This window comes from Chanos chanos, chromosome 3 (genome assembly GCF_902362185.1).
Source record: "Chanos chanos chromosome 3, fChaCha1.1, whole genome shotgun sequence".
NCBI classification, from domain to species: domain Eukaryota; kingdom Metazoa; phylum Chordata; class Actinopteri; order Gonorynchiformes; family Chanidae; genus Chanos; species Chanos chanos.
In genome coordinates this window covers 46385666-46457754 of record NC_044497.1, presented here as the reverse complement: position 1 = coordinate 46457754, position 72089 = coordinate 46385666, and the positions used below count along the sequence as shown (strand labels likewise).

Below are 72089 nucleotides of genomic sequence, written 5' to 3'. Positions count from 1 at the left end.
AGAGAGAGAGAGAGAGAGAGAGAGAGAGAGAGACTTGATGTAGCAAACTTGAGAATACTTGAGAATGAGTTTAATGAGAGAGAGGGAAAGAGCAAGTTAGCTCTGATGGCAGACATTGGGGTACTGACTGAATCACTCCTGGCCTCCAGGCGTCCCATGTCATTGTATACTGTGAGGTGCTCGTCACAGATTTCCTTTTTCATGACAACCTGATGGTTTAGTGTCATGTGATTGAAAATTGCCAAGGGGGCATGAAGGTCCATCAACCGAAGAACTGATGAAAGTACAATGTTCCTGTTCACCCCACAACAAGCAACTAATGAGCATTTATATATTATTATGATTGTCAGATTACAGTGTAAAATACTTGAAACACAACACACCGAAATTTAGATAAAGAGTGTCTTATAATGAGCAAATGATCCCATTTTAGAGAGGCTAAATGCAAATCTCTCTTTCTCTTCCTCTGACATTTCTGTTATTTTTTTATACCCATTATTTTTTTTTTTTTCTTGCCATTTCTGATCCAGGGTACACTTTATGTTTGCTGAGCTCAAATATTAAATTTGCTTTCACCAGAGGTGAAATCATTCCACAGAAAAGAGCATCCACCTGTATCTGAGTCTAATTTTGCCTATTTTCCTTTGCCAGCATCTAAATGAAGGCAGGGCTCTATTCTGACTGCACATCCATCCTAGCTCTCTGTTGCTGGGCAGGGTGGATATGGGGGGTCTTACAGCGCTTTAGGTAAGGGGAAATTCCCCTGCATCCCCTTCTGAAATCTTACACCTCATCCAGCACAGTGAGTCACTGCCAAGGGGTCGAAAGGTCGGGAAAGACTCTTGGACTTTGCTAAATATCTTATTATGACATCATGGTGTTACCATTCATCAGGTTAACATTGTTAAGGATGAGGTAATGTGCAGCCAGTATTCCAATCTGAGTTCAGTTTGAGAGCACACTAGATACCACCACAGACATTATTCAATGTTTCTGAATGAAGCTTCTTGTTTTGTTTTTTTTATTAATTCTCAAGTTAGGACAATTTCTGGCACATCTCTCTATTTTGCACTGCAATTTTGCTTGAACTAACTGTTCATCTCAGAAATGACACTTTGATTTCATCTGTAGGATGCACCCAATAGTGCTGCCAACACTTCCATCTGTGTGTGTGTGTCTATCTTACTGTTGACCTCTGTTGAGTACTGTCGATTTCTTGTGTCGTGATGTGGCAGTTACTGACTAAACACTAAACAGTAAACCTACAGGTCATGAAATATAATATGTCAACAGCCCCACGGACATTGGGGGGCAAACTGAAAGAGAAACTTGTGATGACATCATAGGGCGTGTCCTAGCACACAGAGTCCAATCTGTCAGCACTTTCCCATCTCCCAGTTCAAACTCTCAGAGCATTGCTTTCACACACACAATCCACTGGGCTCAAGTCTGGGCCGGTGTTCAGGGGCTGACAGCTTTACCAGAGAAAACAATAGGGATGTGGAGTGGCAAGGCAAACAGGGGAGCTCTGGGTTTTACACAAACACGCTTATCTGACCTGTTTTATCATACATGGACGAAACAAGGCTGGCAGTCTGTCAGAACAACTCCAGTTCAGCTGACTGCTTGTGCAATAAAAGACCACTGTTGGTTTTTACAGGGTCAGAGCAGGAAACACATCAGAGGTCACTGAAATCAGCAGTCCAACAGCAATGGACACCAAACTTCACAGCAGTGCTTTTGTAACTGGTCTGCCCAGAGCCCGACTCCAACAACCAGTCTCAGGGCTGGGAGTTACATGTCATAGCTAGCAAGCTAAAAGACCAAATTGCAGAGGCTCATGGGGGGAGATCTACCCACAGTGGTAGTCTTAGCTAACTTTCTCCCCCAATGCACTTAGGCCGTATGTCAGAGGGTTAGATTTACTAAACAGTGAACTTGACTAAGGGGCTTTGGGGCGGCTTAAAATTCAATTCGTAAAAAAAAAAATGGTAGCTTACTAGCAACCTCAGAAGTTTTTAATATGTTTGGCCAATGATCAATGCAAAACAAATCTTGTTGATCAGCAGTTACAGCAGACAGCATGGGCTATCTGATCAATATTTTATATTATCTGGAAATTTAATACTCACCGTTTCTTTCACGCTGGAATGCTCCAAGCTGTAAGAAATCAGCGTGGAAACCACAAGAGCTGTTCCAAGACCAACTCTGAAGTTGTAATGATTTTATCATTAGCATTTATAATATAATTTAAACGTGACTACAGCCTCAACATGACGTATCACATGGTGTCAACCTGCATAGGTCCTGTTAAGATTTGACAGACATGTACTGAAATAGTCCTTTCAGACAGATATTCTTTTCTGTATGATCTTTTGTTTCTCATAGTGTCCATTGTAATGAGGCCATTCCATACATCTCCATACAGATTTTTATTTGCTTTAGCTTGCATAAATTTGAACACCCTGCTAAAACTGGAGTATCTATAAAATGACCCCTTGTTTATTCCAGCTCAAACTCTTGGCTATGTCATAGAGGTTGGTTTATATTAGCCACAGCGCAGTGTTTTTGACTGACATTGTGTGAGCAAGAACAGGTGTATGGCCAGACTGCCTGTGTGGTATGGCTTTCCCCTAGAAGCTTCCGGAAGCTTGGATTACTACAAACATATCCCTGGCCTGTCTGAATGCTGTGGGAAGCAATGGCCTCTTCACCTCTCGTATGCTGTAGGATAAAACAGGAGAAGCCAGATAATCACCCTGGGGTGAAGCTAACACTAGTAGGACTGAATATCTGATTCAGCAAACAGGTGGATATCTCTCTGCTACACTAATGCACTCAAGCCAAACTGTGGCCAGACTCTCTGTTTAGTCTTTTTTTTTTCAAAAGGTGAGGGATTCGTCTGTATTCTAGATTTAATTGCTCTCTACCTAATCTTTTTGAAGATATTGTTTTACGTCATCCTGTACACCCACACAGCTAAAACACAAGCATTAAAATGTAGACGCACTTTGATATCTGATTTCTGGTTAACAGCCACTGAATGGTACTTAACCTTTTTCAGATTTGCCACACACTGAAAATTATGCCTTTTATCCTCTTCCTCTGTAAACCAAGTAACTGTGATGAGAGACACAGATTGCCAGTGTTGGTCTGCCTGGCTACAAATTACCTCAGCTGTAGGTAATGGCCTCTGCCCTTCTAAGGCTGATAGGCACGGCTGGAGGTACATTTTTGTTTTCTTCTATAATTTAATATGTCATCGAGATATGGGCAAAATAGTCAGGATCATTACTGCGTTTACAGATTGCGTTCAAATACCTGGGCGACGTTGCCGTGGAGACTTGCGGCGACAGAGAGAGCTTGGCACAGTGATCCGTCATTGTTGAATGCTTGTGTTGCCTTGCACCACCAGCTCACTTGACATACTGTTATATCAGCCAGAGCAGCAGTGTCATTTGTCAAACAGACCTCCAATGAACCTCAACAGCCAAGACACGAACATGGAAATTAAAACCAGAGGGCCTCAGTATGCTTCTTGACTAACATGGTTCAAATGATTTAATTACGCCTGAGGGTTGAATTTCTAGTCGCGCTCGCTCTTTCACATATTGCATTTTAATGGTGATCTATTCTCATTTCTTCCGAATCGTGAAGAACTTTTAACTGTGAAGATATATGAAATGTTAAAAAGATCATATATATTGGATCATTAAAAAAAGGATCGTCAAACACGTAAGCCTGCGATCAACCACCCTCCTAGAGATCAGCGCTCTTGTAGAATTTCATTCTAGCTTTAACACAATGGAATCTAATATTCAGAGGCCTGTCAGGACCTTGATCAACAGAACTGAGCACACTAGGTAGAAAACAGTACTTTGCAGGCTCTCAAGAGGATAGTTGCCAACCTTTGACCTATAGCAGCATTGTATGTAGAGTACACACTGTCTCTATCTGGAACCTGTTATAAATACTTTTCTCACCTTACCAGATCCCTCATCAGTTCTGATGTTGTCTAGTCAGTGAAGAATGTGTTAACCAATTAGTATGTGTCCATAAGAGTGACAACAGCTGCCCTTTCATAGAGCACCTCAGACTTTTATTAGCCTTAGTCCATCCTCAGTAGCTGTTGGGGCCACTACAAACTACTATAGACCATGACACGGCTTACGGGGATTTGTCCCTGGTATAGGCTTTTAAAGTTACATCTGTCACATTCTCTCTGTCACTCTAATGGTTCATTAGTGTTGAGTATGAAATTTACACCGCAGTCTGTATAAATGGATTCTGTCAGAGATGACAATCTGGGAATTTGGTGCTGTGCACTAACCAATATTGGCCTGATCATGTTTTGATAGGTCATGTGGGATTGAGAAAGTTACAAAAGAAAATGAAAAACAGTTCCCTTAAATATACCAGTATTGTCATGGTTAATCATTTCTGTACTCTCCTATTTAGAATTTTACTGTATAGCTGAATATATGTTTCAAACTCAGTTTTTTTTTTTGAGCACCACCTCACTAAATGACGTCCTTTAACCTAACGCTGCCGTAACAGAATGTTGTCAGTGAGAACTGAGACTAGTCTAATTTAGCTGTCATTGAATGAGTTCACTGAGAGTTGGCATTTAGTCAAATCAAACTGCTATCTCTTCTGACACAATGCAGATCAGTTCATCAAAGACTTCTCTGGAGGCAAAATATTCAGTATTTGTACACGTCTCAGTGATGGTTAACAGAGTAATCATTGTTTGTTTGTATGACTATTTGACCTTAAGCCTAATACAATTGTATTCGTGTCCTCACTCTTATCTGGATGACAGGGGATGTGATGGGGGGGGGGGCATTGAATGAAAGAGTTCCTGGGATTTTTTGCCAGAACCACTGAAGATTGTAATAAGATTCTATGTGGCCCATGGTTGCTGAAAGGCATCAGTGCCTAGGTGATTCTGAGTGCATACAACAAAACAGGTTTACTGTCAAATTGGGAAAACAAACAACTCTGGCTCACTAATAGTATGTGTTCTATTTATCTTGAAATCTAAATTAAAACAAGCCATGGAAACATTGTTTCTCTGCGGCTAATCAGTCTGGAGCACAAAAGGTTCATTTGCATTTTATGGCAGTTAGACTCAACCATGAGCAGTTTCACTTTGTTACTGAGTTACAGTCATGAACTCATTGACCATGTAACTGAACACCGCATTGCCGCAAACCATAAGCTCTGCCTGTCTCCGTAACTCATTGTGAAGGCTAAGTAGTGTCATGTTTTTCTGTGAGAGCTCCAGAAAGCTGTGTACTTTGTATTAGTGTACCCTTCAGGATGAAGTGACTCTGTTTTCTTTAAGTCTTGGGACCCAGAAGGGACAGTCCAAGGATAAACAACTTACATGGCCATTCACATTCAACCTGACAGAAGCTACCGGAGGTATTTGGTTTGTCTCATTGGATATCAGACTGACTCTCTGAGTCCCTCCATTACAGGAGTCAGACACAGGATCACAATGGACTCCAGGATTCAAGTGGAGACTCAGGCCTTAATGCTGACTCCATGTTAGCAGTGTCTGTTGACATGGGCGTCCGGGCTGATGCTCCTGCTGATAAAATTTTGCTGTCTCTCTCTCTCTCTCTCTCTCTCTCTCTCTCTCTCTCTCTCTCTCTCTCTCCTTCTCTCTCTCTCTCTCTCTCTCTGTGGGAGGCTGTGTAACTGAACACCCAGGACACACAGAGGAAGTATAGCCTCCTCTATTTGCCCCAGAGTGAGGTTTGAAAGGTTGTCTGCATCTAATACAACAGAAATGTCATCAATTTTGCAAATCTCTAAGGATTCAGTTTCAGCAGTAGCTGTTGCACAGCGTCAGGACAAGGTTCCTTGTTCATATCCCCAGATTATCTGATCTTTTCAGCACACTGTCCGTTTTTGTTTTTGATGTGAGGCTTAATGAAGACATCAGGAGTTAGGAGTATAGGTGTCATCTGACTTTGTCTCAGTGAAACTCAGCTAGATGATGTAGGTCATTCAAAGCTTTCAGAATTTGTGGAAGAGAAAAGATTCATCAATGAAAAAATAATCTAGACAAGTTTTCTGAGCCAATCAGAGTTGGGTGTAAAATTAAATGACTTCAAAACGGACTCACCACACAAGAACTTGCAGGAAGCCTTATATTCCACTTCATACATATTTTAAATGCTTGATCTTATATCCTCAGAAGTTATGGTTTATCTAATTATTTATTTAAAATCTTTGAGCATATTATTATATAGCTAAGTTATTGAGTTCATATTTAGGTTGGTGCTAAATATAAACCTCTTACCTCTTACCAATAGCAATAACAGCACATGATCATTATTTTATTCAGAATACTGGAAACTTTTTGCAACTGAAACACTCATAGCCCCTCTCCTTTTCCACTCTCTCTCTCTGTCTCTGTCTCTCTCTCTCTCTATTTATCTCTATCTCTCCAGTTAATTAATGTAGAAGTCTCTTGCTTCCTCTCTCTTTCCATCCCACATTTCCTTTACAGCTAAACAAATAGGCCTCATCCAGCCTGCATCTGGTTAATGCAAAACAGCAGACTGAAATGAATAACTAGATTAAGTGTCTGAAGCTTTCTAGGGTTTTTAAGGACATGTCTTTAAGATCACATTAGTGCTTTTTGTGTCTTTTTGGAGTGAGAAATAAACAAAAAAGGGGGAATATCTGAAGACTTTCAATTGTACAAATGCTCTGTGCAAATGTGGCAGTTGCTGCATGAGTACTGCTGTGCACTGCAGTTTTTATGATACAAATCTGTAGGAGAATAGTAATATGCAGTTTGTTTACAGGTGTCTGTCTCACTGCCTGCAGGGGGCTAGTCTTCCTTTGGTGCAGCCAAGCTTTCTAAAGCTCGCCTGGGGCCTGAAAAGTCTCTCCATTGTTCCCTCTGTAGGGCTATTGAGAGGAGTGGGTGTAGCTCTCTCTCTCTCTCTCTCTCTCTCTCTCTCTCCCTCTCCACGTTATTCACTCACTCTTAGTCATGCTAGCTCAAGCAGAGGCTCCTGGCCCATAGTCCACTGGAACACCTAGTCCTCTTGGAGCTGTTCTCCAGTCGGGAGGCCACTTTTCTGGGATAGATCGTTAAACAAGGGCCCCTTGATCATGGAGGTGGTGCAGCAGGCTACACATAACTTATCCCAGTTTGGTCTAACTGATTTTCCAGCGACTTCCACAGGTAATGCCAGAAGTTGTTGATGCTATTTAGCTTAAGGGTACTAGGATGAGACTGCCACATAACTGAGTGCATTGAGTTCATTTTGTTATGTTGCTGGTGTAATATAGTTGTTGCTTCTAATTGTTTCGCACTTAAGGTTCTTGTTTGTGTCACTGTGATTTTTCAGAAGAAAACATTTATCTGAAATAAATTGAATTAGTTCTTAATCAAATTCTTTAGGATTTTTGTTGAGGAGATACAACATGTAAAAGGTCTAAAAAACGAGTTTTTAAAGTGTGCTGTAGCTCTACTTTTTGTAGATTGCCAAGGTCAGTAATCTCAGGACCATAATCTGTCCTTCCCTTAGTGACCTGGTATTTATGAAGGGACATTTCTGAGAAATCCACAGGCTTGTACTAGCCCCTATATTCAATCCCAGCTTGTCTCTGCTTGTGGACTCCCTCTCTCTCTCACTCTCTCTCTCTCTCTCTGTCTCTTTCAGCATATATACACAATACACCTACTGACAGAGAGAGACAAAACATAAACACAAACACACACACCATACATTCATTGGAAACACTTATTCATTATAACAGCTTGATGAGAAATTAGTTGCTAGTGCTGTTCAGTGTTGCTGTTGTTTCTGTCTGTCTCTCTCTCTCTCTCTCTCTCTCTCTCTCTCTCTTTCTTCCTCAGTGTGTATAAGAGTGTGTGTGTGTCTGTGTGTGTAGGGTGCATTTATACATACAAAACAGTCATGATTCAGACTATGTACTGACTGCATTCTTAAGCCCAGACAGGAAGCAGGACATGTGTTTTGTCTATTCCAGGCTAACAATACAATACAAGTGTAATTGTCTATTTTCCTGCCTCCATTTACTCTTCCTTCCTCAATACGTGGCAAACATTTGAATCAAAATTTTTGTTTTGTTGTCACAAGCCTGTTTTAACGAGAGATGAACAAAACTGTTATATTTTTCCTCTAACTCTGTCAGACTATCTAATGGTTCCTTTTGTGTAATTCTGTCAGGAAGATATCATCAGTCCACATCAAAACTGGCAAACGATTGGAATTATTACAAAAAAGTCTTCAAAACCCAAGCTTCTCTAAGCACTGATAAATTTGAGGGTAAAGAAGAGGGTTCAGTAAAAGCATGAGTATTATCTCCCAATTACAGCACACTGTGGTCCTTTGTTGTGCTCCACCTGGATGGAGCTATGTTAGAGAGCTGGTCATTCATTAAGGCCCAGAGAGAGACTCAAAGCTTAAGAGCCTTATGATCTCTGACACAATGAACCGCCCCACAGCAGGGAGGACAGAATGGAGGAGTGGTCTGTGATGTCATAAAGGTAGCTATGAAACTGTACCCAGCAATAAAATGTTCAGTTTCACTTTAATATAGGAGTAGTAGACAGCGAAGATAACATTTTAGCAAACTCAAAGAAGTATCCACTATACTGGTCATGAGCTTCCTTTCCTTTTAAAGCTTAAAGCAGCCTAAAATCATTTCAACTTGACACTGCTTGACACAAGACAGTCAGTCACTCAGACACCCGCTGTTTTGACATGGCTGGTGGAGTTTGTGAGGTAGAGGGATTGTGCTGTGAGCTGAGATGGAATAAGCCATTAAGCAGGACTGCTGAGAGGTAAATGCTCAAGCAGGGTGCTGTTAAGCTTCATCACTGACAGACGGTCTGGGCAGCTTAGACAGGGCTATTGAAGCTTGACAGTTTCACTGGAACTACAGCCAGGTTATCAGAAACCTTGTCCACTGACCATACAGTGTATTTTACAGTGCAGAACAGCTCATATTGTTTCTACCATCATGTTCTTTAGTGTAAAAAAAACTGAACTGTCCATCTATTGTCTACTATCTACTATCTTTTTTTTCTTTTCTTTTTTTTCAGTAGCAAATAGGTGTAGAGAAAAGCCATCCCCCTTCCCAGGGGCAATAAGGCAACTGCATGACGGTTTGTGTTATGAGAAGTTTTTGGCAGAGAGTGTCCAGTTTATTCTGTGTTAGAAGTTTATCAGCAAGGCATGCTAAATTTCTGGAGTCACAGCTGTCATCTTGACGATGGGCATTCTTGGAGAAGGAACTTATCTTCAGTATGTGCTGTGATGGATGCTATGTCAAGGTTCTGAGGATTTATGTGGAGACAAAGTATCTGTTTTATATAAAGGACTGGTATGAGAGGAAGACTGGTATGGAATACTTTCACTATGGGTGCAGCTTACTTTCTCCCTGACACTTCATTCTCTGGGGATTAGAGAAGAGGGGGGGGGGTGGAAAAATAATTCCATTTATTTGAAGAGCACTGAACAGACATAAAGAGTTTTTTCCCGCCTTTTACTTTCTCTCTATTTATTATACCATGCCATTTCTTTCTTCTTGCTTTTCTCACTCTGTTATTCCAAAGACACCATTCTGGCTCTAAGCAGTAAAGTGGACAACAGTTTTTTGGCAGAGATATGTATATTTAATGCAGTGTTGGCTCATACCAAGTTCTCTGAGTGACATGTGTTTTTTAGATTACATTTAGTGAGGAGACTATGTTGTTATCAGAAGTCCAGAGGGAGGCAAACAGAAGGGAAAGCTTAATGATTTTCACACAGTGATGTCAGCAGAAAGGGAGAGAGAGAGAGAGAGAGAGCGCAGATTTCTGATTTACCTTATCTGACCTGCATTTTAAAATGAATGATTAAGCATGTTTTAGTTTCTGATGGAATCTGTCTCTCTCATTTAACAATTTTCTCATTTCCCTTTTGGTTCTGGATACACAGAGGATGTTTATTGGCTGCTCCACTCACATTTGAGTTTCATTACTTTCCTCGTGCTCTTTGATATAGTCATATAAATGATATTTTAGGAGAATTCCACTGGACAGCTATGAGTGCTGGGAGGCAACACATCCATCACATTCCGGGTGATTTCATTATGGATTTATCATAATATTCTGACCATAACTCAGCTCATTACTCAGTTTCTCTGGTCATCCACGTGAGGAGGCAGAACCCTGTGCTTACACTGAAAGCCTGGATGAATCCTCTTCCTCTGTTTAGCTTATTAGTGCACTTTTGAATGAATCTCACCGTTTGCATGTGTACCATCAATTCTAGCTGCTGTCTATGGTCAGCATATAGTTCATTCATCAACAGATGGCTCTTCCAGCATTTCCCCGCTGTAAAGTGGTTATGCAAATTCTTCTTGTGCGTTTTTAATCCATAATTTATACTCTTTCTAACACAATTATACATAGAGGAACATGAGGCTGTATGGTGTGTGGTGAGCAATTGGTCCTCTTCAGACGGCTCTACCTACAGAGACAAGATTTGCTTGGCAGGACTAGGGCCTCTTACACAAGTCATATATCAATATGCTCATTAGTCTTGGCAAAGACTATAGACTTATTGATTTTTGACCAGCTCCACCCTCCAAATAGTCCATTTTTGGTTATGAGCTGACTGACACAAACTATTAAATGTGTTTCCTCTGTCCAGTATCAAGTTATTGCTATCATAAGCATGTCCATAACATATCACGCTGGCACTGTTTACTCGGGTGGTGCCATATAGATCAGAAACCTTTAAGTAAATTACAAGGAAAACATCAAAGTTTAATTTAATGAAAGAATAATCTTTTATTGTTTATCGTGTATGCAGACATCGTAATTGTGAAGCAGAAAAGAAAAAGATCTGTTTGTTTAAGAGAGAAATAAAACCTTTTTCCATCTAAATGAACTGCATGATTGGAAAAAGCATGTTGCTGCGTGCCAACAAATGAAGCCATTGAATGTTCTAGGCTATGTGAAAACATCAGACTGGGGGTTTAAATCAATTCTCTTCAGTTAGTTAACCAAGAGACCAACTGTTGAGGGAAACAGGCACTTGTTTCCTAAAGTCCATCAATCATTCATGGCACATTAGAGTCAGTATGTGTCAGCGTGTGTCCCCATGGTCTCACATAAGCATTGTCACAGCTGCGCATTGAGATGAGGCAATGTCGAACACAACAACAAGCAACTAAAAGACAAAGTGGAATAAAAGTTTACAGTAAACATGCAGCCCTCATTCTTTAGTCCTGGCAACGTCAATACGGTCCCACCAGAGATTCACATCGGCAGACAACAGTAAATTGCTATTGGGGTTGTTTCATCAGAGCCAGAGCTGGCCCAGACTCAACACTGCACTGCAGCCAGAGTTACTTCATCTGGGGGGTTGTGCATACATACATGAGTAATCAGACAAGAACTGCCTTTCGGGCTGATAATGCTCTACCAGTGAGGGTTCCCTGAAAAAAGAAAAAAAAAAAAAAAAAAGAAAAAGTTCCACTCATGTTATGTTGCGTCTTGTCTCTTTCTCTCTGATATTAACTCACTAGGGGCAAAATTAGAGACTGTAGGGAAATTTTTTTAAAATTGTAATTGGTTTGCCAGAGCAAGTGTTTCATCAATCCACAGGCCCAGGGAGGGATGCCCAGAACTTTTTCTCTCTTCTGATGCTGATTCAGTTGTTATTTCCCTTGAGTGTGCCATATGAAAAACTGGTTTGCATTTATTTGCATTGTGGAGACAGGACATTTGACAAAGAGGTACAAATCTGTGAGCCACTGACTAAGATAAACAGGAAGAAACAAAGGGACTAGGGCCAGGGAAATGTCACAGCACTACAGCTATGGCACGCAGCATCATCCTGTTGTGTTTTTATTTAAAAATATCCACACTGCTAACTCTGAAATCACTTGTCTACTGGTGAGAGAGAGAGAGAGAGAGAGAGAGAGAGAGAGAGAGAGAGAGAGAAAGTTGAGATTTGCCATGGGGTTTCTGATTTCAATAAAGACAATACACTTTAGCACTATAGTAGGAGTCACAGTACGTTTGCATGACAATCTTCCTCAGTGCAGCCAGGATTCCAGTGCCTTGCATTGCTAATGTCTCCATGTCCAGACACTTACCACTTTACAATGTAGGTAAGGTAGCTCATCCAGGAGTTCATTCAAAAGCCTACATGTTGAATTAAGCACACATCATTTCAAAAGCCAATGTTATACGCTTTCTCTCTCCCTCTGTGTGTGTGTGTGTGTGTGTGTGTGTGTGTGTGTGTGTGTGTTGCATGAGTCAATCAGTCTGTCTAAAACTGTTTTAGTGTTCCGTTCAGAGTGTAATGAAGAATGTGCCAATGTGTGTTGTGGTCAACCATTTCTGCTTGGCTGTCCACCTCCACCCACAAATGCACAGAAACACACTTGTTAGGGATTTGAGCTGGTAACAGCTGTGGATGAAGAACAGAGGAAGGGAAATATTAGTCACTTTCCCTAGCTCAAGACTTAAGATGAGTAAGGAGGTACAGAACAGCAGGAACAAAAGGGAAGCAAGGGGACTATAATAAGTTCTGGGCTACGGTAGACCTAAAGAATGCAGATGAATCAGTATACCAAGTGAGTGAGGCCAATCACTGTTATCTCTCTCTCTCTCTCTCTCTCTCTCTCAGAGTGCCTAATCAGTGAGTAATTAGGTCAAGGTCACAGGGTTGTTGAGTCTCTCATTATTCATAACTTATCAAGTGGCTCAGCGGCTACTGATCTCAAGAAATGTTATCTATTATTGTTCAAGATGTAAAGGAAGAATGGAAGACCGTGTTTTTAGAATGTGATTTTTAAAATTCTCTTAAGTTTATTTCGATAGAAACATGGTTAAATAAGGATGTTTGTAGGCCTATATATTTAACCCTTCGGCTATTGGAGAATGGAAATTGCAGTAGTCTTTTATCCCTGAAAAAAAGAAGAAAGGACAAGAAAAAAAACACGCCAGGCACAAAACAAACGTTTGTGTAAACCGAAACACTCATGCGCAACAGAAGGTCCGTTAAAGGACTATGGTCAGTTCAAAGAGGAAGCCAACGCTTTTTTGACGTCAGACTTCAACCGTGCCAAAAATGTGCTGCTCTTTTACTCCTCGGTTGCGTTGAATGGAACAGTACAGCGCATATGGGGAGGGGCGGAGTGGTTATCCCATTGTCTCACAGCCGGTGAGCGAGTCTGACGGAGCTAAGATTCGGTGTTGACGGTCTAGTGAAAGAGTGGAAGTGAGTGGGAGAACGGGTTACTGTATTTTGTTTCCCTCGACTGGAACATCCGTTTCATGTGACAGCACCTGAACTACATGCGACAGGGTCAGTATATCCAATGCTTTCCTTTTCTTCTGCTGTCTTGGCGGTTTTCTGTCTTTTTCACGGTGCAAGAAGTGTCAGCTGTTGCACACTTGCTTGCGAATTGAGAACGCTCTCCCGTCTGGGATAGATACAGCTTTGCTTACACCACGTTGCTTACCACAAATGAGACATGAAGTTGATAGATATCGGATGGACTGCTACTTTAGAAACTAAGTTTACTGAGATTGCGTTGATTTCGTTTGGTATTCCGAAATCACACAGAAGGGTTGAATGTGAACGAAATGACTAAAACACTGCGTTGAGGTGAATCGTTTTCTCAGTCAGAACCGTAGTTCTCGTGCGGTATGTGAACATGTTCGGTATGTAAGTATTCCATAAGAGAAGAGCAGGAGACGAACATCAATGTGTGGGCTGATGTACACATTCCACAAGACAAATGTTTACAGTACGGTCTACAGGGGTGTACTGGACTTGCAACGTGAAGTCTTATGAATTATTCAACGCTAAGATTTTTTTCTTTTAAAGAAAAACACTGCCAACTTACTCTTCGCATATCCTTTTATGGAGTTTCTGATTTTGCTGCACATAGGATAGTGATTGTATATAGAGAGAACATCTCACCCATCCTCACTTGTTTACGTTTCTTTAGAGGTGGCATCTTTCTTTCAGACACACAGGCAGTGTGCTATGATGGGTAACTCAGATTTCTTGTAAAATGAAATTGCTCCACAGGATGTACTGAAAATGATGAATATCTAAATCTGGTCATACAGCATTATTATGCAGCTCTATGTATCAAATCTGTGCCTGTCCAATATACAGTCTTATTTGTGCTTAGAAATATGATTAGAATAGAGGAATTACATCTTTCTTCAGTACAGGCTGGTCTCCTGGTTGTGTTACTGGATTTTAAATGCGGATATTTCAATGCACAGTCTTGCATAAGCATTGGGGGTTTTTGGAGGGGGGGGGGGGGGGTGTAGCATCCATCTGCATCTCCCAGTTTGTTAGTACTGCCTTCAAACCTTCTTGAATCAGAAACAAAAGGTATATTTCAACAACTATTAATTATCTTTGAACCTCCCAGTTGCCATAATGATCAATAGCATTACAATGGCCAGTGTAACTCTCTGGAGGTATTGCAGTATTAACCAGTGACCGTCTCTGATCCTCTAACCAATCAGAGAATGGTTCATGATCATAGGAGGGAGGGAAAAGATGAGGAGGGTTGTGGGGTTAGAATAGCAGGATCAAGGTCAAAGGTGCAGATCTTAAAGAGGTACAATAAGCCTTAAACATTTAATGCAGGGGGCAGGTAGGGGAGAGAGGGGGAGGAGAGGGGGATAAAATGGTCATAGTGAAAGCTGGCCTTAGATCATTAAGCTTGTTTAGAGAGTAGATCAGTCCATTTAACTCATCAAGCTCAATGTGGGACATGAGTGAAGTCAATAGATGGAAGAGTGGAATGGATTGGAATCTCTCAAGATAACAGAGAGGGATTATCAGAAGGTAAGAGTAGAAAGTAAGGTCTTGTAAACAAGGTTCAGGAGGGGAACAGAGGAGACTTTAAGATGGCTGTTCAGTCGTGTGTTCCTCAGTACTGGTGTCCACAGCTGTTTCTTTTTATTTTGTCGCTCCTCAGTGTGTCAGTTCTATGTGGCTAACTCCAACCACACAATCGCAAACATTTCTTTATGAGAATCTTTAACTAGTGAAGTCATATTTGTTTTAATGGGTTGCCTTAGAGATTCATCAGAGACACATCTAATTTTCTGAGAACATGGGTTTCTACCACAGTGACGTCATGTTAAGTCATTATAATATCATAAGGTATTCATATGTTGACAGTATTGGGACGCCACAAGTGGATTTACATGCGTTTTATTCGATACATGTTGTAATCCCGTCTGAGAGTTCAGAGGAACAGACAGCGTTGAGATGAGATTGCTCTCACTGTGGGTACTTATGTGATTAATGGTGTTAAACCAGAAGGACACCAGTCTGTCTCATGTCCGCCATGGAATGGAATTGGCTGGGATGAAAGAATCTAGCATTGGTACAGCAGGGAGTAGTTTGTTGTGAAAATAGTAAGGGTGTGATGGTTTTGTACCCAAACCGAAAACGTGGTTCAACAGTCAGCGGTTCAGTTCATGTGAACCACTGATTCTTTATTATTTTTTATTTTTCCTGCTGAAGTGGCATGCGTTGAAGACCCCTACATGCATTGAGATAAGTGAAGAAGACCCTCATGGCTCATTCAAATCTCCAGTGTGGCAGTGTTTTGCTTTTGCTGTTATGCACGACGATGGAAATTGTTGTTTTCTTGATGAAGAACCTTAAAAGATACTGATACTCCCTTAAAAGAACTCATGCTCAAGTTTAGTTTTCTTATATTCATTTTCTACGAGAAGAACCTAAACCTAAGAGGTACTGAAGATTAGTTTTCTTTCATTCTCATTGCCTTGAAGAGCTTTGTTGCTATTTGTAGTAAATTTGTTATTTTTTTGTTAACAGAGTATATGTTAAAAAAGAAAGAACTTCAGTTCTGGGTTGGTTCATCTTCTTTCAAATCAAACCATGTTACAAACCGAATAGTGACCCAAACTCTGAGATACACCCTCAGCTGTGAATAGGGTGAACTGGTACACTTCTACAAAATAGTGTGTAGACTTTTGGTCCCTCACAGTAGCTCTTCTTGATTATCACAGAGCTCAGTCTAATAAAAAAACACTATTGCACTCACTGTGTTTCAAGTCTACTACTCTACTGCTTCTGTTACCCCAATGCAGCATCTCTTCTTTGCTTTACAAATTCTCTATTAAGCCTTTGCATCAGATAATTTCAGCCAGTGAAAGAAGGAGTTAATAAATATCTGTTGATGGTAGTTGTCAGACTCGTCACTGTTGAAATGACTTGTTCAGGTCTGGAGTAAGTATGGAAACCACCTGGACACACTGGTATTGCAGGAGCCTCTTAGAAGTATTTGGCCATTATTAACCTGAGTCTGCAACACACCTGTCCTCGCAGACGTCTTTTAACGCTGTGTCAACAGTTTTGTCTGGGAGTAAAGCAGATGACAGTTAATAAGTTTTATCGAAGCAAATATGAGAAATTCCAGTCATTATACGGGAAAGTGGTAGCGTCAGGTGGTTACTGGGAGACTGATTGTGAAGCACCTGTCTGAATGATGTGTATTGTTTAATATGTGCTCAGGGTCATATTTCTTTCAATATATCAGTATGAGAGCATCAAAAGTTTTATTTCAAAAGCTGTACTTTTCTTTAACTTTTTTTTCTTTTCTAATAAAAGTCAATGAAGGCAGCTCCAGGAATTTGTTGATGCAAGCTGTTCTATTCACAGTTTGTAGCCTGAGGCCTGTCTCTCTCTCTCTCTCTCTCTCTCTCTCTTTCCCCCCCAGCGTGCCGCTTTGGCCGTCACACCCTTCTTAGCTGTCTTTGGGAGAGTCACCCTTGCAAAATGTATGCTGTGAAAATGGGCAAAGACATTTGATGTGGACTGGCTTGCTGCTTCTGTTTACCAATACATCAAACAGTAGAAGAAGGGAGGGGGCGTGAACGACAGGCACGCAGTGCACATCTGTCATTTGTTTAGCTTTCCCTGCTTTAATGCTGACTGGTGGTGGCATGCATAAGGATCTTGCTTCTGTGCGTGTGTGTGTGAGTGTGTGTGTGCGAGTGCATGTGTGTGACAACACCACAGCAGATGGCCTGTAAACACAGTTTCAGCCCAGACCCGTGCAGCCAGTCCTTTTCCCTCTCTTTTGCCTCTGAGACCCCCAGCATGTAAAAGCCGTAGTCTCATGAATCTCTTCAGGCTTGGCTGGGGAGTGTGTGTGTGTGTGTTTGTGTGTGTGTGTGTGTATGTGTGTGTATGTGTGTGTGTGAGAAGTTAAGTATTCCTCCATACTTTTGTTGAGTCTGTTTCTTTCAGCTTCTGGATCTGGGCTTCAATTCAATACTTTAGGTCTGGTTTCACTCACACTTTGGGAGACTCCATGGCCGTTATGTAGAGAAAACTCTGTGAGTCATATTAAGCTTTAGGTCAACAGATTGTGTGATTTAGTGATCAAACACCCGTCCTTTTTTCATCAAAGCTTTCAAACTATGTACTGTAGACGGTCTTTGTTTTGTCAGTTATAGTCTGAGCATATGTGGTTTGCCTTGTGCTATACCATGTATTCTAGAACTTGACTTAAACACTCACATCAACTTTATGTTTGATTGTTTGGTCAACCACTAGACTCCCCATAGATTTTTTTGGTTTGCCCAGACAGCTAACATAAGCCAATAAGTACATATAAAAAGACAAACAGACCAAAATACTACAGTGTCAAGAGAGTCATCTCTTGTCAAAAACTACTCTCAGAATACATTATGTATTTGGATTTATGTGGTGTTTTTTGCTATGGATATACAGGTAATGGATTCACCGATGTTACTGCACCTCAGATTCCTTGTATCTGTTATATTTCTCATGGGTCTATAAATACATCTTTAATGGTCCACATACTGATCTCATCTCCAACTAAATCAATGACAAGGACAAATTGTGGTCTCAGAGGGATAAAAGATAGCAAAAAAACAAGTGAATGCCATGAATAATTTAGTCAGTGGTCCTAATCATTTTCCCATTAAACAATGTACACACAGCATCCATCCATGTCAGGTCTCAGATGTGGCTTTCAAATTCTCATCATTATCTCTCACACACATGTTGATGAGGCTTGTCTGTCTGCAGTTTGTATTGATCTGGTTTAACCCTGTATTACAGAGGTCTAAGTTTCGAGCTTATTAGTGGCATAGTAATGGTTCTTGAGTTTGAACTGAGACCTTTTTCTTTATGCTGAGCCCACCATTACACACACACACACACACACACACACAAACACACACACACACACACACTGATTTGAGTGGTGACTTGTCCCATGGCAGGCTTTTGAACATCCTGACAGTCAGCCTTGTAATTCTGGACTCTTAGCCTGTCTGTGTTTGGCCTTCAGATAAGAGTCACAGCCTAAGGCTACACACCCTTAATCCTTCACTGGAGACAAATGATAATACATGACAATGGTTAAAAGCTACAAAACCATGTACAGTGATAGGACTGAAGTCACTGTACTAAACCTGTTTTTTAATTTGTTATTTTTTGCTATGGGGCAAAACCCTATTGGATATCCTTAAGAGCCACGTGCCTGCATTTGTGCTGAGAGGATGGTAGAATGGTCTCTTCTCAGCCAAACTCTAATGATAGGTTACAGATCAACTGCCGGATTTCACAGAAGCCTAAGCGTTTATTGCACCTTACCTCGTAATTATGCTAAGCCTTAATTAGCTGTTGACTAATGATTTGTTGGAATTCCTTTTCATTTTGAGCAAATACCCGAAACAGCAAAGAAACTCATCGAAACCAATGATTTATTTAAAGTGTAATAATTGTATATTTGCATAATCAGTGCAAGTTCTGCCTGTCCTCTTCTTTTGAGCTGTATAACCTGTGTTTTTAAACAATATTCTCACATTATGCAGAGAAACAAATCTGTAATTATGCATGTTACATGTGTTTATATCAGTGCAGCATAATGTTTTGCACACGCAGTGGAACTCCATGGTAATTACAGTACCAGTTAAATTAGATTATAAATACTCCTCTACCAGGACTGTCTCATATGATGTGAGACCTCACCACTGGACTGGTGTTTGTTTGGTGTTATTATTTAAACAGTATATAAGAGATACTGCTGTCATTGACTCTTGATCATTTGACATTTTGTCCACAGGGGGTGACAGGGAGCGGATGACAGCTAACCATGAAACGTACCTGCTTATGGCCAGCACCCAGAATGACATGGAGGATTGGGTGAAGACCATTCGCAGGGTCATATGGGCACCTTTTGGAGGAGGTGAGTGGTTCCAAAAATTTTTTTTTCATGTATATTTAGATGTATAGCTCATACTAATGGTAAGATTTACGGGGATTATGATCATGATGCTGGACGTTATATTTATGTGCTCAATAAAAAACACAGCATGAGGATTGGATGTTGACAAGTGCCATGTCTGAGTGCTGCATTCCGTCTTTCACAGTTTAATTTCTTTCTTTTGACTGAGTGCAACTCAGTGGCTTCATAGTCCATTAAAGACATAATTGCTCTTTTGAAGTTGGACACTTTAAATCCTGCTGTATAAAATCCAGTTTGATGTAGTTAGTCATGACTTTAGTTTTTGTGAGTTTGATTTTGCTTATTATAAAAGTGCTTATGGAACCATATATTTTTGTGAACTTCCCTGAATATGTCTTTTATGAAGTGGGATAAATTGTAGCTGGATCTTTTTTTTTTTTCTTCCGCACATTTTGTGGAAGCAGCCTGCTTACAAATTTCGGCTAATCGCCTCACTGATTGATTCTCTGTATGAGTCTCAGAATAGTGGTTTATAATTCAACCATTTTTGACTGTCTAACTGTGTATGTGCTGATTGCACTGTGTGCACTGAGGATGTATTGATTGCTGTTTCCAGACAAGCAGGCAACCGTGTGTGTGTGTGTGTGTGTGTGTGTGTGTGACAGACAGAAAGGGTTATGTGACATGAATAGGGCAGCTCTTCCCTGCTCTTGTGTCTGTGGTGCAGGGCGTTTGTTTAGTATTGCAGATGACTGCACTTCAAAAGACCCACGCATCAGCTAGAGGACTCTTTACACAATAATGGCTGCATGCTTAAGCTACTCTCTCTCTCTCTCTCTCTCTCTCTCTCTCTCTCTCTCTCTCTCTCTCTCTCTCTCTCTCTCTCTCTCTCTCTCTCGCTCGCTCTCTCTCTCTCTCTCTCGCTCTCTCGCTCTCTCTCACATTCATATACACACACACACACACACACACACACACATTCACACACACATACAGATTTTTTAACTTTACGTGTATGGTCCCACACACTGAGAGCCCAGTGAGCAGTTGAGGCTCCTGGGGTGTGATTAAAATCCTTCGGCACGGAGGTTTAGAGAGAAACCTTTTACAGAATACGTCTCTGTTAGTCCAAGAATATCGTGTGCGCTGCTTTTCCCCATATCCCTGTCTGTGATGTTTAATTTATTACCGACCCACTAAGACCAGAGCCCCAGGAACTGGAGTTTGGTCCGCACCACTGGGAGATAACGGCACTCCTGCAGTGACTCAATGCAACTGGCAATGTTTGGAAACGGGCCTCTTAAGGCAAAGATAGTGGGTTTTTACAATCTTTTATGATTCTTACTAGCTTGAGTCAGCACTGCTGTTAACATGTAGTGCACATTCATTCGTAGTCTATTTAATTTATAAATCCATTTAACATAAAACTGACTCAAAATGGGGTTGACCATCTTTCATGAATGTCATAGATCGCAGTCTAGCACTAGTCATCATGCAGAAAACATTTTATAAGCCAGACTATGAAGTTTGATAACTGGTCAGAAGAGTATACGCTACTGCAAATATTGACATTTATCTCCCTGTGTGAAAGTGTATGTATACATGTGTGTCTTGGTTTGTCTTTGTGTGTGTGTGTGTGTGTGTGTGGCTCCCTTGGGTTTTTGTATCAGTGCCCCTGTCTAGTTCAGGAAGTCAGGGATATTCTATAACAACAAAGCCTCTGTGTGTTTGTGTGTGTGTGTGTGTGTGTGTGTGTGTGCTCCTCTGAAATGAGACGTTTGCGAACTTTTCGACTTTTGAAAGTGAAATTGCCCTGTATGGTCAACTGACCTGCCCTGAGGTCAGGGGTCTCTAAAGTCAACAGTGTACTCTATCAAGAGTGTAAAATTTCCATTGTGTTAGCAGCCCACCCAAGCCCCTTGCACCTGTGCTCTTTCCTCTCCTGCTGTTTCTTCTTTTATTTGTCTTTTCTTGGCCTGTGACTCACAGATCCTTAACTTAGTTAGTCTAATGTGTCCAGTGACAGGCGTACTGATTACTTCAGAGATCTTACTCACCATATTAAATGGAATGGTAGGTTGACTTAATCCATATCCAAACAACTGTGAAATTAAATGTTTTTTTCACTTTGTCATGCTTTAGCTTTTCCCTGACTTGTCCTCCTCTGACATTTAGAGAGTTCTCATCAGTTAACCGAGTATTGATGCGAATTTCAGAAGTACACTCAGTCAATAGTAGTGACTGTGGGTTGGGCAGCGTTTGAAAGCACACACAAAAGAATGCCAATTTGTCTCTCAGAAAATGAGCTTAAACTCCCTACTGATAGCTCACCTTGACCAAAATGAGTTCTACGCTGTAAATATGCCTGGGGCAGAGCTGTGGATGGTCTATTGACTGTGACCAGCTCTCATTTCAGCTGTAAAGGAGCTCAGTTATGTCTGGCTTAGTCATCATCAGGCCGCATATTTGCTGCTGTTGACATGTCTAGTCTCTCCATTCTCTGAAAATGAAAAAAAGAGTCCCTGTGACTGCTGCTAGAGAGAGGACAAGAAAAGGAGAGAGAGAGAGAGAGAGAGAGAGAGAGGCCTGTGTTTATTAGAAATCTTTATAAAAATGTATCACGCAGAGACACACCAGATATATTAGTTCTCATCAGATAAACTCAGGTCACATTATAATGAGAGAGAAAGAGAGAGAGAGAGGTAATACTCAAATCCATCAAAGCAAAGCATCTCAAGTAGTGTGCTGTAGTGTGTTAAAGTGATTTAAAGTGATATCATGCAAGACTGCTTAAAATTCTTCTTTACCTGCCATCGCAAAAAAACATGAAAAATAAAAACAAATATATTATTCCATTTGTATCTTTTTCCGTGTTTAATTATGTAGATGAGAGAAAGACTGCTGGGCTAAATCTATCAATCTCTGTGAAATTATAATAAACACATAACTTTAAATTAGATACATGATAAATGTATAACTGTGAAGTCATAAACCTAACTCTCCTGGAAGAAAATTGAATAAAACAAATTTTTTAAAGTTTTAATTTATTCTCGTAAATATTATTTACTATATATAAGTAGTCATGGTCACTACTGGTCATGCTGGATGTAATATTTTTACACGTTTACCACTATGACAGACTTTAGGTTTTCAGCGAGGCTTAAGTTAAAACCACTCTGCCTAATCACGCCTGTACAGACGAGAGGAATTACGAAGAACTCGAGAGGATGGCTACATTGAAGTTTGACTCGGTGAGGGACTTAGCTGCTTTGGTTAAGACCCCTTGAGAGAAACAGCATATTTCAGTTTCAACCTTGGTCCCTTGAGTCCTGCTGCCTTCTAGACCCCCTCCCCCCCCTTGGGTAGACATTCTGGTTTCAGTCTTACCCCTTTTAATTCAACCCCTCTGCCTCTCTACTGGTCATTGCACAGGGAGTCCAGTGCACTGGTTGGGAGAAGGTATGATTTCAAACTGAGCTGGATGAAGTTTTCCTCAATCATTTGCTTCAGTTTGATTTTGCGACAGTTGTCCCATCGCCAGACAGTTGAAGCAGTGAGATTGGATTGGACTGTAAGTGAAGATTGGGGCCATGCCATGTGTATTTGTTGGAAGGAATGAGGGCTGTTTTGTGGCTGTCATTGTTATCACGTGGGATTTCTCCTCATCCTGGTCAGCAGGGATTGCCTTTCCATTCTGTTTGCATTTTCTGTCCTTGTTTTTTTCTGATTAGCGCAGTAACCAGACAAACAGCAAACGGTAGGAGAATATTGAAGGAAACTGATGCACTTGGCAGAAATGCTTTGCGAGCTTTTGGCAGCTCCTGTCTGATTGTGTGTGTGATTTTGTGTGTGTGTGTGTGTGTGTGTGTGTGTGTGTGTGTGTTCATCTGGATGTCTACGCATGTGTGTGCACACTAGAAGCAGGGATTAATTGCCTGTTGTATTGCTGGAAATCCAGCAACTGAAGCATAAGGAAGTCAAAGTCAGTGAGGGCATTCTACTTAATGCACACCAGGAGTTTTCAGAGGGCAGACTGAAGCCAACTCAGACCTGAAAACTAAAGCCAGGGGGGATTTAACAAAGACACAAAGCCTAGTTCAGACTGAATACCTTACAAGAAATTAGGCAAAAACGATTCCAGGGCGCCAAACTTAACATTCAGTGGAAAGAGGCAAAGGACGAAGAGGAGAGAGGGGATTTTTCTCTTGAATATAGAGTAAGACCAGTTAAAACTTGTGGATGCACTTTTCTGCACTTTTTCAATTTCGGGCACAACTCTCCATAGTCGAAAGTCTCAAGCCTTGATATCTCTCTGTGGATACTGATTCTTCAGGATCTCCAATAGTTGTTCTTCCACACTAAATCTGGTTGGATTCATTTAAAGATTTCTTTTTCTTTATTTGTAATCTACGTCAGGCATTTAGACCTGAGAAGGAAGTCAGAGTTAAGATTTTGAAGCTTTTCTGCAGTCATGGTGGAATACTTAACATATTTTCTCTCTAAATGGAAAGAGGCTAACCACTAAAGAATACCTTCTGAACAATGAGGTTTCACTGCCAAAACAAAGTTACCTAACAAACAGTGAGTAAAATCCAAAACAACAACAAAGAATTCAAGTCTTTGTGAAGAGAGAGAGAGAGAGAGACAGAGAGTGAGAAAGAAGATGAGAACACTGTATCACTGTCAATGATCTAAATTTCTTCTTTTGATGCGGATGTTACCATGCTAGCTGCTTTCACAGTCGCGTCCTCAAATTATCCTCCATGGACTGGGATGACAAACATGAGAACGAAACACGAATTCGTGAAACAATTTGAAGGCCATGTGGACGTATTTTTTGTCTCTTTGTATCTGGGCTCTTATCAGACCCAGTTTTGTGGGAAAGTGTTTGAATTGTGTTATGGATTTTTGCTCATCCTGTAAAATGCTGGAAAACAGAGACTGTGCCAGTAGTGCCTTCGCTGCCTTGTCCTATCACAGTTTAATCAACAGAAACATATACAGGAGAATACTGAGTTGTGTGAACATCAAGAGGGGTGAGTGTGAGATCACAGCGTGTCAGTCGCTGATTTAAAAAGAGCATGAGTGTCAGAAGCAGATGGTACACAATGACATTTTTACCTCAAAGTGTGATTTGGCAATAGCAATCTCATGATCTGAATTCATCTTTATTGAAAGTTCGCAATAGCCTGAGTATGTAAATTAAAAGAAAATATGCTTCACTTGGACACAAACGGTAAATCGCAAAATGTTTGTCTTTTCAGGTTCTCATTTACGCATTCGTTCCAAGTGATGCTCGGAAACGCATTTTGTATGAAAAGCGCATCATTTAATATTTGGTGAAAAAATCTTACTTGACCTTATTGATATATATGATGTTAAGGGAAACAAAGTTCACAGGAATACCCAATTAGAAATATCTTGACATGTTTTTAAGTTTTGTCAGAATAACTATTTCTAACGGGAGAACACCTAATCTGGTTGTCCTTGTGGACTGTTTGAACCATGTGCACTGAGTTTGACTGTGTCTGGAGACCTGGAAAGTTATGCATATCCAACGCTTCCAGGAAGACCATCTTAATCCCCTTTCACTCTCTATCCACATGTGACCCCTTTAATGTGAATCACACTCTTTTAGTTGAGTGAAGAGGACAAAAGGAGAGCGAGAGAGAGAGAGAGAGAGAGAGAACACCTGTGTGTGACAGTGTGTGTGGTGTCTGTGTGTGTGGGGAGGGGGAAGAGGGAAAGAAAGAGAGGGCAAGAGGAAGTTTTAGATTTAATTGTTTTTTCCCCCTCAGCAGAGTGTGTCTGTTTTTTGTTTTGTTTTGTTTTGTTTTTTTTTCATGGAGGTCTACGTTCGGTAATTAATTGTGGTGAATGATAATGGGCCGAAAAGAGAAATCACGCCGCCACTGGATTAGAACTCATATCAAAGCCTTTTTAGCTGCACTTTGATTTTTTCTTTTTTTTTTTTTTTTTTTTTTTGAGGCTTTGAGAAATGCCAAGTGGAGGGAACATTCTGCTTTTCTGAATGGCCTTTCTGTCCTGTTTAATAATAATCTCTCTGAAAGTAAGATCTGTGGTATAAGACACCAAAACTCTAGGTATGTGTCCCTTAACATCATATATATCAATAAGATCAAGTAAGATTTTTTTAATGAACACTGAAGATTAAGAAATTTGTGTTCAGTATTTCAAACAACAATGCATGCACTTTTTCAAATCAAAATGGCAGTAAAAGAAAGACTGGGCATGAAGTGTAGATAAACATTGGACAGGGTCTGACAGGAATCAGGCAGATTGTCTGGGTATATCTCACACTGGATGACTCTGAACACCTGAGGACCTCAGGTTTTAACCAAACATTCTGAAATACAACTTTCTTTCATTTTCTGGACTTACAGTGTAACATTAAACTTTGCTGTCTGTCTAACACTGTATTTGTGTGTGTGTGTGTGTGTGTGTGTGTGTGTGCATATTTATGTTTCAGGAATCTTTGGCCAGAAGTTAGAGGAGACGGTGCGCTATGAGAGGAGGTTTGGGAATAAAATGGCTCCCATGTTGGTGGAGCAGTGTGTGGACTTCATCCGTCAGAGAGGTCTACGAGAGGAGGGGCTGTTCCGCCTGCCCGGTCAGGCCAACCTTGTGAAAGAGCTGCAAGACGCCTTTGACTGTGGGGAGAAACCATCATTTGATTGGTACGCCAGCACGCAGAGTATTAACATGACAACCCAGTCTGATTTATGTAGGCTGTTCATAATAACCTGATAACTACGTCTGACTCTCTCTCATTCAAGTGTACCTTCATATAACCTATAATAATAAATAAGTAATTACGCATTTTAGAAATATGTCGTAGAAGTAAAACAGTACACGTAAATATGTAAATGTATTACTGGAGTTAAAATGAAAATTTATCTCTGTATACTTGGACCATTTCATAGAACATTACTTACACAAAGCATTTTTAGGGTGATAAAAGAAAATAATCAAGGGCGGAAAAAGACGATTCTTCTCACTAAAAACATCCATCATTTCTCACCATATCCGCAAACCTGGACACCGTCGTCATTTCCAAACTGCATGCACCTCATTGCCAACCTGTCATAAGCCGATTTGGCTGAACGGCATTGCTTGGTCCAGTCAGTCACGTCATTTGTGCCATTCTTGGATTAAATCCATAAATCAAAGGAATAAAAGGGTAATGAGAAGTTAAATCTAATTCATAAACCCAACTGACACCACGGTGTGTTGTCAAAATGAGCTCAAATTGGCCAGTTTGAGGCTGTGTTGATGTTTGTGTGGGTTTTCTCCACGTCTGAGTGGGAAGAATGGCACCTCCGAATGTGACAAAGCGTCAGAAAAACACATACTGCGTCTCTGTCTGTGTGTATGTGTGTGTGTGTGTGTGTCAGTGGCAGGTAGTCTGACTGTGTTTACTGCTGAGTTTTATATGCCTTATGTCACTCATAGCGCATGAAGAGTGAGTGACAATATCTGATAAAATGATTTCCAAAACTGAGGATTAGAACATGTATTTTGTGTGGCCACTTGCTTCACTTGGCTGCATTCTTATGCGAGAGTACAGAATTCTTTCCTAATATACCTTTAAACAGAGAGGTTCTGAAATTAAAACCTGCCAGCTGTATATAGTCATATCAACCATTAACACTGCGTTGGCAGGATTGGCAGGTAACACAGACTGAACTTGTGATGGTGTACAGGAGCTCCTATGGGCACAAAGATCCTGAGAAAGTCATAGCATATTAAATTGGCGTTTTAAAATGGCCTGTCAGCTCAGACATTTCATTTTGAAACTTTGCCTGTCATCCGTACGAACCAAGAGAAGGAAAGAGTAGGATCCACTTTACTGAGTCGTTCCAGCCTGCCCTCTGGGTTATAATTCAATGTAGGTCAGTAATTAGGATAGACTTTAGATATAGTGGACAAATTTCTACAAAGAAATGGCAGGCTCTGCATTTTTATTATGCTAAGCAGTGCAAATAATATGCATACCAGGCTCACATAGGTTTTCACTGTGTCAGTGTGGTTTCAATATTATGTCTCCACATTCAGCGTTTTTTCTGCCAACCAGTTCTGAAAGAAGAGCACACTGCATATTTAACACGGTACATATTTAGACACTTGGAAAAGGAAACGTATGGCCTGAAATTTAGGTGATAATTAAGGCGAGTTTGCACACTAAGAGTGGTGATGGTGGTGGTTTAGGCCATGATTATTCTGTGTGTGCATTTGTGCTTTTGTGTGTTTTTACGTCTAAAGGGAAGGAAGGGGAGGCACACACACACACACACACACACACACACACACACACACAGACACACAGAGTTAGAAAGTGGAATTTGAAAAAGAAATTGGTGCGAGAGAAAGATGGAGAGTGTTTTTGATCCACACACACACACACACACACACACACACACAGAGTGAAGCAAAACTGGGACACGTAGAACTGTGACATCAGTGATAAGTTCATGATGATTCTGAGGCTGGTGAAGGATGTCTGCTCCACCCCCGTGGTCTCACCCAGGCAGAGAGGTGGCCATAAATCTTGCCTGAAATGAACTGTCGGGACCCTTGTTCTTCCGTCTGATTGTCATTCACCATAGGGACACGTGACAGCACTGGTCTCAGCTGATTTAGAGCTCCAGTTACCGGTACTGTGTCAGGTGTCTCTGCTTAGATTTACTCCAGCTCCACCCCCAAGCACCCTGGACCCTCATTCATCTCCTCTAGGTTGTCAAGTTTTCGTTCAATCTCTCAATCTCTATCTCTGTCTCCCTCTGTCTGTATGTATGTCTGTCTGTCTGTCTGTCTCTCTCTCTCTCTCTCTCTCTCTCTCTGCAGCAATACAGATGTACACACAGTGGCATCTCTACTGAAGCTCTATCTGAGAGAGTTGCCCGAACCTGTCATCCCCTTCTCTAAGTATGAGGATTTTCTTGCGTGTACCAAACTCCTCAGTAAGGATGAAGACGCTGTAAGTATTTCATTATTCTTTTATTTATGATTTTTTCTTAATTTGTTTGTTTCATCTTTGTTTTTAACGGGTTGTTTTTTCTTATTCAATCTAGTTCAGTGAAGAAAGCATTCATTTTGTTTATTCTTGGCGGTTGTTGACAACATCTCCTTTGACAATCTTTTTTACATTAATAATACAATAATGTGGTGTGGTCATGTAAACACATCACATGGCAGATTGTAACCTACTTTAATTATTTTATTTATTTTTAATTATTTTGGCTGTTTCATCGATAGAATTGGCAAGCACGGCCCCCGCAACACACACACAAAAAACAGTCTTTTCTCACATTCTCGCTGACTTTGTGATGTTTCTAAATTTTCTCCATCCAAATTGGATGTGGTAGCTAGCTGCAAAACCCTGAATATTGAGTTTCAGGATGTTTCGCCTTTTCTTTTTTCTTTCTTTCTTTTTTTTTTTTCCATTCTGCTTTGGGGGCTAAACTATAAAACAGGGTTGACCCTCCAGGGACAGAACTGCCCTCCCTTTGACTTTAAACCTCAGACTCACACCTTATAAATTACATATCTGCCTGGACTGCAGCTATCAAATTGTCTCACAGTAAACGGAATCAAAGCACAAAGAACACAGAACACATTGAATTTAAGGAGTCCTAGCGGAATAAGATTTTCATCTCTGACAACCCCACTGGTTTCCTATACATATTTTTTATTTTTTACAGTTGATACATTCATAAGTGCAATGGAAGGTCAAGGAAAGGTAGGATTGTACAAGATCAGTTTAGATGTTGAAAACCGGCCCTCTTCCGTAGCTCTGCCAGGTCAAAATGGATGCACGGTTGTGAGGATCCTCACAGAGAAAGGACATATCGATTGCTACATATCGATGTCTAAAAACAGCTTCTAAATGGAGAACTGATTAAATTCTAATTATAAACGATCACGGTATTACGTGTTTAATTGATTATGCTAAGAGCACAAATGACATAGCTGCTGATAATTAAATAATGTAGTTATACCATGAATTTTTAATAGCTATCAGTAGTACTTAGGTAGTTAACATAAGAATCAGTCTCGATGAGGTATATAAAATAGGTTGTGACTGCAGTGTGTCTCCAGGTGATTTTGTGAATGCTTAGTAGAGATCATTAAATGAAACACTGAAAGAAGTACCAGTATAACTTCGACAAGGATGATTCTTATTTTGACTGTGATTTTAATTCTTCTTTCTTTGTCCAGGGAATGAAGGAATTAAGAAGACTAGTGGAAAGCCTACCTCCTGTGAACTATAATCTGCTCAAGTACATATGCAGGTGCTACCTTCTTACATCAGTAATTTACATGTTTTTCAGACAATAAACCTGTATAATGATACCATATGTCTGTTTGGAGGAAGAAGAACTGACTGAGTTCTCGTTTTTCTGTCATAGATTTCTCGATGAAGTGCAATCCTATTCAGGAGTGAATAAAATGAGTGTACAGAATCTTGCCACAGTGTTTGGGCCAAATATACTCAGGCCTAAGGTGGAGGACCCTGTGACAATTATGGAAGGTAAGCTAGATTTACATTTCTTATGGCTGATTTTTCTGAACTAAAACTGTTCAATCAACATTACACTTTGTTTTCTGTGATGCTCAGTACTCTTGTGCCTCTTTGAAGTGTTCTTTTGAATGTCTTCTTCCTCAATGTCCCCTTGATCTTGGTGTGAAAGAAGACTGTATGAGGCGTATCCCAGGCACTCTCTGTCTGTTGCTCTGAGAAAATTCTTTAACTGCAGCTTGACTAATCCATAGTTCCATGCCATAACCATGATTTGACTGTTTATTTTTGTACAGCAAATGTGAATTGTCTCCTTTATCGGCCTATGAAGTAATTTTTGTAATTCGGTTGCCCTCCTAGTCAGTTAAGCAATTTTGATCTCACTGATCTATCATCATATGATTTTTTATAATTATGATTTTGCAATTCTGTGCTTCAATGACATAAATGTAATCGATCTCTTCTTTGCCTGTATATGGTGTAGTTATATGGTTGTTCTCTCTGTTTACAGGTACTGTGTTGGTGCAGCAGTTAATGGCTGTGTTGATTGGGAAGCATGATGTGCTTTTCCCCCAAGATGAAGACAGTCCCATTGCCCTGGAGCTGTGCAACAACAACAACAACGAACCACATAAGCGGCCTACAGCCGGCCAGCTACAGAACAAAGAGAACAACAACACCACAGTGGTCAGGCACTGTGTGTGGGAGGCCCCCGAATCGCCCACCCACATCCCAGTCGACAATGGCTCGCCACACTCTGGGAGCCCCCGAAATGGACTTACAGGCCGATTCGATGTCACCCGCAGTCCACCGCTAACTGTGAAGAAGAACCCAGCATTCAGCAAAGGCAGCGGCATCGTCACCAATGGCTCCTTCAGTTCCTCCTCTTCCTCCTCTACTGATGCCAACCACGAGAAAGGCCAGATGATGCCAGGCTCTGCAAACTTACAAATCCGGCGCACAGGTACCCTGAAGTGCTCAGGAACCAAGATGGGCACCAGCGGGGTCTCTAACGGACTGGTACGGATGGGCATCTCCAGCACAGATGTGGTTAATGGGACCATTAATGGACGTAATGGGCTGTGGGTGCCCAACGGGGCCGTGACAATGCGTGAGGGCAAGGCAAGGGAAGGTGATCAGCAAAACCGACTTTCCACCTACGACAACGTCCAGCAGTTACAGCAGCAGCAGCCCAGTCTGAGCAGCAGCTGTGAGGACAAACAGAGTGTAGACAGCGCCACCTGGTCTACCTCCTCCTGTGAGATCTCCTTACCAGACAACTCCACCTCCTGCCGCTCCTCTACCACCACCTGCCCTGAGCAGGACTTCTTCGGTGGTCACTATGAGGATCACATTCTGGATGGGCCCGGGCAAGAAGATGGTGGGTTGGTTCCGGGAGACGCAGAAAGGAGGGCTGGAAATGGAGGAGGGAGAGGAAGCCGGGCAACGAGTAGCAGTGACAACAGTGAGACATTTGCGTTGAGTAATGGGCCGACCAATCACAGTGCACTGCACAGTCTGGTGGCCAGCCTTAAGCAGGAGATGCTCAAACAGAAGAGTGAATACGAGGCTAGAGTAAAGAGGTAAAAAGAGCTCATAGTCACAAAATTAGGATAACAGTCTGGAATCCAGCGCTACTTTAGATTGCTTAAAAAAATCAGGTTTAACTATGTACTCTTTTTGTGTATTTTCTTACATGATTACCCAACCGCTAGTATTGTTACAGATTTAGACATTTCCACATTAATGTCCTTGTACTCAGTATAATTATATTGAATGCAATTGTAATAATACACACATTCTCTCTGTTTCTCTGGTGAAGTTTGGAGCTTCGTAATCTGGAGTTGGAGGCAGAGATGGTGAATCTTCATGAGGAGCTGGACCAGGAGAGGAAGAAGTACACCATGGTAGAGATCAAACTCCGCAACGCTGAACGAGCCAAAGACGACGCTGAGAAGAGAAATGAGATGCTTCAGAAAGAGATGGAGCAGTTTTTCTCCACCTTTGGAGAACTGACAGCAGACCCACGCCGGCCTGACCGGGCTAATGCCATCTGGATCCAGTGAGAGGGTGAAGGACAAATTTCAAGGACAAAGAAGGAGAGAAAATGCCATTTGAATTAGATGACAGGAGTGTTGATATTTGGATTCAGTGTATTCTTTAGCTATTTTATGTCCTTGGTAACTGATCTTGGATCAACTATGATTATATGGGTCTGCTTCCGATTCTGAATATGCCTGCACCCCTTTCAAGGGCAGATTTGTTCAGAAATTAAAATATATGTCAGAATGCTGCCCACTGAGCCAAACATCAAACTGATCTAAGACCAGTAACTAAAGACATAAAAGGAATATACTTTCTGGATCCAGAGAAAGAGGGAAACAGGTAAATACCATTTGGAACCAGAGGAGAATAGAGAGTATACCTCATCCTTAAAGAGGGAGAGAGAGGAAATACTCTTTCTATCCAAAGAATGACACAAGGACATTGCAATACGAGATCGTTGGAACTGCGAGACTTAAAGGGTTTTGACTGTTGAATTTGGAGACAAGTTGTCATTCGTCTGACTGAGACATAGCCTTACAATATGGATTGACTCAAAAAGGACAGCAGAAGGACTATGAATGTCATGCCTTTCTTGTTTGTGATCCAACCAAATATGTACTTGACCTTTGTTTTGCGCTGTTGTCAAGCAGTGTCCTGTTTATGCCTGTGTATATATAGAGGAAAGTGATGTTTCAAAACTGCAAGAAGAAATATGTATGTATAATAGTAAACTAAAGTAATATTTTAATGTATGTCTGATATTTAAGCAGAAAATTATCAGTGTGTCACAGTTCAATTTTATATCAAGGCTTTACCTTGCACTTACGTGTTATATTTTTCATGGTGGTACTGAAACTATTTTGTGCTGTTATTTGTTCTCTGTCTCCTGTCTAGCTTTAGTCAGATTACACATGGCCATATTTGTTTTCCATTTTGCTCTACTCATGACCAAAAAAAAAAGGAGATATACAGTATGTGTAAATATTTTATAAAATCTAGACTCTCTGCCCTTCTCAGTGTTGTCTGTACTGCTAAGGTATCAATGGTGTATCAACATTTTCAGGCCACAGATCTTTGGGTAAAATGAAGATTAAGTTGTTTCTCTAATGCAAGTCTAATATTCATCATTGTATTTTTGGTCAAATATGTGACTTTATCTAAGGGTGATATGATTTTGGTTTGTCTGAGGGCAGTTAATAGCCTTACACAATGCTATACTGAGTCTACTGTAGTTAAAAGGCATTAAATGGAATGCAAATTAAATTCTGTGACCCCATTTGAAAAAAAAGGACTTTTGTGGTGGATTATCAGAATGTTTGCCATTATCTTGGATTGTGGTATTATTATTCAAAAATAAGGAACTTAGAATCACATTAAAAAGCACAGGAGGCAGCACATTTTATTTGACATAAAAACAACATTTTCAAAATGAAAATGGAATAGAAAAGCAATCCCAGTGGAGGAAGGAATGTACTATTTTCTTCAAACGACAAAATGTCCCCCATCAAGTTATGTGCCGAGGAATTTCTGTATGACTCATCCACAAATAATAACATAAGTACAGACATCCAATGTCAGACTTATATGTGTGTGTGTGTGTGTGTGTGCGCGCATGTGAGCTATTGTATGTGCATGCAGTTGTGTGTTTTTAGACAGTTAGGGGTAGTGTATTAGTGACACAACTCTAAATTGCTTTCTCAATTTGCCAGCGCAAGAGCAGAATTATATCTTTCCCCACTGCGTCGCTGGACTTTTCCATCTTTGTCAAGACAAGCTAAAGTGACAAGTCATTGGTGTTTTCTCCTGGTTCCATTTTTTTTTGTTTGTTTTTTTGTTTTTTTTCCAAGGACCCCATTAGAGGGCTCAGTCTGTTTGCCTGTCACAGCCCACCTCCCACCCCCTCACCTCTGGAATGTTTCATGTAAAAAAAAAAAAACCAAATGCTTGAACAAGAAAGCGAGGAGGGAGCCAGGCTCCCTCGTTCGGCACCTCTCACAGATAGATAATAAGCTTAGTGCTCACTGACAGCGTAAGCGCAAGCTGTGAATTCCATTCCAAGGTTAAGACTACAGAGGGGAGGGGATGAACGAATATTTTCACTCCCATACCTTATAGAAGAATACCATAAAAGCTCCTTGGAGATGTAAATGAGAATGCATTCTTTATTCAGGTATAATAGTTTGTTTTTGACGCCTTGGATACATTTTGTTCTATTATGCTGCCTAATCCAAAAAGTACTGGAGCTATCCCCACGAACACAAACAAACAAAAATCATTAAGCTAGGACATTTGGGAAATGTGAATTTGTGTGTTGAACCAGGTACATTTCTTCAAATATTTAAAAGGAGAGAGGATAAAGAGAGGATAATTTTGTGATTTATCACAGTATCATTTGGATATCTAGTTTGGATTTAATCTTTCAAACACCAAATGAATAGAATGTTTACATTAGTCATATCAAATGAGAAAGATCTATTATCACTTCGGTCAGACAACAGTTGGTATATGTTGTTTATTTCTAGCTTTTAATCCTCAGCTTTACATCTTGACCACAGATGGCTATATACAGCTAACTGCTGAATAGCTACACTCTGAGACTGTCCCTGTTTCTCACCTTATTTTGTCTGTCGCTTTACTAATGCCCCTCAGCTCCTAGCTCTGTGCTCCTGCAGAGTGACTGAATACCCTCTCCTCCCAAACAGATGTTCTGTTGCCATGCCAGCCTCCGTCCCTCTCTCCCGCGCTGGAGCTACGGAGGGAACAAAGTAACTCTGATGAAGTGGCTAATTTTACCTGCACTTCATAACCTCTGAGTCACACAGCAAAGCACTCTCAGTACAGGCAACCAAAGATAATGACTCTCACTGTGAACTACACCAAAAAGCCTGGAACTGTGCAAAAGGATCCAGGACAGGTGGTCGGTAAGTTGAATACAAGGAGTGAATACAAGGAGTGAATGTCTGTTTTCCTGTATTTCTTTAAGCATTTTACATTGCCTTATGATGTCTGCTTTTGTATATGCTGCTGCACATAAGAATGCTTTGGCAAATAGGTATCAAATACCTTTTTATTTTTATGGTTTTGTTTACAGAATCAGTTAGTTCTATAACTAATCTGCCCCAGTATTTGAAACTGTCAAACACATGTTTTATAACAGTGTTTAGTTGCTGAAATGAATTCAGAACAGTAGTGAATGCTCAGTAGGTTGTGTTGTGTGTTACACTGTATGTGTTACATGTGTTATATGTGTGATGTGTGTGTGTGCGCACGCGCAATGTATTTAAATGACATGGTTAATGACGGTTAAATCAACACTCCCTTTCCAACAGTTATTCCAACTGCAAGAGGTCTAGTAAACAAGAAACAATAAATTCATTTCCAAGGTCAAAGATTTGTTTATTTTCAATCACATACATATATTTATTTTTACATACACAGTAACTTTAAAATGTTGAGTGCTAACAGCTGTCAATAGTGCTGTTTTGTTCATTTTTAATAATTAATTATTTTTTAACAATGTCTTTTCTTGCTTTTGTTTACTCTTTAGATTCAAACAATAGCCTGCAGCAGGAGATGTAAAAATGCCATCAGACTGTACAAAGCACTGTAGTGTGAACCAAACACAGTTTCTACCTCACAATCTCAACAGAATGGCTCACTAACAGCAGAGAGAAAGAGAGAGGGAGAGAGAGAGAGAGAGAGAGGGAAAGAAAGAGAGAGAGGGAGAGGGAGAGAGAGAGGGAGAGGGAGAGGGAGAGAAGAATGGATTAAAAACACCACCTGATTCAAAATGAAATCCAATAGAGGACTCAGCAGAGCCAAACTGGATTCAACATCACCATGAGAATCTTAACATTTACAATATAACAGTATATGACCTGATCCCGTGGTTGTCCCGTCCTCTAAAAACCAGACTGTAACAAGTGTTTATTGCGCTACAGTGATCACTGAGAAATAAGAAAAATCCATTGAAACAATCAAAATCAAATGTCACTGAGTCATTGTGTGGTAGCTGCAATATTGCTGTGTTTGTGGAGGTTTGTGTTACGGTGAGATTTCAAAAATTTTGTTCACTGAAGGAGGTGCATTTGACAAGGTGTGCTATCTCTGTGTAAGTGATTTTGTGTTTGATTATGGACATGATAAATGAGTCAACTGGACAAATGGTGGTTTCTATAATGGCACTGTAATGACTTATTTCTTCTATCTCTTATGTCCCTGTTAAATAATGATTCAAGGCTGCAGATACTTAGAGTCTGTCTAATATTAACAAAGTTAGCATAATCAGTTGGCTGTCAATGCAATATAATGGAAACAAAAAAGCCATCCAACACACATAGCTAATAAGGCCATTTCATCTCTGGTGTCAATCTTTTGAATTTGAATCAGATTGAAGTTTATTGTACCCTCACACTTCTACACTAGGAGAAACATTATAAAAACAGCAATTACAGGAAACGCTGGTAATGTGCTCCTCTATAATATGAGTGAAAGTAGGAGCAGAAAAGTACTAGCAAACAAAATGTGTCCTAAAATCTAAGTACAATGTTAAGACAAAACGACTTTTACTACAATGCCACATCCTATTACACGAAGTGCCCTCTCATAATGTCATTTCGGATGAGTGCTGGTTTCTTTGAAGTCATCCACTGATGACGGAGCAAAGCAGCATAAAGTTGTAGTGTAAGAACTGTGTAGTCTACATTCATTGCTGACATCCAAGTTTAACATTTCTGCCCCAGCTTGACATCCTCATGAGTAGTACTGAAATTAAGGGCATTTCAAATTAAACCAGCACATTAGCATAACTGAGAAAGAAGAAGTGTTTTTTTTTTGTTTTTGTTTTTTTTTTTTTGTCTGTAGGTATCATTTATGACAACTTGTCCTTTGAGACAATGGCTTTTTCAAATGGACGTAAGTATTTTGTCCAAAAATTATGTTTCCGTTATGAATAAATGAGTAACTAAATAAATCATGTGTATTCTGTATAAATTGTGTGACAGTTCACCATTCTATTAATAATTCACAAAATATCAGGTTACTCTGAATGAAACGACAAAATGAACACCTTGCGTCCACCCTGTGTAAAGCCGCCAGCAGAACAAAACTGACAGATCTTGGAGACCCCTCAGACCCCCCTCAATATCCTGTGTTATGGTCAAGGGTCAGTATGAGCGCTGGTTAATCCAGCTCATTTAGAAAGTTTATCACAGAGCTTCAGGAACAGCTGGTAATGAACTGCATCGTGTTTCATGTTCATATACGGGGGTGGGGGGTGTATAAGGGAAAAACTACCTGCACTTCTATATCTGAAACTACGAAAAAAAAAAAGAAAAATAACAATAAATAAGAGGAGTACTAATGGGCCTTGATGAAACCTGTGCCACTGTGTGTCCAGCCAATTCACCATTCTATTAATAATACGTCTTATGATTTGTCATTCATTTATTTACCGCTATGCCTGTCGTTTCTCAGTGATAATCTTATTTCTGTACGATCTGATTGTCATATAACCAAACAAACTGTGCTCCCTTAAAGCAACCAAAAAAAAAAAAAAAAAAAAACCCAAAACACAACGATTGCCATATGTACGTAATGGACCAGAAATGGGTTGATTTTTTCTATTCACTATTAAACCCAATTTGCTTCACAATTTGCATACATGAAATACCATAGTGTGACACAATCAAAACCCATAAATAAGACATGGTGAGTATAGTTTCCATAACTAACATGCGCCTTGCTTGAAGTAGCACTTTTAGGACCAAGTATAAAAGGATGTTATGATTAAATAGCATCTTTAGCCTACCATTTTTCCTTGTTCATAGGTGTACATAATGGTATAATGGTACAGTCCTGGTACCAACACGTTCTCAAATGTGTATAAGCAACTTATTTGGTTATTCCTTGATTTGAAATAATGAACATGTAAATATTTAGGACGATGCATGATCTGAAATCATTTTCTCTTACAATTTGAATGAATAAAATAAGCACTAAAATCAGGATAAATCTTTATGAAGATGCTACACAAACATGAATTTATCACGTTCATAAGCAAACAAAAACATCTGTGTATTTCATCCCTTTATTAAAATGTTTTAGTACACGGATCAAATTGGACAAATACAGATACAAAACAAAACCATACAACTTAAATATTATATGATCAATTTTACTGGTGTACTTCATAACATTGATTTCATGAGCCTTATCATGTTTCTATAACTGAAAAGATCAGTCGTGCGTGTTTAATGGTAAAGGTTTAACTACACTATTCATTGTTTAAAAATGCAACAATTACGTATGTGAGGGGATTTCTAAAGGTAGGACTATATTAATACAAAGACAAAGGACTGAGTGAAATGGTACTGAAACCTGACTCATCTGGAACATCTTTCACACTGTATTTACTAATTCCACTTCACAAACACGTAACCATCTCTTCCACATTTCACTAATGGGCTCTATGAAACCAACTTTTTTTAAACTTTCCCGCTTCTGCCATTTCGTTATAGGACGTGGAAACTGCATTATCACAAAGGCACTTCCCAAATTCAGGTTCCATCTCGGAAAATAAATAGCTTCAATAAATAAACTTCCACTGAGAAATCGTTTCTGTCAGATTTCTTATGTAGGTAGTATTCCCTTTAGACAAAACAAATGACAAATCCAAATAAACTCAAACCACGGAATCAAGTAGTGATGAAGGATGCGGTTGTGGCGAGGTAAATGCTTTTTGACCCTGCACTCTCTGTGTAATGTGTTCACTGTATCAAGTGGACCGTTATCTTCAAACTGTAATATGACACTGTAACTGAGTGACTGCCCCCTGCAGGTGACCTCATGACATGCAATGCTATGGTCCTGCCAGTGTGGGTGTGTCTAATAATGCAAAAAGGGAACTTCACAAACACAAACACTTTCTTTCCAATGAAAAAAATGAAAAGACAAAAGAAACAAAAAAAGGAATGGACCAAGCTTGGAGAATGACAGCGATAGTGCTTAACCCCCCTGTTATATCCTTCAGTGCACAGACATATCCAATTATCCAGCAGAAACCCCAAAACGTTCACAACTTTTGAGAGGCTTGTGTTTAATTACTTACATGGTTTACAAACAAGGTCTCTATACTCATTTATGATATAATTAGCTAAATAACTTTTTTTTTTTTCTGATCATGCAAGAGTACAGGCAAGGGCAACTAAGGTAGAGCGGTGATGTGGCAAGGTGCGCAGAAACTTCCAATACTGGCCATCAGTCCCACTCCGAGAGTGCTTCGCAACTGTACAGAATTACATATATACAGAGGACAGGGGGGCGCTATTTTACATATGCCCTCCTCATACAATTCACACACAAACACGCCGATCTGTCTGAACGCCCTCAGACGCTCAGACACAGTCACATAGGGGAGAATGGGAAGGTAATCTGTATAGTACAGTAGTCATAAACACATAAGCTCACCTTGCCACATCGACTGAAGCGCAGAAGCACGCAAGGTATTGGATATCAGCCAGTCAATTTACACTTTACAGAGAGAGATGGCTGTCTAAGCTTCTATTTCTGCCTTTCTTTTTTTTTTTTTTAATTTGGATGCCATATGTTGGGGAGGTAAAGCAAAGCAACTAGAGAGGATTTCATAAATATACATATTAGCATGTTTGCATTATTTCCTTCTCTTTTTTTTGTTTCTTTTTGAATGAAAATGCAGGCTTTTTTGTAACACATCTTTTTTTTTTCGAAGCTTCTTTTAATTTTCATTTTATACGTTTGTTTGGTTTTTTTTATCTCTTTTGTGTTGTTGTTGTTGTTGTTGTTGTTGTTGATCTTTTGGGTTGCACTTCACCTTCTGAAGAACATTGGGTTGCGCAGGCAGGCGGCTAGTCACCTGCAACAACCAAGGGGTCCAGCAGAGGTCTCCAGGCTGCTGTCGGTGTCAGAGGCGAGGGTCTGGTCGGTGGACATGGAGGAAATGTCATTGACGGAGGAGGACGGAGGGAGGCTCTCGCTGCTGTTCACGGCTGCACCTGTGCTAAGGGAATTAACAGCAGCCCGGTTACAACGAAAAAGAGCCCTTTCTGTAAATGCAACGCTGAGCAACATCAACACTAACCACAACAACCACAACATCAATAACTTGTCGGGGCGGGGGGGGGGGGGTATTTCAAGAAGCGGCTCAGCTGGACACCCATGAATCAAGATCTTCGTACGGTCAGGGATTATCCAATGAGATATGACCCATTCTTCCTATTGGACAATCCCTTGACGCCATTTTTTGCATAAATGATCTGGCTGGCTTCCTGAAACACCCCTCTTCCGAAACACCCCACAACCATCAGGAATGAGAACGTGTGGATTTTAAGGTTGGAGTCCACAGACAGTTCCCTCCGGGGGAGGACCAGTGGAGTACGTGTGGCATGTAGTTCAATTGATTGTTTGATGGGTCAGTGAGATTCAGTATCTAAGACCCCCTCACATTACACATTACAACACATTACAATACATAAACGCATTTCAGATCCATCATAGATCTCAACACATACATGATTTTTTAAAAAATTGCGTATTGGTCTTTGATGGAGTGGGCTTCTCAGATGTAAAAATCAAAACCTCATCATTTGTCGAAGAAAAAGTCATGACCAACGACACTATCCCACTCTGCCCAAATGAATGTTTGATGCAGAGCAGCACCTCCCACCACTAGATGGGGTTAATAGCCTGCAAGAAGACTAAACTGAGATCAGACCCAAAAACACAGGAGAGCTGGACAAAAAAACAGTTAATTTTTTAAGAGTTTTTCATAACCTGGTAGCAGATTTTCTTTTTTTTTTGAGACAGCATGTTGGACTATTTTTAAATCTATGATGAACTTCTAAAGAACAACCTCAAGTCCTGACTATACCACAGAGGACCTTCTGTTCTGTTGTGCATGGACAAAAGATGAGCGCACTGTACCCTTTGATAAATGTCACCCCCAAACATTTATCTAAAAGGACTCCCTCCTCTAGAGAAGAATTTTTAATCTGCATAAGCCGCAGAACAATATATCTTTCTTTACTAGCAGACCATTTTCTGCAGTTTCAGTGGCAATGCCCTCATTTATAATCTCTGGTCACTCTGCATTAATTTCAGATTACAATCTCAAAGGATGTGTGATGGTTCCATTTTCCTGAGCTGGAATGGACTCTCTCTAATATTACTGCTCAGACAGAGACAGTCAAGCCCAAGATCTGTGTGTCACATTTCAGAGACTTCAAAGTCCAGAATCCTCTTTAAAAGCCAGTATGGAAGGGAGAAGATGCCGATGATGTAGTGGATTTGTTTCATCATTGCTCTCACTCTCTCTTTTATTTCTTTCTCTTACTTCCCCACCCTAATACTGTCATTTTCCATCTCTTTCTTCTTGATTCTTTCTGCCCATCCTACCTCTCTCTCCATCTTTATCCATTTTTGACATCCCTCACATTCTCTCTCTCTCTCTCTCACTCTCTCTCTCTCTCTCTCTCTCTCTCTCTCCCTCTCTCTCTCTCTCTCTCTCTCTGTCTCTCTCTGTCTGAGCAGGGGAAATGTGCATTGCTAGCAGAATGTGATATCCTGTAACATATCACGGAGTCTCGGCCCTGGTGCTGTTCTGGTGTAAGTCAAGACCCTGACCAGAGATAGGAGATGTGGAAAAAGCCCATTCTTTACTCACTTCACCACACAGCACCATAAAGACTGCTCGTTATGGCTTCCTGAGAAATGCAAAGAGCCCTTCATCCACATCACTTTGGTTACCATCACGTGTGTAGATAATGAACAAATGAACACCTCTGAGAAAAACATATACCACTGAACCAGTCTGCATGACACTACAGCTATTTATGCCAATTCATCTTGGTTTTATTTGTATCGCACATTTTACAACAGACTTCATCGCACCTCGGCTTCACAGGATACTATGCTTAAGACTCACAGTGAGCAAGCCTAAGGTAATAGTGGAAGGGAAAATTCCCTCAGGCTGTATCTGGAAGAAACAGCAAAACGGTTTAAGAGAAATGCGATACATCTTACAACCTACGCTGTCTAAGTGCAGAGCCAGTGTGGGTTAGAGTGTATCAGAGACACACTGGCAGTTCAGTCAGTTATAGAGTTGCTAAGGAGGGGCAATATATTTCTCTTCATACCTTCACTGTCTGATCCTATCCAACGTTATTCTATTTTTCTCTCACTGCTGTTGATTGGCTGATCCTAGTCTTGTGATACATGGCGTGATATATGTCTTTCACTAGTGATAAATTGTGTGATGTATGTCCGGTGCATGTGATTCCTATGGGCAAATCAACTGGAAAAACTGAAAGATGCTGAAACAATCCCTTTAGCTCCACAGAATATCAACCGTCCAGTCATTTGTACAGAGGATGGGCACAGAGCCCCCAGGCAGACCATAAATCTTTCATTTACACATCTCTAGCAGTAGTGAGTGACTATCTTAAAGGACAACAGCAGCCAGCTCGGCTGAAACCCCTATAAAATGGGACAGGGAATCACAATTTATGGCCAATATCTTTTTTTTTTTTTTTTTCACCTACGCTGCTGCAGCTTTAACCAAATGCAGTGAATCACTGTTTAGTGCAGGTTACAGTTGGGTTCCTACATTGGCTTTGGCACCTACGTATACAAAAAATGTATAAGAACATGTTTTAGTTGTTTGTAAATGAGTTCAGTTGTATGGAGGGTAATCACTGCCAATGTTACCATTAAAATTAAAACAACACAAAGAAAATTCAAAATCAATTTTGCCATTTCTTTTGATACCCATGTGCAAAGATCCTGCCAAAACGAAAAAAAAATGAAATTAAATAACTCCATTTGCATTTTAATTTTCACTACTAGCGCACGTCTTTTCTGACAAATATATAAATAAAAGTAAACCATTTCATTTTCATTATCATCTTGGTATTTCTCAATCATAAGCAACTGAAAAGACTAATAGGACAGAATGCTAATAGGAATAAGAGAGAGCGCTATCAATATAAAAATGAAAATACAAACAAGCACTGGCACCATCTCTTTTCATCCAGTTTTCACGTCCGACTTAGCCTTTTCATTTTCAAGTTAACCCACACGCACACAAACATTTAGCATGACCTAAGAGGTAGGCATCATATGGGGAGAAGCTATAGGGACACTGCTGGTGACAGTCACATGATCACATGGTGGAAAATTTGTTAGGGGCCGTGAGAGAGCTAACAGAGTTGGTGCTACTTTGAAAGAGACTTGATTTCAACCATATCCTCTAACAACTTCTCAACAACTATTAGACTATTACCGCTGTACTGACCAGCTGAGAAACAGAGTTGGCTTTCTGACAACACCAAAGCAGACTCAACAACATCAGCACTAAGGATATGAATAAGCTATACCACAGGTAAATACACGCACAGCTAAACTGTGATTTTAATCCTCCATAATCAAAAAACCTGTGTGTGTGTCTTTGTGCATGCATGTGTTAGTGAGAGGTTGCGTGTGGTATGGCATCAAGCAAATCTCTCTAAAAGGTATACACACACACACACACACACACACTCAGACACACACTGCTGTGAAATACTGCCACACTGGGGCTCTTGGGCTGCAATGCGTATGCTCTCCTCAGCACAAGTGCTGTCCATCTGCTTAATTACAGAGAGAGAGAAAGAGAGGGAAAGAGAGAGATAGAGAAAGAGAGAGAGGGAGTACTAGAATGAGAGAGGGAAAGCACATACTGCAGACTGTATCTCAGAGGAATGCAGATCCTCTACAGGAAAATTGTTTACTCACTGTTTTTTTTTTTCTTTTTTTTAGTATCTTCACCTGTCTCTACAGAGCCAGCTATACAACAGCATGGATTAGACACTAGGGGGGGTCTGATACTACACACTGTAGCTGTGACTGCAGAGCCTCGTAACTGCCTGTATTCTAACACTGGATTTTGGATGGCAGCCATCACACAATGGACAGAGTTTTGGTAATGTTACAAAACACTGCCCCCCGCTGGTCAAAGGCAGGAACACAGAGCATTTTCATCTTCGTGAGGAGTGACACCATACGTGGAAGCTCTGACTAAAACACAATTAGAGCACGTGGAATAAACAAAATGAAAGCCTAAGGATACTTAGTTCCAAAGAATTTGCTGATTTCAAGTGGTTTTTCTAGAGACATTTTACTGAGGAAATGAGGACCATGGACTCCAACCTTAATCATGAAATGAGCATAAACACTCACACACACACACACACACAGAGTCTCACATCACGCGCGCACACACACACACACACACACACACACACACACACAAATACACAGACATTCACACATGCACACAGACAATATTTTGACCAGTAGAAAAACAAATTACACTGATATCAACAAACACTGTACAGCATTAAACATTTCACTTCAGAAGAGACAATACTTCGTTGATTTGGAGTTCAGCTTTCAGGAATCATATATTCTTGTAAAGCGACTGAAGTTACATACAAATTTCCTTGATTTGATTTATTATGTACCATTGTTTTAAAAATATGCTCATTTATTTTGCCAAAAATACATAGTTTGTCTCACAAAACAAGATGGGAGACACGGACGAATGGGTTACGCACGATGGAGGTCTCTGTCTGACTAGTTAATTAATTGAGAAAGTGACTTACAGAGGAGTTAGGTTATGTACTGAAAGTACCTGAGGGAGAGGGCTGACCCTTCACCACTCCATTCTTCATCCTCTCCTCAAAGTTCATCACTTCTTTATAGATTAGCTCTGAATGAGAGAAAGAAAGAGAGATGGACAAGGTGAGGAAGAAAAAAAATCGGTTTCCACTTTACACCATATTGTTCTCATTCTAATTAGTGGTGAAGAACAGAAAATGAATTGGAAATGTTTTTTTTGAACCGGTTTTGGACTCTGTTCTGAAATTAACCCGTACGCTTCGGTCCCTGGGATGCGTAACTGAGGGTGCGCTGGACTGAATCGCAGTAAATTAAATGAAATTTCTCATCTAGATACACAGCTGTTGCTGTACTAAGAGGACTGGAATAAGGACAAACACTAACAGAAGAACTCATCATTTGCACTTCTGGAATTTAAATGAGAAAATACCCCTAAAATGTGGAAATGGTTAAAGGTGTGATATGTTCTATTTGTGATATGCAGATGTAGGTATTTAGCTCTCCTGTATCAGAGGTGTGTGTCTAATGGTCTTATAGTAGTACAGGTGCGCTGTGTATTAGGCCCATTGTAGTTCTAGTGTTAATTTCCTGGTGTGTTGGGATCTTACCTTTCCACTCATCAATAGAGTGTTCTCTCTCATCCAGCTGCTTGTCGTAGATCTGGGGCGGAGGCTGGAGAGAGATAAAGGATGTTTATCTTATTTGAGCTGACTCCATGGATGAAAGCAGTTATAATACATTTCAGTTAATGATGTACAGACACGTATGGCTGTGCATGGACAATACTGAGGCAGCTTATTTAACATTTGCATATTATGAGTACTTGTAGGTAACCTAAAACCAAAAAAATCAGTTGTGTGGTGTTTATGAAGAACGCTTAAAAGTTCCTACTCCTAACAATTAAGCATCCATTCAAACTGCTCAATCTATAGCACTGGGAAACAACTCAAGACAAAAAAGGAGCTAACAGTAATGGTTAAACTCCTCGTATAAGTGAGACAAAAGGCTACCAAAACTATATGTTATTCTTCAAATCCGTGAGTTTTATGAGGACAAAACATGACTTAAAATGCAGAGAGAGAGGAGAGATGGACAGATGATGAAACAATAAGGCACAGAGAAGGGACGATGGAATACAGTCGGCCTGCCTTATCTGCGGGTTTGGCATCCACGGTTTTGACCAGCAGCTGTTCGAAAATATTTGATAAAATCCGGAAAATTCTCAAATAAGAAGATTTGAAATTCCCACGTGCAGCGTAGTATGCTAGAATACCGTAGTCAGAATGATTTACCTGGGTTTTAGCAGTTCTTAATAGCACCTATACATGGGGTTTCAAGTTATGAACACGTATAGGGTAAAATAACGGCATTTTATATACGTGTCCTGAGCATCTGCGTTTTTTGCACATCCGCAGAGGGTCGTGGAACCATATACCCGCGGATAAGGTGGACCGACTGTATATCAGCGTTAGAGTTGTCTATATGAATAACAAATAAATCAATATACTATATCATTAAATAAATACAAAGGAGGACATTTTCATAGAGACACAACAGGACAGTTTTTGAAGCTGTTTTGTATCGATACATATAAAGAAAACAAGTTATTCTTTAGACATTACAGTATTGTAAAATCATCCGGTCATCTTCATTTAAATGTAAGGTACTGTCAGTCCATCTGACTTAGGTGACCAGTTTAACTGTATGTGGTGACATACATTGACATATGTCAGTCTTGTACAGCCTCACTGCACATTCCAGAGATGAACTGTGACCATGGTAACCAAGCCTTCAGTGACAAACTGACTAAACAATGTTCTTTCAGCTGAGCAGTGTTAAAAAAAGGAACACCCCCCCCCCCCCCCCAACAAACACACATGTGCACACACACACACACACTAAGGATTGTATCTGCCCTCTAAACATGCACTGGACCATACCAACTGCTTAAACAGCAAATACAGGATGGCAAGTCATTTTAGCAGTGCAAAATAAAGTACTCAAGGCCAAAATCTGGATGCAGCTACATACAGCTTTAAACACCATTAAGAGTTCAAAAGACAAATGATTTACCATGCCTCATGAAAATGATCACTAGTACAGCTGAAACGTAACATGACTTTTAACATAACATTAAATCCTGTAGGTAAATAGGGATCTAAGAAATAACTGAGGTTGATTCTTGGCAGAGTTTAACACAGTTTAAGTTCAACAGCTTTCATGATGGTCTTCTTTTTTGTTTGTTTGTTTTCCAAAATATTGAGTTTGCCTCCTGAGGGGCAAGTAAGAACAGGGGCAAGTAAGTATCCGTAACCCTGGAATGAAGTTTGTTTTCTGTATAAATTAAAAAAGTTTCCTTTGTTTTTTGTGTTTTTTTGATGTTTGTCTGTTTTGCTTTTTTATATGCATATCTCTCCAACGACAAGACAAAGAAAAAAGAAAACAGCACATACACACACACACACACACAAACCACATGCACACGCTTTCCGATTGCTGTATAGGCCTTTGTTTGCTCAGTTTGGCCACCATTCTGGTAATCCCTAAATTTACAGGACAACGCTGTTTAAGTCCACTGTTTGTGATGCTGTACAACAGAGAGATTTAGTCGGGTGTCAGATAGTATTTATTTACCATGGATATTTGGATGAGATCTCTTGGCTTCATCAGCGAGAGTGACAACAAAGAGGCAGGGAGAAAAGAGTGTTATGGTAAAGGATTTGGCCAATAAACATGTCTACACTACATCTCAGAGCCGCTTTACCAGTGTATTACAATTCTTAAAAGGAATGAAATATGCTACGTAAAAATAAATAACATACACTAATATTTCAGTTAGAGAGAGACAGTTGATTGATTTGGACTGATAACTGATCACAGTGATTACTGATCACTGATTCATAAAATTCAGATTTAACTCATGTTTAACAGTGTAAATGGTGTGTAAGGTTTGAAAGGGTAGATGAAATATATTTCAAAAGCACCAGGACATTTAAGAGATGCAATAGCCAATATTTCACACAGTCTTTTATAGTCCTTTGCGGTATCTCTTTTTTATGATCATAATTCAGAAATGTTATCAAATTCATTTCCTTTCATACTGCTCTCTCTCTCTCTCTCTCTCTCTCTCTCTCTCTCACTTCCCCAAATTTCTTTCTTGCAAGCAGTCTCAAAAATAAAGTAGAACTAAAACTGACCTGTTTACACTATACTTGTATCGCAGTACATGCTATTGAAGCAAAACGGGGCTAAATCATACTGTATCAGTCTCAGAAAAAGAGGCACACAGCCTTAATTGAAAGTGTATCCAAAATAAGGTCAGTCCATTGCTGTCTGTATACAGTCAAATGTAACATGAATTGTAAACACTGTCTGGCAGGCCAGACACAATGAGTTACAGATATCCACTGGCCTATAAATCAATACTGCTGAATGCATCGCCACTTACCGCCTCCACTTCAGATGGGTCGTACCACACGTTGATGTAGGGGTGCTGGAGCGCCTCATCCACAGATATCCGTTTGGCGGGATCAATAATTAGCATCTTAGATAGCAGGTCTCTGGCCTGACTAGCTGTGGAGGGAAATCCAACAAACAGAGGTCAAAGATGGACAAGTACGCACGCATGCACGCACACACACACACGCACGCACGCACGCCACACACACACACACACTCAAAGCGAAGATTTCATTCTCAATCCATTATTCTCAATCCCTTTCAGGAGTTACAGCAGATAAAACTGTGATAGGGTTGATGTATGTTTATGCAATAAACTGCAAAATGTATAATAAAAGATGCATTGAAACATTAACGATCAGGGCCATTGCCGTCACGAATTCAGAGACAGGTCCATGAGGCAGCAATTTATGAACACTACCACAGTAAGAACATTAGGCCTATAGTGCTACACTCACACTATCTGCTCATCAGCCTGTTCATGCCACACACAAAAATAGCACTCATTTCTTTGACTGTTTTTTTCCTTCATCTCATCTCCACCGTTCCTCTCATCCCTCCAGTCTCTCTAATTCCCATGATCCTGTGGCTCTATATATAGTTCATTTATAAGACTCTGGGCTCTCTCTTCACTGCGATGACGCGTCACCATGCTTCATTGCCTTAGGCCTGCTGTTTCCAAAATGGCCACGAGTCTGAGTCATCGGAGGCCTTGGCGCTAATGCTATCACTGATGCTAGTTCATCTCCATTAAAGACTTCCTGCTCCACATGACTCCCAAGGTTACAATATGTATGTGCGCGTCTGTGCGCGTGTGTTTTTGTGTACCGCCACTTGCGACAGTTCTGCTGTAGACCCTATTAAAATCTCGCAGACGTTGTGGGTGTTTTTTTTTTTTTTAAACTGCCACCACACTCTGCAGGAAGCTAAGCAGCCAGAACACAAAGCCCTTCTCTTCAATCAGACAGGCTTCACTTTGATCTCCAGTCGATTCATGCCACCGAGGGCTGGGTTTAATTATCTTTACCGTGTTATTTTATTATTCCATGCATACCACAGAAATGTGGAATTACACATCCCACACTCAGAGCGGAGGTGAAGATGGATGGTTTAACCTTTCTGCATAACGTGTGTCCACCAGGAATGAATTTTCACTGAGCGATTTAAGACCAAAAGTCTCAATTCACCTTTACTGGTCTTCAGTTAAGAACCACTCTCTCTTTGAAGGCGGTTTACGAGAAAGCCTTCAATAATGTAAACTGGGAGAAAATGATAGAGTGTGTTTTTAGGAGGTGCATATGGGCTTGCACACACACACAAACGGAGAGACACAAATGGAAGCACAATTCCTGAGGTAACTGAACTGTGATGGACACTGCAACAATGCTTTCCTTTGTACTCTAGTAATCTTAGCAATTTGAAACAGCTGAGGTATAAAAAGAGCATAAACACTTTCTCATACAGACACACACACACACACACACACACACAGAAACTTGAACCTTCAATCAGATACCCATTCAAAAAGATACATTCACTCGTTTATAGTTGTAAGGGCGTAATACTCAATAAGAGTGAGCAGACCCCCACCCCTCCACGCGCACACACACACACACACACACACACAAACACACACAGACACACACTCACCTTTGAGTTTGTTGTGCTCGGAGTCTGCTGGAAAGAGGCAGTCAGGGAAGAGTTTGGGAAAGGTGAGCCCGGCATATTTAGGTCTGTTTTCCACATAGTTCCTCACGGTGGGCTGCAGTTTCTTCATAAACTCTGGAGACGGCGTTCCCAGTTGCTCTATGACCTTATTCCATTGGTCAATGTCTGAGAGCAATGAGGTTGAGGAAAACAGAGCCTTCTCTACCACACAGACAGGCTCAAAGGTTTCATGATTAATTATGCTGCGTTTATCTCCATTTTATTACAACAATTCATCCCCCAACAAAAGATGTTCATTTTGTTGTGATGACCTAAAGAGTTCAGTCACAGCAAAACTGCACAATAACTGTATTTGGAATGATGATGTAACATCTGTTTAATTACAGATTCTGTTCTGTTATACTCAGAGCATCACAATGATCTATGGAGAAACATAGTACAAAAAGTACAAGTGTTATGTAACTACATGTCATTGGTTGTCTGTATTTAGACATTAACAGGACAATTCTGTGCCATTAAAGAGTGCCATTAAAGACATTTTCAATAAAATTATTATTATTATTATAATTATTCAATTTCATGTCTGCAGTGTGAACACCTACGACATTATTGCAGTCTAAATGACCAAACATTAGTGTATCAGTATAGAAAACTGTATGAAGACTACATGATCCTATAACACATTATCAGCACCTGGACCGGGCAAAATCTGACATTTGTATTCCAGGCCAGCCCCTGCCCTGATGCACTGTTGGGTCCAGTGGTAATGATTATACTTTGAGCAGCCATCCTCAAAAGAATTCAAGTGCCCTACAACCAGACACCACAAAACCACATGGTCAAGATATCACGAAACGCCCCATAGCAATTCCTCTTCCCATTTGTATTCATAGACTTTGGGATGGCTGGAGTAGATAACAGGAAAAAGTCAAAGCAATCTCTCATCCAAATAAGGGAAAGAAAAGAAGCTTTGTTCATTCAACTGGAAAAAAGAAAGCCATAAAATACCTCAAGGAGCAAACTATTCGAAGGGAAAAGATGTACAAAAAAATTTTCAAGGAACTAACCATAGCACCAGAAGCTGTTTTCATTGATTTTCATGTAACTGACCATTATGTTGTTTCTGATGTAAAGCTACATAAACTTTCTCATATCATCCTGTCCTGCCCTTCATATTATTCTCCCAGACGCCAGTCTGCTCAGTAAGACGGACCTTCTGAGGCAGTCTCAAAAAATGACATTTTCATTCTGTCTCGCTTATCACATTCTATCCTGTGACCTCAACAATCTGCGGTACATCAGTCCATGTCAGACACAAATCAGCAGCCACTTCACCACAAGTTCAGTTCCATTTTCAGCCTATCTGAAAAATTCTGACAGGCGCTTACTTGTCATCTCACATTAATGTAAGGCCATCAGCAGAACTGTGAAGGCAGTTCTTTAGTCACTCTGCTATAATGTAAAACAACAATCGACATTATCTAAAAACAAACAAACAAACAAATGAACACAACCAGAACTCTACCTCTGCTAAATCCTTCAGTTGCTTTCTGGTGAATAATAGATCACAAATTCATTTTTGTCAAACAAAAAAATAATTTAGCCCCCTCCCTCTGTAAACCTGGCTATTCCTTTACACAAACAGTTTAAAACAGAGGAGTCTGCCTGTACTGTGTGACTTATATTGAGATGGCGTTCATTTTATTCACCAAAGCCCTCACCAATTTTTTTTTAGCTTATGCAAATTCATGCTGCGAGTGATTCATGTTTGGTATTTGCATTGGAGGAGTCACTGAGCATGATCGCATTAATGATTTTGCACAAATAAATCATATTAACATGTCAAAATAATGTTAGTAAATTTGGCTCAATGATCCTATGGATCTCTTTTTGATTTTGGCGTGAATGGCCAAAGAAAATACATGTCTATCAAATTTAAGGTTTGTTATCTTCTCAGGACCTGATATAAAAATCTTTTATTGGTTTCTTCACTCTCTTTCAGAGGAGTGGAGTTGAACTTGATCAGCAGGTGATCAACCTCAGCTGGCTTATATTAAAAATTCTCTTTCTCTCCTCTCTCTCATTTGTAATGGTAATTTTCTAAGTACCATATCTCCTAAAGAAAGACTCTCCTACTTCTCCTTTTGGGATTAAGTTTCTACACTGCAATTTATTAAGGTCTTTACAAGGGGGCCTTAATCTCAGAGTGAACTAGCACTGCTGAGCAGGGAAAGTGTATCTCTGGGAATAAGTTCCTTAGTCACCACGCTCTGCTGGTTTAATAGATTTAAACTGTCCCCTTATCACCACAGATATGGAACATTGTTTTATATTGTCATCACAGGGCACTGCAGTTCTCCGGTGTGTGTATGTGTGTGCAGTTCTCAGGTGTGTGTATGTGTATGTGTCTGTGTGTGTGTGTGTGTGTGTGTGTGTGTGAGGTAAAGAGAAGAACAAAAACTCAAAAACAGGCATGTAAAATAAAGGTGTACTATTATCCTCCTCTAACACAATTTTCGCAATCTTTTTTTTTTTTTTTTTTCTATTTTGACGTCCAGGAAAACATGAGCCTTAAAATATGAGAACCTCTCCAATATCTAGTGTGTGTAGACCTAGGATAATAATGCCAACATCTGAGGCAAGTCTCAGAGAAGAGCCCGAAAACGGAGGGGGGGAGTGTGTGATGTTGAGGGTTGCTGGATGAGAGGAAGCCTGGTTACCCTCAGGGAACAGTCATGTGAAAGGTCATATGGGAGTTTTTTTTCCCTCTTTTTTTCCCCCAGCTTTCCCTGTTCTCACAGGGGGGTGTCGGTTCAAAAGGATGGCAGGGCATCCAAAAAACCATTACCTCATCCTCATGGAACGCCTCTGTCTTTGTGCCTGCCTCGCTATAAGGGAATGGTGCACAATACAACAGGAAGCAAAAAGAAGCTTTTTTCACACATTTGCAGCCATTTAAAATGCTGGCAGGCATCATCCACATAAATTATATGGGATTAGATTTAATTTTAGGTTCAAACAACACATGTGAAACTGAGTAATAACTGATTCATGCAGTACTATACTATATGCTGAATATATAGTATATATATGGTGCTGTGCTATACTGTACTATATTACAGCTTTCTCTGTTATTCTCTCTCTCTGTCGGTTCTCTAGTCTCTTTCTCTCTCTCTCTCTCTCTCTCTCTCTCTCCACTCTCTTTTTCACTCTCAATTTCTTTTTTTCTCCTTCTCCCTGTCTCTCTCCCAGTTTGTAAGTACAACAGATTACAGACTTTTATGTAATTTTTCTATATATATCCACTACTTCCAGTACACTGCTGTTCCGCTGCCAGCAGTTCAGTTTGCTGGTGTGTGCTTTGGCCTGGGTTTGAGCACACAGTGATGAATGGGGAAGAGATTGGGGGGATGTCTGTGCTAATGAATGCTGATCTGAACAGCAAGGATACGATCTGTTCCCGGAAACAACACCGTCCCTCTTATCACCTCTCCAAAGATGCAGCCCACAGACCACATGTCCACTACAGACCACAGGCAGATAAACACACATGCACATGCACATGTACGCGCACGCACGCACGCACACACACACACACACACACACACACACACACACACACACACATACATACACATGCCACACAAGAGACAGGGATGTCCACACAAAGAGTGTCTCACGCACACACACACACACACACACATAAACACACACACACACATAAAAACACATACACACATGTACGTCAGAAAGATGTCACAAGCACAACACACACACACACACACACGCACATGGTGTCCTCACTGATGTAACAAACGTCAATGTCAGACTGAAAATGGCCCATTATCTCATTTCCTCTGTCTGTATCTGAGAGTCCAGGCCCATGTCAGAGTTAACATGCTCTGGTGCTGATAGAAAAAAGCACAGACTCTCATTTAAATTAAAGCAATTACTTCCATAAATGGGTTGCAGTGAGGTACTGTGGATCTGATTCTATACCAGCCTTTCTGGGGCTGAAATACACAGAAACTGAACTGTTCATTTTCAGTAGCAACATACATGTTAAGACTCTGCAAAGACACATGTTAGAAAATTGCAAAAGCTAATAAAATTAAGGCCTACATTTATGGTAAGTATACAAAAGTGTACTTTCCTGTGTTTTGAGAGGAAGTGTTACAACATTGGTCTTCAGACAGTGACAGCACTGGCTCCACAAAATTATCATTCATTTCAAAGTGCAGGTCTTTAAATTTCAACCTCTTAGATTATGATGTGTTTTGTGTAGACACGTCTCCATGGTGTGTCTGTTAAAAGTGTTGTGTTAGGAAACAGAAGGTGAAGCTGGCGGGCAGTGTAAGGTTATTAATGAGACTCTGCATTCTTGAGGAAAGTTGTGCTAATGATTATAGAATCCACTAGGGAGGTTCATTTAGACCAATGTCTCTAAATGGTTCTTTAAAACGGCTCCGATAAGCTACATCGGCCTGGCGAGTCGATGCTTTACTGCCAAGATGCAGGTAAGGCACAATTAGAGTAATGAGAACCAAGTGAGCTAAAGTTTGTCTTCAATTTCCAGGTCTACCAAAGGGAAGGTAAAGAATATACATCACAGTTTAAACAGTTTCCTTTTCTTTTAAAAAAAAAAAAAAAAAACTACTTTTAGGGGAAAGGGTCACTGTTTTATAACAGAGGAAAGGTCAAGCCCCCTTGTTAGAACCAAGTGGCCTGAGCTTTCATTTCTGAGGACTAGGAGACTGCTGCCAAATCTGTAAAGCTAAACGCACATCAGTGCAGAAATCATTAGCAGACTGTTACATATGTATATATACTGTCTTTCTTTTGTCTTCAATGGAGACGAAAGCTTGAATGAGTATCTTCATAAATTATTTTCAGCCATATATAAAATGCTAGCGCATTGCCTACTTAATTACTCAATTTCAACAGAGTGTACAGATGTCTGCCGACGTTTACGAGTAACTGATCTCATCACCATTTTGTCCCTATACTGTACCGGTTTTCTGGGCTTCAGTTAAGAATACACTATAATAATTTGCATATGGTCCTCTCATCAAGTTTAGTAATGTTTTGAGAATTATGCAAGCTTCGGTCCAATTTCATTCTGACAAATATTCCCAAACAGTGAATAAATGAATACTTATTTAACGTAATGACTGCTGAAGTGGGACTAGTTTCTCCGTCTCACACACACGGCTTCCGGAAAATGAAGGAGTACTAATTAAGCATTCCTGCCCTTCTACAGACGACGGGGGTGCGATTACTCCTCGCTGTGCAGAGTAACCTGGGGCTTTTGTGCATGACCCTGGCGCACCAGAGACCCACGGCAGGCAACACTCCAAAAACAGTCCAATTAAGCACGTCATAAATATGTATATGGGCATACAGTGTGCATCAACAGGGGAGCGGAAACAACCAAATTAGAGCTTGTTTAGAGGAAGTACGGAGAGTGTGCGAGGAAGACAGTCATTGGTAATGGGACAAAAGAAAAGAGGCATGTATCTGTGATCTGGATTCTTACAACCTATATGTGGCACGCATTAGACAGCAGTAATGAGACATCACTTAACTTTTTAAAAAGCCTAATTTTTTTTTTTTTTACGTCTTGATGTCAGGTCATAAAGAATTTTGAACGATTAAAAACATTTTGAGTCAGTATGAATACAGATTTACATAAGGATGCAAAACATTGCATTAAGGGAGCTTTACAGATAAAGCTCTGATTAATATTTTGTTTGTTGTTGTTTTTGTTTCATAAGCTGTTTATATCTCTTGTTCATATCTCTGACTGTATATTGTTAGGATTCTATACATGCCATAGGTCTTGTGGATAAGCATTACAGGGAGACAGATGGTGACACACTCAGTGACAGTGAGAGTAAAGTCCAGCTTGTAGTCTGTCAGCAGCAGTAAGGAGGAGAGTGAGTGGTCAGCCATGGTTAAGATAACTCGACGCTTAGAAGCGTCAAACATGTGAATATGGGTCAGGCTAGGTCGATATCATCTATGAGCGCTACCTTATAAAAGTCAAAGTACTGCGTAAGGTCGGAACAGAAGGAAATGGTATTGCCACCGTAACACAAAGAAATCAGCAAATTCGATGAAGCTTCATATACATCAAAAAGAAAATTGAAACTAAACTTGAATGTGGGATTACAATTACTGCAGGGCCCTGTTTCACTGGAAATCTTAATCCCAAACTACAGCAGGGACTGGCCTAACTAACACTGTTCCAAGAGAAGTTCAGGACTCTCTCTTGGTCTCACAAAAATATTTGTTATGTGTGATGTGTAAATTAAGAGAAGACAAAAGTGTATTATATTTTTACAGATATTCACATTTCTATCAGAGCTGCTATACCAAAAACATATTCTCTCATTTGTTCAGTTTACACTGAAACTCTTGAATTGAATTGAATTGAATTGAATTGAATTCAACTGAATTCAGTTGAATTGAATTGAATTGAATTGAATTGAATCACATCAGTAAGGATACAGTCCCGACCAGGGAACAGGATTTTATGGCGCACCATTTCCCCCATAATGCACCCTACTGACCAAATATCCACTGTAGGCAAGCAGGAAAAAGAGAGTGAGAGAAAAAAGAGAAGAGGTTAGCATTGAAAAAAAAAAGCTGTAAGTAAGAAAGACATCATTGACAGTTTGGCAGGAAGGGAAAGAGGAGAGAAAGAAGAGAGGGAGAAACTGAATCAATTCTAAAGCAGCGGTTAACTCTGCCACAGAGAAATAATCAGTGAAGAATGACACTGAGTACATGGGGACAAATGATCAAAGTCAGAAAAGCGAAAAGCCCTCGGGTGTCAGCTACTGTCAGGAAATCCATAGACCCTCCCCATGCTAACGGCCTCCCTGCAGACTTCAGCCCTGCGAATCAGTGTGAAGCATTCAGTTGTCATGCAGTTGGAGGTTAGTATTCAAGCACATATAGTGCACAGGAGTGGTCAACCTGTTCAGAGGTGTAGTAATAATAAACCGTCTCTACGCGCTTAACCTGATAGTCGGGTTTATTTCTCCATCTATCCTAGCTAAGCGTCTGAGGGTCATCCCTGAATGGCTAGTGCGGGTGGCGATTTTGTGTTGAATCTAAGCAGTGAAGTGTGGTATCAAAGCAGCTGAATGGCTTTGTTTTAAAGCCTCAATCAGATAAAGATTGTTAATGCAGAGATATACGACTCCCTCAGGATGGACTCACGGTACTACCCACGAGGAGCAGCATAATGTATTTTGTTTCATGTTTTACAGGGATAAGACTATGGTTTTAAAAATGAAATACGTGCTATAGCTGTCGCCACCTTTTTCCTTTTTTTTTTTTAATTGAAATTACCAGCGCACAACTGGGACCGAAAATCCAATGTAATTCTAAAGCATCTGTACAGATTTGTCACCAGATACTGGGAGAACCAAGTCACTGTAGTTCAGTTTAATAATTAATAAATATACAATGAGAAGGCAACAGTAAACGTCTGAAATATTAACTGATTTTAGTGATATGCAGTTATATTGTGAGCACTATACAGTTTTAAATGACGGTTAATATATGTAGTGTGTAGTGAGTGTTAATATATGTGTGACGTGTAGTGAAAGTGTATTGTAAGGGTTGTAATGTTTTCAGTGCTAGCTCTCTGCAGTGTGAGACTGTTCGTACCATTCTCCTTATAGCCCATGCCAAGAATGACCTCAGGGGCACGGTAATATCGTGTCACCACGTAGGGGGTCATCATGAAGCTCGTCCCAGCTGTCCTCGCCAGCCCAAAGTCCAGGATTTTCAGCGTACAGTCGGACTTCACCACGATATTGCTAGGTTTCAGATCCTGAAGGAAAATGAGGAAACAGATCAATGGATCATAAATCTCAGCATGAAACATTTTATTTATTCCTTTTATTAGATTTGTTAGCTAGAGTATGTTACTATGGAGAGACAGGGCAGTGACATTATCAATAATAACATTTACTCATGACCTTTAATGAGACCGAATGAGACTTATTTGAACTCGTTATTACTGACCAGTGTAATACCTGTCATTGGCTTTGATGTCTGGACAAACATACTAGGCCTATTAGTATAACTAATATGTAACTAGCAGTCAATATCATGTCATTATCACGTCACTGACACCATCATAGCCGCTTCATAATATCGAAGTCAAATAAAGCTATATATATGATATATGATTTATGTATTTTACATTCGCAGATCTTCCTGAGGAAATCAGCCATAGTCCCTTGTTCCTACTGTCAGCTGCAGTAAAAGCTGCCAGCTGTTGAGGGTCATACCCCCTCGCATGGCACCGTAACATGCAGGCGTGTGTGCGTACACTTACCCTATGAATGATGCCAGCCGAGTGCAGGTGTTTGATGCCACAGAGCATCTGGTAGAGCAGATAGGACATCCTCTCATGATCTAACTCCATCTGAATCACCTGGCACAGGTTAGCATCCATCAACTCCATCACAAGGTACCTGTCAAACACAGACAAAGAGAGAGAAAGAGAGAAAATGAAGGTGCATTCAATGCGATGAAAGCATTTAATAACTTTTTTGAATACCTTTGGCATGTGTTTGAAAGTGATCGTTGTGTAAATGTTCTGCCTTTGCTCTTTCAACTCCTGAAGTCCTGAATAACGACAGATGTCTGTGGTAGGCAGGTTTTGCATGACTAACAAAATAATTTGGTAAGTACAATGGGGCAGTCTTTTCTATATCAAACTAAATCAATCCAGCCAGACAACTACAATCAAAGCCCCTTCCTGCTTTCAGACGCCTCTGCGACACAATCTCATTCATGCTTTCTGTTGACACAAAGGAACTCTGATGTGAATTGATGGAAATCTTTTGGTCTCCTATTCAGAGAGACGCCACATTGATTAACTAGTGTCAGGGAGTGAGAGATAACACTGAGACACTGCCATCGCATCATAATGTCCAAGCATTCTACATCTTCTATGGAACACTGCACTTATCATCCACAAAACAAAAAAAACACAACTCCTATGTTATATAACTCCCTGTTATGCTATCACATATATTAACTGTGTCCTACTCAGCGCACTTAAATAAGGCTTTAATAGTGACCTGTTTTCACTATATGCGTCATATCACAATATACTGTACATGACGTGCACATGAGACACTGTGGGCGATATTTAACTGTATGTTACTGTGAGATTATTCTTTTCTAAATGAATTTCGACCTTTTGTAACCACCGCGTGAACTGCGCAAATGAAAGAACCACATGATTCCTGATACAAATGATTTATTTTTGTGCGAGGTGACATTTTATTGCCAAGATATTGATTCTCTGCTTGATTAAATCGGTGCCTGCTAGGAACATATTAGTCCAGCTTTGTCACTGGATGCAGTCACAGTAGCAGATGTGCATAAGGGCAAAAAAACGAACACTGAAATAAAACCATGCTTCATATTAAGTTTCTTCATTGAGAGGGCTTTGCAGGGGGGTTTAAATCATTTATGCGGAACTATATACCTGTAGAATCTAAGCAAGAATCTAATCAAATAAGAAAGGTCTCTATTGTAGACTACTGCGGATATATCAGATAATAACGTGAAACTTAGAGAAAAACGACAGTGGAACATTTTCATCTTTGCAGTCCTCTATCTCTTCATTTCTCTTTCTATGTTTCTCTCCTTCTTTCTCATCACTGTAGCATGAGCAGAGCTAAACAACTATATTTGACAGAGGTCAAACAGATAATGATGATGATGATAACAGGCAATTTTTCAGACAATACTGCCTAAAATAACCATTCATTGTATCATTTCAGTAAGGGGTCCACAAAAGAAAAGCCAGTGTTTCCTCTGCAGAACTAAAATTAATCTAAATTAAGACTAAGAGGCATGAATGCGTTAATCACATCTAAAGATGGAAACTCAAGCATGTTTCCAATTTACACTCCTTCTGTTTTCACGTCAAATGACACACCAGCATAACAATGTCACAAATTCAGTTTGTCTGACATTTAAAAAAAAAAAAATGATATACTTACACATCTTGAAACTCCTCTAAAGATTTCTGTGGTGTGAAAACATTTAATAAGCTGATGATCTGAAAGAGAAAAAACACCTAGTGTAATTAGATTCATATATTTGGTCACGCATCAATAATTATATCATTTGTACAGTCATAACTAGCAATGTATACCTTAACATGGAGGATATGCACATCAAACATTCATCTTATAAACGTATCTTTAAGAGTGACAGCAAAATGTGCTGTCAAATATAAAAAGTAAAAAATAGTTCAATTCAGGCTGAGCTACAGAAATAAAATACACACATTTTATATTAATTCACAGTAGTCTGAGGGAGACTGGCAGACAGAAACATCAGTTTAATAAAAATGTTACCACTGAAGAAAAAAATATTTCACGTCTGTGTTTTCTGAGCTAATATAAAATCAAATAGAAGCTACAGAAAGCATGAAGCTTCACGTTTTCCCTTAGTAGTTGTTTGTTTAGGTTTTGGAATTTTTTTTTTGTATAACGAATGGGCCTTTCTAAGCTCACACTGAGTATGTCTACTACACTATATGCTGGATAATATTTCTGCTCTTCTCTAAAGTGTACCAATGACAAAGATACTAAATCATCTGAGATAGACCGTATCCAGCACTCATTGAAGATATTCTATACCACAGACCGTCAGTAAACACGCATACGCACACGCGCACACACACACACACACACACACACATAAAACTGTTATTGTGTCCAAAGTAAACAATACAATCTCTGCACAAACATGCCAAAAGCACAAACACACAACACAACCCAAATCCACCACCTACCAAACTACAACCTGACATACACCCTCCAACCCATCATACACACATGTGTGAGAGAGGGTGAAAGGGTGGGTGACAGTAGTGCTAAGTGAAGACAACACTGATCAAGGACACTGCTGATATATGATGCAAGAAAGATAAGGAGAGATCTTTACAGTTTTTCCCTGAATTTTAATCCCTAATACAGCAGACTGATTCTCTTCCTCTTACCTTTCCTCTCTCCTAGTGTGTCATTTCTCATTATTTACAGTACCTGGTCAAATGGAAGCCTTCTGTTTAATGTTGTTCGTTTCTGGCACAGACGTACAGTCAGGATCATATCTTTCTTTGTCTAGAACATGACCTTTGATAACATATTCTAACCCTGCAATGGCATTTTTGAATGTATGTAGAGCATTCCAAAAACACTGTTGACTGCTGAGGGTACTAACATTTTTGTGATTGACACATTTCATGAGCACCAGTTCCCTGTAGGCGCGCTTGGCATGGGTCTGGTTCTGGAAGGGTCTGCTGAGTTTCTTAATGGCCACGTTTCTGTCGAGGACGGCGTCATATCCGGCACTGTGGAAGAATAGGAAGAATAAAAACGTGCACATTAATGACACAGCACAGAGAAAAAACAATGGAGAAAAGCGTCGAAAGAGAATAAGAGCTGACACCCTTACTCTGTCTTAATTTCAACTTTTTTTCAATGCAGATAGTAAATATAAACAAACTCACTCCCAATTAGAGGACAACCCCTGGAATCATAGTTAAAATCAAGAAAAACAACCATCCCTATATTCAGAGTGTAGGCTATATTTTAATCAATCAACGTTTTGGCAAAGGTGCCTTTGTCAGCATGTGCACAAAAGGAAGTGCCACATGGGGATTCAAATCAGTTGCACCAGACTCAACCAATAACCAGATAAAAACGATATCTCAATTAGGCAACAATGAACAGCCCTACAGTTCCTAGACATACAAAGCACACAGGAAATCTTAGCTGAGACATTTTTAGGATTAGGACGGGTAAAAAATAAAAAATTTGACAATACAAATGCAAACTTTACATCCATATACACAATAAATAAATACATGAGGGGCAGCCAAATGAAAACTGAAAATCCATATTAATTTGAATGGAAGGTACTTAAAAATGTATTCAAAGGGAACTCTCAAGATCACCCTCCTCTTTGTCATACATTTTCCACCGTAAAGTTCATTTACTCATCCTCTGTGAAGCATGCTGGGAAGCTGAGTTTTGTCTGTGTTCTCCATTTAGAAACATCTGTCACTGGCGGCAGGAGGAGACACTCCCTTTTCCTTTTCTCCCTCCCTCTTTCTTTCCCTCCCTCTGTCCTACACTTTATCCCTGTGCAGCTGAGGAAAACATGCCTGTGCTCATTAACAATGCATCAGCAGTAGCCCACTGCTCCAAACGGGAAAATACCGGATTAGTCAGGATCACCCTGTGCTTTCTCTGTCCCTCTCTCTCACTCTCCCCCCCTCTCTCTCTCTCCCTGTAAGTGTGTGTATTTGTGTGCACATGACAAATATTTTCAGAAAAATTTAGAAAGTCAACAGTAAGTATTACAGGAACTATATTACAGGTCCTTGTACATGGCCACATACAACAGTTTCTGCTGCTAATTTATGACATACAGCTAAAATCTCCCCTCAGCAACTCTTATCGAGCCATACTCATAAACATATTATGCCTCTTACATTCATTGTTTCATTACTGCTTTGTTTAGACGAACTCGGTTTCACATTTGACTCACATAGGGTGCTGTAGTTATGTAGTTTTGTGCTCTAACCTGAATTTTTGGAACTCCGTTCTTTAATGTGTTCTTCACAATGGACCTTCTCAGCATTAAGCTTTAGACACAGGCCTGTCTCCCATGATTTAGACAAAGACAGACATCTCCGTGGGCCCAGGATTGTTTTGTACTACATATTAATGTGTTAGTCTTTTATGATCAGTATCTCCTGACGGACATGTAATGTAGCAGACCCACAGCATTTATTGACTTGTGAGTTTTGAAAAATGGGACGGACCATTTTACATTAGTAACGTTTCACAATAGCTATACTGCTTTGTAACTGAGACAGCCAATCAGAAAACAACGTGGTTGTATGGATAAGGAAGGTGTACAAGTTGTTAAAATTAAAACTTGTTCATTGTAAAACTTTAAAAAATTAAGTTTTGCAGTGTCTTCTACACTGGTAAAATAAATTTTGAAGTTTTTGCATTGTTTTCTGTGCTATTAAAATTAATTATCATGTTTTCATATTGTCTTCTGTGATAAATTTCAACTCCAACAGCTCTTAAACACTTAGAGTAATCATTATTGGTTTAGTTTATTTCATCCATTATTCTGGTCCAGAATATTAGCACTCTGTCATATACTATATGCTGCATTTGGAGCCTTTATTCAAAAGAGAATCAAGTGAGTACAGAGGGGACCATTAACCAGACAACAATAGCAACTGAAAAGCACAAAGGGACAAGCTTACCTCAAGTGCACTGTGCTTTCACCCTTAAGATTATAGGAAAGTGGGCACTATTGTGATTGAACTATCTCGGGTACTGAGTGACTGATTGGAGATGTTCTCTAACTACTTCAAATGATGTGGGTGCGTGCGTGTGTGTATGTGTGTGTGTGTGTGTGTGTGTGTGTGTGTGTGTCCTGGTGTCACACATCTTTTCACAAACACACTAACAGTTTCAGCTGCTGCAAACATCTCCTAGACTAAGAATAGGATATGTCTACCACCTTTCAGCAAATGTGTATGTGTGTGTGTGTGTTTGTGTCTAACTGTCAGTCTGTGTGTGTGTGTGTGTGTCTTTCCACACACATATGATTGAGCAAAATCATTCTTCTTCCCCTCTCTCTCTCCCAAGATATTTTCACCGTTTCCTAAGACCCAGGATGTTCCTGAGAACAAGCACCAAATTCTTTTTGCACACGTCATGACTCAAACAATCCTGCCATCTTTATAATCTGCAGCTTCCTGTGTTTTTGCTCTTCCTCCACTGGGGCCTGTAAGGTTAAACAGCAACTCATTAAAGTTACATTCCCTTCATTTCTACAGGATTCTCCATGGCCTAACTCTGAGTGTCAACACAAGTGGGCTTTAATGGAGAAACCAGGACTGACTTGGGTCAAAAGCTGACATCCAGCACCGAGGCCTGCCAAGGAAACATAAGTGGATAATTTGTAGGGTTTTAAAAGGAACCCAGACCCTGCAGAAGTAACAGAGCGACTTTTACAAAGACCTGCTGCTAGTTCTTTGACAGCCATTTCAGAAATTGGTAAAGGTTATTGCCCAGGTCTTGAAAATGACAACACACGTGCACACACACATGCACTCGCACACACCTTTTAATTCAGAAACCACTTGTTTCAATGCTGTTCATACAGTCTAGACTGATAAATCATCTCTGATCTCTGATGCAACATCCAATGCTGATAAACAAGCTGAGATCTCCAATGGGAAAATGAAGCTAACTAGGAGAAAGACAAACTTGATTCACTGCAGGCACTGCAACCTTGCAACTGCATCTTCAACACTGCAACATGTTGGGGGGGGGGGGGGGGGGGGGGGGTTAGGTCAAGGTTCATGGGTCGATATGTGAGCACAGGTATATACAATAACAAAGGGTTACTGTAAAAATGGATCTCTATGTATTAGCGTTGCACAATTTACATTGCCTCATAAGGAGAATGAAGTCTGCCAAGAGAAGACATGCAAGACATGCATCTAACTCTTCACAGAGTTTCTTCAGTTCCTAAAATGGACATCTACAGTACTACGACACATTACTCCAAGACAGAGAAACACGGGTGAACATCCGTAAGCTAATCCATGTCTCTATAGGGCATGTAACATACTACATACTGTGTACATAATATATATTTTATAATACATTACATACATTCTTACAGGACTACCTCTACACTGTAGATCTGACTGTAGCAGATGGTTGGGTCTGCGGGGAATTTTCCAGGTGGAGGATGATATGGAAAAACCCTACACATACACACATGCACAAACACACGGTGAGCTGAGTTTTGGTGGTTCATTAGAACATAATCTGTACCAGCGGATGACTCAGCTAGGTCTCAGGTGAAAAGTCTTTCCACTAAGTAAATGGACATGGATGGAATAAGGTACATTATATTGCCCCTTGCTGCTGTTCCAAGAAGAAATAATAGCAAATGCATGGTGGATAATCTAAATGATTTGATCATGAGAATATATTTCAATTCACATTGAATCAACATACGGATCAGTGAATGAAAATGATCATTAACTGCACTGAAGAGAAGGGAAAAAAGGATAGGCTGTTTTTGTTGGACTGCATTTGGATAAAGCCTACTGTGGCCATGGAAACTGTAGAATGGTCAGATGAGGCTTTCTGACTAATGGACACCATAGTCACCCATTACTGTAAGAGCTGTGTGAAAGATGATGTCATAGCTGTCAGTCCGCTTCCTAAACTCATATAAGAATTGCTTCTCAAAAACTTCTCACTCACTATAGCTCCAATGCTGAAAAAACGACCAGGATATTAAGAGAGAAAAACAAATTTTGACTCTAAAATTAAAACAAAACAAAAAAACAGCATGTCTTAATGGTTCGGTAAAATAACTGAAATTGAACTTGTTCCCTTGTCCACAGAAGGGAGCCAGATATTCAACAAGTCTAAAAATTGCAAATGAATGAAAATTAGACTATTACTTGCTAAAACAAATGTATCTCTTTCACATTTGTGCAATAAAAATGACTTTATATCCATCATGCAGTCACTCTATAGCCATTAAATCTAGGCCCATAATGATTCTAGCTCCTGGTCGGGCAATTTTCTTCCTACGATCGCTGACTCTCGGTCTAGCTGCTATAATACTCTTTTTCATTTGTCACATAGTCATATTAGTTTTTTACGTCTTACAAATGTATATTTTAAATTGCTGTAAAATGTTATATTTAATGCTCATTTTAGCAACTTCAGCATGTTAGGCAATATTTGATGACATGGCAGAATATTCTAGCAAAAGTGTTGCCAGGTGCTGAGAGCCATTTGAGACAGAGGCACTAAGAGACTGACTAAACACAGTTGTGCTCCATATAGACTCTCTAATGAAGACCAAAGAGAGGATGCTCCACTCTGGGAACGGGCTTCTGACCTGTAACATGAATCTTGCCATAACAACTGACTAGGTTTACACTTTCAGCACTCATGGAGGATAGTGTCTGGAAGTGTGATTCTGAAAATACACCAAAAAAAAGCTACCTGAATCTCATTTCTGTCATGACAGATATTTATAAGCCTACCTTTTTAAGCATACACTATGTTCTATGGACAGCTCCCAATACGCTTTTAATATATTCACTGAGACATCCACATTGCTCAAAGATTCATTCTGAACTAACTACGAGACATGAAAAGATATCATAGCCATTTCGAAAATGTTTTCAGTGCCTTGCCATTCCCTTGCAATGCAGTAAAAATAGACTAGATCGATATGTTATCGTGTTTACAGAAAAAAAAATCACTAAATGGCTTTAAAGGCAATTCTCCAAAAAAAAAAACCCCAAAAAAAACACTCTCCTCCTATGACACCGCAATCAGAGGCATGACATTCAGTAAGCAGAACCAGAGGACTGGGATGGGGATGGGGATGGGGGTGGGGTTGGGGGTGGGGGGGGGGGGGGTCGTCAGCCTCAGAGATGCAAAATTCAGTGACAGGCATAGGCGCATATGAGGACAGCTTTAATGAAACCGAACATGGCCTTGTCTCATTTATTTGACACTAAATTCCTAACAACACTCTCATAATTTAGCAGCAGAACCAAGGTTTAAACAGATCCATTTTCAATATTCCTCTTCATCTCTCTTGCTGTTTGCTCGACATGAATAAGTCATAGCTTGGTCGGGGCTGGCTAGGCCATCACGTATCATGACAGCAGAATGCTAGCACAGTCTCAAGTGCTAACCTCTATAACCAGGCAATGAGACAAAAAAACCCCCATATCTTCCGATTCCAGTTTCTCACAGCTTTTCATGGATGTCTCAGTCCGTATTGTTTTCTTAAAGGTTCATATTTCAGAATTATGTAACAGTTTATATAAGTCATGTAGAATTTCAGGACATGGATTTGCATTGTTCTTTAGTTGTTTATTGGACACTGCCATCCCATTCACATTCATCTCTTACACTGCCAAGCACAAAGTGCAAATCGAAACGCGCAGAGATTTCTGCAGAGCCACGGACTTCATGTTCCTGTCGACACCACCCGCCCAGTGCCAGGTATGTCTGTTTATCAGCAGCCACATCCATAAGACACAGCGTGTAGCATACTGCAATAGGCCATTTTTAACACCCCCCCCCCCCTCTCTCCCCGCCCCCTTCTTCTTTTTCTTTTGGGGGGATTTGGCTTTTGTTGTGATAATGTGGTAGCCATGCTGGTTGGTGTGACTGGTGCTTGGGGGGGGGGGGGGGGGAGGAGAATTAGATCGGTTGTGTCTGCGTGCCAGACCGGCCCACTGCAGCGCTTCAGTGCACCTAAACCCTACATTAGCAGTCCTGTCCTACTCTGCCTCCTCCGCTCATTTGCACAATTGTTTCAGAGAGGAGCGAAGAAGGGCAGAAGACGGAGGAAGGAGGGGGTGGAACGGAAAAGGCGAGGGTTGACATCCATCCAGTTTTGCTTTAGATCATGACACGCCAGATATCTACATAGAAAAAAAAAAAAAAAATCTGCCCTGCTTCCCTACAGTAACCATCCAGAGGACTCGACTGTTGACAAAGCAGCATTGAAATGTGCGTGAGAAGACACGTCTGCTTGATTCTGACTGTTTCTCCCTTTAGAATCCACTTTGGACCCACTTTGTATGAGGTACCACCAATACCTGAGTACTTTTTCTGTATCTGCACATATGTATGTCATTTAGGAATGTAAGTATGTTCACCTCTGTTAAGGTATAAACTAATATATCATACTGCTCTTACAGTATATGTCCAATGACACATTTACAATTTAGGTATTTACATACATAATTAGATCAGTGGAAAAGCACCATTCACACACTACTTGCATACAGACTGTTAAATGAAGTACAAATATAAATACAACTATAAATACATAGTTATTCAGAACGCCTATTGCGAAGCAGAACCCAGGGTTTGCAGTGAGGTAAAGACATCTTATTGTTCTTCTGTGTCTCTCTTTGCATGCTGGGGCTTAATTATGATGCATATTAGCTCCAGTCCTCTGGGGTTTGGAATCTATCACAGCTCCTGCCGAGGCTCCCCCAGAGCTCCTGCGAGGCCATCAGTCATGCATGCCCTGTTCACACATCCATGGCTCAAACTCCTTTATGTGTCAACTCATTCTGCTGAAAATAAATTTGTTTTCCAGCCTTTCATTTAGACTGTTCAATGAATTTAAAAAAAAAAAAAAAAAAAAAAAACGCCCTGTTCAAACAGTTCAAATGACATGTCATTCTGCAACTACATTTCTCTTAAAACATTTTTTTTTTTAAAGTACATAGCGAGATTCAAGGAAAGAACGTTAATCTCCCAATCCGAAAAGAGCCTAACATGCAAGTACTTCAAATTAGCAGTCTAAGCCTGTCTGGGAGATCAGCAGCACTTATTTTTTTTTAGAGGATTTGGGGAGACACAGTTTCAAAAATGCATCAAATTCATTTCTGAAATTGGCATTAGAAGTGAAGGATTATGGACACTCACCAGACTATCCCCTGAGCACCGGAACCAATGGGCTTTAGGTTTTGGTACCGTTTGAGAACCGTGAAGGTGGAATCTCCTACTTCCACACTGTAGAACTGGTTGTCCACTTTGCTTTTGCTCATGTTGTAATGTTTGCCAATGTAAGACACATCCACTTGTTTACCAAACCCCTGTTAAAACAATAAAAAAAAGATGATGGCATGGAAGTAGACCATTAACGGACATCTACAATCATTAGTACAACTATACACTGATTCCTTATGCAAAATGTTCAGTGCTTGTGATGTTCATGCACACATTTATGACAGATTTTAGATTACAAAGTCATAAACCAAATAGCACAATATATTCACTGATTTGGTTGTCTGTAGAGAGTGGATACATTCTCCCTAGTAAAAAAAAAGAACATTACTGGGTTTTTTTCAATTCAAAATCCAACTGCTCAAAATCCAACAACTGTTTTAATATAGCATATATTCTCTGTAATATGAGTTACACACTAATCAGGAACAGAGAAACAGCCTTTCACTAAGGATCAGCAGGACCTGTAACAGCTGGCTGATGATATTTCATCAAAAATCTGTCAGAGCAATAATGTATAGCACTGCAGAGGCTATGCCATCACTCTACGGGGTCAGCTTTGGACCAATCAATTATAAGAGTCTCTCTCTCTCTCTCTCTCTCTCTCTCTCTCTCTCTCTCTTTATAAATGTGGATTACTTTATTCTCAATTCTATCCTATGATGACATCAAGATTATCAAACTAAATCTGAAAATCTGACTGCAAATGAGTTGTGAGGACAAAACATGTTACAACCAGGACTGTGACATTAATACTTAACAAATGGAACACAGTTCTACACAATCATGAGCAGCTCAAATGCATGAGCTAGTCATCACAGCACAGCAACCTCACAAAATTCCAACACCAGTAGGTTGATGAAAACTGAATTTACATAGGGTGGGAGCTATAACTGGACAGCAAAGTCTTGTCATTTCTGAATGTCATAAGTAAATGTGTAATGATCCCAGCCAGTGGTCTTGAGAGAGAAAAACAAACCATTATAGGTGAAACAGACTGTAATCAAATCCTTTCATTTGTATTGCAATCCATTTGTACTGCTTTCTCCTAGAATGGTTTGTCCTGGGGTTTAATATAGAGCTTTCAGGTTTGTGATTATAATATGCAAGGCAGATTTAAATGGCAAAATGGGTGTAAATTCTTCAGTTATGCGCTGCACTGAAGGGCTGGGACAAATTAAAAAGGGTTTAATGTAGATTTGGGTAGCTTTATTACTATCTACACTAGAGGCCGGTAAAGTCTATCCAAGCTAAATATTTTGAAGTATGTCTGGAAGGGATTTATGTTTTAGCAGTACAGCGGACAGCAGTGTGAAAAAAATAGAAAATCTCTCTATTGGCAGTTAGCTCCAAAGAGCAGAACACTGCTCCTTGAGCTTCAAGCAAGCCTTGGGTATAGTTCATTGATTCCACTCCAAAGAGAATCCATGATAAATCTCAATCAAGTTCTTTCTTTAAGGCCTTCAAGGTCTCTGACTGGTATGCAGTCCGGCCCATGCCCAGTAGCTAGCATGGTAATCAAATGTCCAAATCAGCGTGTAATGGGAACATCCATGAATACACAAAAGGACAGAATGTCGGCATGATTCTATAATGTTCTATCAGGATGAGGGCTACCCTGCTAACTCTGCAATGGGCATTAAGATGGAGGAAGGCAAAAAAAAAAAAAAGAACATCTCCACTACATACAGCTCATCTCTACCAAGAGAGTCATTCCTAAACGATACTGCCTAAAATTAACCTGATGGGACTAATTTGACACTGATTAACAAAGATTTGCAGTAATTGCTTCCCTTTATTGGGTTTAGAAGAGGTGCGAAAGAGGAGGACGTAGATAGAAATCGTCTTATTTTTTTTATAAGCCATACATGACATTTATTGCTATCCCTTGAGGAAGTGACTGTTACTTTATCAGATTCAGGCTGTTATCAGTGCAATATTATATTCACCTGTTGACCATTGATGTATGTCACACAAAATGACAAAGGGAACAGTTATGAAAAGGAAATGAGTAGTGAAAGATCTGTATCACTGCTGAGGTGTTTAAGGATGCTCAAAGTCCCTAGAGGTACATATTACATAAATTGTCTTTTTTTAACAGCAAGGCATCTGTGTGGTCATTACAGTCCCGCTGTTTAGTCTGGCAGTTATTAGTAACCCTACAACATGGCTCTTTGTTCTCTAAGTCAGTGTGAGAGGATGTTGATTTAAAATGGCATTTGAAATCAAAGGACAGATCCCTTTATTATAGAACACCAACATTTATATGTTAAACATTTTTTTACGTGGCTAATTAAGGACTGGAGAGAGTTCATGAAGCTAAAAGCAACAAATAGGTCTGTTGATTAGCTGAATGAGTCCAAGGAGATTTTTCAAGGTCAGTGTTACTTAGTAAAGAATTTTATTGTCTTGTTTCACATATGACTTTACTAGTACATAGGTTTCTAAAATGAAAACAACATTTCTCATTCGTGGGTGATTTGATGTGTAGTGTGGCTTCAAATCACCAAACACCCAGAAAGTAATATTAATTAACTGTACTCAGAGAGCGTTCTATGAAAATCAATCAGTGAGTTTTTTTTCTTTATCAGATACATCAGTAAAGTGCAAAAAAAAAAAAAAAAATCAAGACTGGGAGTTTGGTTTGAAGAATTTGAAGCCATGGCAGTTATGTTTGCACATTTAAGTATTGCCAACAACACTGTGTCTATTGTGTCCATCACACCTAGCAACAGATAAAATAACAATGAAGGGGAGAATGGAAATGAGTGAATACTGTACCTTTTTTTTACCTGTATGGGACACACACCTGACAAAAGGCTATCTTCACATCCAGGATTGGTTCACTGCAGTAATATAAGAAATGCCTGCTCATAAATACCTGAAAGACAAAAAAGAAAACATGGAAACATTTAGGAAGCAATAATTATTCATATTGATTTGTATCAATTATTAATTAAATTAATAATTATTTAACTAATTCATAGAAATGAGTCATGTAAAGAGTCTCCGCCTCTCCACAAATGGCTAACTGTCACCAACCAGTCGAGACCATCATCAAACAATGTCTGATTTCCAAACTCAATTTTCTTAAATCTGGGATAAATAATCTGTCTGCTGGGTTGGACTTCTTTTATATTTCAGCCCTAATCTCACACCTAAATCTAATAATCATAGGTTCCCTGGGACCTTGATCAACTGAATCAGGTGTGTTTGTGTGGCGTAAAAACCTCCCTGTCCTCTAGCCGTACATGAGTAAGAGTGCCAGCACCTGATTTAAATATATAGACTAGATCTAAAAACCTTTGAGTCACTGAGAATTGTAAGAGATCATGGAAATCATTTGAAATCTCCAAACCCATTCTGTACTTTCCTGATTTCAAATTTTTGAGGCTAAGGAGGAAAGACATAACATGTAAAATAAAATCTATTTGTCAAGCCAAGAAAATATCACATGGCAGGATTTAATGCAGGTACAATATTCATTTGAAGCTGAATTTAAAATGGTGTGATCTTGGCAAGGCAGACTCTTACTCTGACTGATGTTTACATCACTGCCTCCAGACACCCAAGGGACAAGCAAGAGCAAGTGTCATCATTTCTCAAGCTGTTTGGAGGAGCTTATTTTTCTGAATAAAATAGCATGAAAACCACTTTGATATGGGGGAAACAGAGGAAATAACTTGCTTATTTTTCTTCCAAATTGTAATAAGTCGACTAACTGGAAGCTTTACAGGTTT

General features: G+C 40.0%; 2 protein-coding genes across 10 annotated transcripts in view; one reads left to right on the top strand and one right to left on the bottom strand.

Annotated features, from left to right (window-relative positions):
• Positions 1–32143, top strand: part of arhgap24 (Rho GTPase activating protein 24) — an 86164-nt gene extending 54021 nt beyond the window's left edge. The window contains exons 4-10 of one of the 2 annotated variants that reach the window (XM_030768769.1): positions 19165–19287; positions 25778–25985; positions 28153–28285; positions 29527–29600; positions 29718–29839; positions 30339–31410; positions 31650–32143. In XM_030768769.1, the coding sequence (XP_030624629.1) occupies positions 19165–19287; positions 25778–25985; positions 28153–28285; positions 29527–29600; positions 29718–29839; positions 30339–31410; positions 31650–31893 (1976 nt within the window). In that variant the 3' untranslated portion in view covers positions 31894–32143. Of the gene's footprint in view, positions 1–19164; positions 19288–25777; positions 25986–28152; positions 28286–29526; positions 29601–29717; positions 29840–30338; positions 31411–31649 lie in introns of those variants that run through there. The other variant, XM_030768770.1, reaches the window with a different exon arrangement.
• A 7617-nt stretch (positions 32144–39760) lies between these two features.
• On the bottom strand, positions 39761–71224 carry mapk10 (mitogen-activated protein kinase 10). 8 transcript variants are annotated; one of them, XM_030770241.1, is made up of 13 exons: positions 71159–71224; positions 68269–68438; positions 60959–61088; positions 59731–59789; positions 58047–58185; positions 57371–57536; positions 56201–56272; positions 49673–49855; positions 48008–48136; positions 47198–47217; positions 45172–45235; positions 44577–44654; positions 39761–39903 (listed from the first exon to the last, which is right to left on the bottom strand). In XM_030770241.1, the coding sequence occupies exons 1-13, from the start codon at positions 71222–71224 to the stop codon at positions 39761–39763; spliced, it is 1419 nt and encodes a 472-aa protein (XP_030626101.1). The 8 variants fall into 8 exon arrangements, with proteins under 8 accessions (XP_030626101.1, XP_030626108.1, XP_030626102.1 ...); XM_030770248.1 differs by having other exon boundaries at positions 47198–47224; positions 48012–48136; XM_030770242.1 differs by lacking the exon at positions 47198–47217 and having other exon boundaries at positions 48012–48136.
• Positions 71225–72089: the final 865 nt, after the last annotated feature.

Coding starts and splice junctions, on each gene's coding strand:
- mapk10 (XM_030770248.1), bottom strand. CDS start 71,224: ATGAGCAGGCATTTCTTATATTACTGCAGTGAACCAATCCTGGATGTG. Junction 68,439..71,158: donor TGAAGATAGCCTTTTGTCAG/GTGTGTGTCCCA, acceptor TTGTTTTAACAG/GGGTTTGGTAAACAAGTGGA. Junction 57,537..58,046: donor CGGCTGGCATCATTCATAGG/GTAAGTGTACGC, acceptor ATTTTCCTTCAG/GATCTGAAACCTAGCAATAT.